At 43.4% G+C, this 68,724-nt stretch overlaps 8 protein-coding genes across 17 annotated transcripts in view; 2 read left to right on the top strand and 6 right to left on the bottom strand.

The window, feature by feature from the left end:
- Positions 1 to 10,013, bottom strand: part of zn576 (Zinc finger protein 576) — an 11,115-nt gene extending 1,102 nt beyond the window's left edge. The window contains 5 exon segments of one of the 3 annotated variants that reach the window (NM_001140015.1): positions 1 to 889; positions 2,028 to 2,171; positions 3,618 to 3,733; positions 8,730 to 8,895; positions 10,001 to 10,013. The exon segment at positions 1 to 889 is cut by the window's left edge and continues 1,102 nt beyond it. In NM_001140015.1, coding sequence (NP_001133487.1) covers positions 41 to 889; positions 2,028 to 2,171; positions 3,618 to 3,733; positions 8,730 to 8,877 — 1,257 coding nt within the window. In that variant the 5' untranslated portion in view covers positions 8,878 to 8,895; positions 10,001 to 10,013 and the 3' untranslated portion in view covers positions 1 to 40. 3 annotated transcript variants of the gene reach the window in all.
- A 489-nt stretch (positions 10,014 to 10,502) lies between these two features.
- Positions 10,503 to 19,570, bottom strand: LOC106605591 (uncharacterized). Of its 2 annotated transcripts, XM_045718676.1 has the most exons (8): positions 19,466 to 19,570; positions 18,619 to 18,751; positions 18,310 to 18,483; positions 17,517 to 18,023; positions 13,026 to 17,318; positions 12,738 to 12,924; positions 12,386 to 12,608; positions 10,503 to 12,205 (listed from the first exon to the last, which is right to left on the bottom strand). In XM_045718676.1, the coding sequence occupies exons 2-8, from the start codon at positions 18,731 to 18,733 to the stop codon at positions 10,781 to 10,783; spliced, it is 6,924 nt and encodes a 2,307-aa protein (XP_045574632.1). In that variant the 5' UTR covers positions 18,734 to 18,751; positions 19,466 to 19,570; the 3' UTR covers positions 10,503 to 10,780. The 2 variants fall into 2 exon arrangements, with proteins under 2 accessions (XP_045574632.1, XP_014056875.2); XM_014201400.2 differs by having other exon boundaries at positions 18,310 to 18,751.
- Positions 19,571 to 29,151: 9,581 nt separating this feature from the next.
- On the bottom strand, positions 29,152 to 44,559 carry LOC106605593 (zinc finger protein 226). Of its 3 annotated transcripts, none has more exons than XM_014201405.2 (2): positions 44,015 to 44,559; positions 29,152 to 30,742 (listed from the first exon to the last, which is right to left on the bottom strand). In XM_014201405.2, exons 1-2 carry the CDS (start codon positions 44,133 to 44,135, stop codon positions 29,340 to 29,342), a joined length of 1,524 nt encoding a protein of 507 aa, XP_014056880.2. In that variant the 5' UTR covers positions 44,136 to 44,559; the 3' UTR covers positions 29,152 to 29,339. The 3 variants fall into 3 exon arrangements, with proteins under 3 accessions (XP_014056880.2, XP_014056879.1, XP_014056878.1); XM_014201404.2 differs by lacking the exon at positions 29,152 to 30,742 and adding an exon at positions 35,794 to 41,546 and having other exon boundaries at positions 44,015 to 44,548; XM_014201403.2 differs by lacking the exon at positions 29,152 to 30,742 and adding an exon at positions 35,794 to 41,506 and having other exon boundaries at positions 44,015 to 44,548.
- Positions 44,560 to 44,780: 221 nt separating this feature from the next.
- LOC106605594 (zinc finger protein 628-like) lies at positions 44,781 to 49,820 on the bottom strand (the record flags this gene model as incomplete). The annotated part of the gene is given in 2 exon segments (XM_014201406.2): positions 44,781 to 49,815; positions 49,818 to 49,820. Coding segments are annotated over 2 exon segments (3,711 nt in total), but the record flags the coding sequence as incomplete, so codon positions are not given.
- Positions 49,821 to 52,834: 3,014 nt separating this feature from the next.
- LOC106605595 (RNA polymerase II degradation factor 1) lies at positions 52,835 to 60,064 on the bottom strand. Of its 5 annotated transcripts, none has more exons than XM_045718669.1 (5): positions 59,899 to 60,064; positions 56,140 to 56,270; positions 55,127 to 55,853; positions 54,531 to 54,956; positions 52,838 to 54,404 (listed from the first exon to the last, which is right to left on the bottom strand). In XM_045718669.1, the coding sequence occupies exons 3-5, from the start codon at positions 55,380 to 55,382 to the stop codon at positions 53,467 to 53,469; spliced, it is 1,620 nt and encodes a 539-aa protein (XP_045574625.1). In that variant the 5' UTR covers positions 55,383 to 55,853; positions 56,140 to 56,270; positions 59,899 to 60,064; the 3' UTR covers positions 52,838 to 53,466. The 5 variants fall into 5 exon arrangements, with proteins under 5 accessions (XP_014056884.1, XP_045574625.1, XP_014056883.1 ...); XM_014201408.2 differs by lacking the exon at positions 59,899 to 60,064 and adding an exon at positions 56,369 to 56,563; XM_014201409.2 differs by lacking the exon at positions 59,899 to 60,064 and having other exon boundaries at positions 52,835 to 54,404; positions 54,531 to 54,929; positions 56,140 to 56,567.
- Positions 60,065 to 61,742: 1,678 nt separating this feature from the next.
- On the bottom strand, positions 61,743 to 63,419 carry LOC106605578 (trypsin-3-like). Its single transcript, XM_045718675.1, has 2 exons — positions 62,760 to 63,419; positions 61,743 to 62,605 (listed from the first exon to the last, which is right to left on the bottom strand). The coding sequence occupies exons 1-2, from the start codon at positions 62,910 to 62,912 to the stop codon at positions 62,480 to 62,482; spliced, it is 279 nt and encodes a 92-aa protein (XP_045574631.1). The 5' UTR covers positions 62,913 to 63,419; the 3' UTR covers positions 61,743 to 62,479.
- A 149-nt stretch (positions 63,420 to 63,568) lies between these two features.
- On the top strand, positions 63,569 to 65,226 carry LOC106605596 (C-type lectin domain family 4 member E). Its single transcript, XM_014201410.2, has one exon. It carries the CDS (start codon positions 63,855 to 63,857, stop codon positions 64,701 to 64,703), a length of 849 nt encoding a protein of 282 aa, XP_014056885.1. The 5' UTR covers positions 63,569 to 63,854; the 3' UTR covers positions 64,704 to 65,226.
- A 277-nt stretch (positions 65,227 to 65,503) lies between these two features.
- prss1 (serine protease 1) lies at positions 65,504 to 67,138 on the top strand. Its single transcript, XM_014201411.2, has 5 exons — positions 65,504 to 65,778; positions 65,938 to 66,100; positions 66,220 to 66,473; positions 66,609 to 66,745; positions 66,900 to 67,138. The coding sequence occupies exons 1-5, from the start codon at positions 65,739 to 65,741 to the stop codon at positions 67,047 to 67,049; spliced, it is 744 nt and encodes a 247-aa protein (XP_014056886.1). The 5' UTR covers positions 65,504 to 65,738; the 3' UTR covers positions 67,050 to 67,138.
- The last annotated feature ends 1,586 nt before the right edge of the window (positions 67,139 to 68,724 follow it).

The raw sequence follows: 68,724 nt of genomic DNA, 5'->3' as shown, positions 1-68,724 counted from the left end.
CCCAATCACTTTACAGAAAACCCCCCTTCCCCATTCTGAATTATCTCTTGCTGCGGCCCGCCGCCTCTTGCTTCTCCTCCTCCTCTTCCTCCTCTGGGTGGCTGCTCTGCTGGTGGCCCTTCAGGTTGCTCTCTCGGCCAAAGCTCTTTCCACAGGTAGGGCAGGCGTAACGCCCCTTGGTGTGTGCCCGGTTCTTGTGGGCTTCTAGCTGCTCGGGACGGGCAAAGCTCTCCTCACACTCCTCGCAGGGGTGGGCCTTACGTGGGGTGTGCTTTTCCTTCTTGTGGGCGCGGAGCTGGGCCAGGGCAGGGAACGTGAGCTCACACTCAGGGCAGGGGTGTTGCTTGGGCGGAGTGGGAGCCGCTTTGGGTTTCTTCTCCTCTGCTGGGGCTTCACTGTCATCGTCTCTGGCCTCCTCGCCTGCTGCTGCTTTAGGACGGCCCCGCCTGCCACCCCCTGCTGCTGCCGCTTTCCCCTTGGTCTCAGCCGGAGCTGCTGCAGCCTCCTCTGCATTGTTTCCAGTCTCCGCCTCCTCTGTGCCCTCTTCCTTCTTCTTTCTCCTCTTCCCTTTCTTCTCTCCGACCGTTGCATCCTCTGCTTTAAAGGGCCGTCCGCGCTTCTTGGCAGGCGAAGCGCTGCCGTTGCAGTGCTGGTCACCGGCGTGGTTCTCCTGGTGCATTATTAGCTCAGACTCTGTCTCGAAGCCCCGGTTGCACTTCCCACAGCGGTGGGTCTTGGTAGGATCATCTGGCTCATCCACCTCTGCCTCTGGACGGGGGTGCTGGGCCAGGCGGTGGGTACGAAGGAGGGCAGGGCTGCGGAAGGTCTCACTGCAGTCCTTACACACAAATTGCCTCTCTGGACAGACCTGTCTCCTGTGGGTCGTCAGCTGAGGGGGAACAGAGAATGAACAGAACGGAAATGTGAGTCAAGGCTGAGGGAAGAGTCCTGTGATTGACATTAACTGTTCTAGCCACAAGCAGGACTGTGGTTTCACTTGTCTGAAAGCTCAAGTCGCAAAAAAAAAAAATAAATAGGATCTGTAACACCATGGGCTAAAAGGGTGACTGAAAACTGTGTTGAGTGATGCAAGGAACCACTTCACAAAATAACATTAATTATCAACGCTGGTATTGACAATAGAAGGCCGCTGGTCTCCGATCCCATGTACTACATCTCCTCCTAGTGGCCTTGAGCAAGGCACATAACCCCCCACAAAGTAAAATACTGCACTGATATAAAAGGCTACTGTATGAAATATGGTCCGTCAACCCTCCATCTAGAGAGCTACTGGGTGTGCAGGCTTTTGATCCAACCCTGGTCAAACACACCAGAGTCAAGGTCCTGCTGAGTAGCTGATGTTTTACAATGTGGTGTGTTCAAGCAGGGCTGGATCAAAAGCATGCACTCCCAAGTAGCTCTCCAGGAGGATAATTGGCCACCCTGCAACGTTACAATTACAACCAAATACTTTTTGATATCTTTACAAAATAATTCCCTCCCTCAATGTACCGGGGATCAAATGGCTAAGGTGGGAGAGGTAGTTAACTAAGATGTTTAACTATTTGTAAGGTTCAAATATTCAGTGTTCGGGGAAATGTTGCCAGCATTGGGGTTACTAATCAATTACTTATTTTTATTACTTTGTCAGAATTTCATGGCCAGCATTGAATAGAGAATCCTAGCCAATTTTGAGCTCGAGAGACGGTATTACAAATGGAGTAGGCAGCATTGGTTTCATCAACTGTTTTGTGTTTCGAATACCCGAGCAGACAAGGTGAAAACTGTCGATGTGCCCTTGAGCAAGGCACTTAACCCTTATTTCTCCAGGGGCTCCGTACTATAGCTGAGCCTGTAAATCAACACATTTCACTGCACCTATCCGGTGTATCTGACAATAAAAACACATTTATTTATTTATGTCGAGACCTTGAGTCTGACACTTTACTAGTTTATTTCAAACTATTCAAGCAGTGTTACACTAAACATATATTGGTTCAGAACCTGTGTCCCTCTTCTGCACTCACCTCAGAGAAGGTACGGAAGCTCTCCTGGCAGTGGGGACACTTGAAGGGCTTGTCCTCCTTGTTGTGTGAGCCCTGGTGCTGGGTCAGCTCCTCCGAGGATGGAAAGGTACGGTCACACACATAGCAGGTGAACAGAGTATCTCCCTGGGAAGAAAATACAGACGTGCATAAATTATGATATGCGTTTGCTAAATTGGGGAGGGGGGCACCGCAAATTCCTACTGGTCTAGTATGGAAATAAGCATTTACAGTTGAAGTTGGAAGTTTACATACACCTTAGCCAAATACATTTAAACAAAATTTTCACAATTCCTGACATTTAATCCTAGTAAAAATTCCCTGTATTAGGTCAGTTAGGATCACCACTTTATTTTAAGAATGAAATGTCAGAATAATAGTAGAAAGAATGATTTCTTTCATCACATTCCCAGTGGGTCAGAAGTTTACATACACTCAATTAGTATTTGGTAGCACTGCCTTTAAATTGTTTAACTTGGGTCAAACGTTTCATTTCAACCCCACAACATGATGCTGCCACCCCCCATGCTTCACGGTTGGGATGGTGTTCTTCGGCTTGCAAGCCTCCTCCTTTTTCCTCCAAACATAACGAGGTTCATTATGGCCAAACAGTTCCATTTTTGTTTCATCAGACCAGAGGACATTTCTCCAAAAAGTACAATATTTGTCCCCATGTGCAGTTGCAAACCGTAGTCTGGCTTTTTTATGGCGGTTTTGGAGCAGTGGCTTCCTTGCTGAGCAGCCTTTCAGGTTATGTCGATATAGGACTCGTTTTACTGTGGATATAGATACTTTGTACCTGTTTCCTCCAGCATCTTCACAGGGTCCTTTGCTGTTGTTCTGGGATTGATTTGCACTTTTCGCACCAAAGTACGTTCATCTCTAGGAGACAGAACACGTCTCCTTCCTGAGCGGTATGACGGCTGCATGGTCCCATGGTGTTTATAATTGCCTACTATTGTTTGTACAGATGAATGTGGTACCTTCAGGCATTTAGAAATTGCTCCCAAGGATGAACCAGACTTGGAGGTCTACAATTGTTTTCTCCCGAGGTCTGGCTGATTTCTCTTGATTTTCCAATATTGTCAAGCAAAAAGGCACTGAGTTTGAAGGTAGGCCTTGAAATACATCCACACCTCCAATTGACTCAAATTATGTCAATTAGCCTATCAGAAGCTTCTAAAGCCATGACATCCTTTTCTAAGTTGTTTAAAGGCACAGTCAACTTAGTGTATGTAAACTTCTGACCCACTGGAATTGTGATAGATTATTTCACTTAGAATTCACTGTGTCTGTAAACAATTGTTGGAAAAAATACTTGTGCCATGCACAAAGTAGAAGTCCTAACCGACTTGCCAATACTATAGTTGGTTAACAAGACATTTGTGGAGTGGCTGAAAAACAATTTTTAATGACTCCAACATAAAAGTGTATGTAAACTTCGACTTCAACTGTATGTTGGTCTGAAGCTTATGATATGACAGAAAACATTCTAAGGTAAAAACAGGGCTTCAGTAGGTAATACCTTCTAGAAAGTGTTTTGATTGTTAGGCAGGTTGTGTAGTAACATACCTGCTGGAGCTGCTGCTTGTACTCCTCACGATGGCTCTTCTTCATGTGCCTCTCCTTGGCTTTGGAGTTACAGAAGGTGATGAAGCACTGGAAACACTGCAGGTTCTCATGCTGGTCTGTGAGAAGAGGTCAGCGATATGACAGCTGACGATGCATTGCCTTCCCTAACTACCAGATTGATTTCATTCAACCCAAAGAAAACCTGTGTCTATGTGTAGGGCTGTGACAGTCATTACATTTTGTCAGACGGTGATTAGCAAGCAAATGACTGAAGATCTCAGTAATTGACTGTTAATTAACACACACATTTAGCATCTCCTACAAGCCACTGATGCAGACCTTTGGAACAACTACATAAAAAAAGTATTTTTTAAAAGTCTAACAAATCCATGTAATATCACAAAACCATGACTTATTTTAGACAGGTCTAAAGAAACATGAAGAGATTGTAGTCTAGTTCAGAAGAACAGAAAATCATACTCAGAGTTCTCCTTATGTTAGGCCCTGATCTGGCTATGCCATATGGCCGTGGGCTACACTAGATCATTTGGGAGAAAAGATTTTCTTAGAATTCCATGGCATTATTTTATAGTATTCAGAATACAATTGAAAATAGCTTAACAAAATTGAAAGGATATTTACTCCAAATTATTTGAGAGATTGCGCACATGCGGCTATTCTGTGTCGAACGGTTAACAACAACAAAAACACAGGCACTCCTATATGATTAATTTAGAGTAATGTAACTTTAGTTGCAACAAATGTTGGGTTGTGTTTTGATTTTTAATACATTCTTGGCTGCATGATGCAACTAAAGATTTTTTTTTGAATTTTTTTTTTTTAAGTTGCATGAAAGGCATGAGCTCTGCTTAGTTTTTCTGGCAAGGCTGTACACACTTCATCAGTCCCTCATTCACAATTTGACAAGCACTTGATAATGCCTCGAATTTCCCGGCTGCATCATGTGTGGCCGTAATGCCCCCTAAAATAATCCATGCCTTTTGCAGCCAGTGGCCTTTGTGCCCTTGGGCTGAATATAATAATTATAATTCCCTTCTGCCGGCTGTGTGTCGAAGCACCTCTCACTCGCTCTCCGTCACGTGATCAGGTCTTTTCTCACAGGCAACTGTGCGTGTCCATATCCAGTTCGGAAGTGCATATTGAAGATATTGGAAGAAGTGTCCAAATTTACTTTTCGTCAGCCAACAAGATGAGTAGACCTAACGAACAGCAAACGCACTAGCCTATGTCAACCGACTATCGCCCATAATACAAAAGTTGACCTATTCTATTCTGTGCGAGAAATACATATTCCTAACAGTCTGGGACAGCTGTGGGATGCAATAGATCCCAAATGAATACAACCACTAGCATCAAAAAACCTGTTTCAAGCAATGAGCCTGACGCAAGAGATGAGAACAGTGTAAAATGTTGATAAACTAATAGGCTATTTCTTCACATTATAAGCACAGCAATGCGCACATGGCAGTAGGCTATAAGCGCAAATGTTCCACCCATCACAATTCTTGATTTAATCTTGTCTTCGCATATACTAAATAATATGTGAAATTTGTTTTGATTTAGAACAGACCATTATCATGCACCTGTCTCAAAACAGACGCAGCGAGGGAAAAAAACCACATCATCTATGTACTTAAATAGCAAATGGAGGATGTTTTTCCCATGTTTCATTTTCATGGATGTCAGAGTGATAAGAGGGACAATTGCGTGCGGAGTACCATGCAGTTAGCCAGTTTGGTTGGTTACTAATAACCATCAGCAGCATCAGAGCTTGGAGAAGCCCAATTGCAGTGACTAAATGGTCACATGGAATTTGACTGCAGCCATGACTCGTGACTGCCGGTGTGGCGGTAATACGGTCACCGTAACAGCCCTATCTGTGAGTCATTACAAAAACTTCAAACAGTAGAGTAACTGACACCCAATATGTGTGCATCTTTTAAGGTCTTTGTATAATAAGTAATTTCTTGTACCCCATAGCATATGTTAACATTGTCTGTTTGTATACTTCTTGTACAGTGAGGGAAAAAAGTATTTGATCCCCTGCTTATTTTGTACGTTTGCCCACTGACAAAGAAATGATCAGTCTATAATTTTAATGGTAAGTTTATTTGAACAGTGAGAGACAGAATAACAAAAAAATCCAGAAAAACGCATGTCAAAAATGTTATAAATTGATTTGCATTTTAATGAGGGAAATAAGTATTTGACCCCCTCTCAATCAGAAAGATTTCTGGCTCCCAGGTGTCTTTTATACAGGTAACAAGCTGAGATTGGGAGCACACTTAAAGTGAGTGCTCCTAACCACAGCTTGTTACCTGTATAAAAGACACCTGTCCACAGAAGCAATCAATCAATCAGATTCCAAACTCTCCACCATGGCCAAGACCAAAGAGCTCTCCAAGGATGTCAGGGACAAGATTGTAGACCTACACAAGGCTGGAATGGGCTACAAGACCATCGCCAAGCAGCTTGGTGAGAAGGTGACCACAGTTCGTGCGATTATTCGCAAATGGAAGAAACACAAAAGAACTGTCAGTCTCCCTCGGCCTGGGGCTCCATGCAAGATCTCACCTCGTGGAGTTTCTACTGATCATGAGAACGGTGAGGAATCAGCCCAGAACTACACGGGAGGATCTTGTCAATGATCTCAAGGCAGCTGGGACCATAGTCACCAAGAAAACAATTGGTAACACACTACGCCGTGAAGGACTGAAATCCTGCAGCGCCCGCAAGGTCCCCCTGCTCAAGAAAGCACATATACATGCCCGTCTGAAGTTTGCCAATGAACATCTGAATGATTCAGAGGACAACGGGGTTAAAGTGTTGTGGTCAGATGAGACCAAAATGGAGCTCTTTGGCATCAACTCAACTCGCCGTGTTTGGAGGAGGAGGAGGAATGCTGCCTATGACCCCAAGAACACCATCCTCACCGTCAAACATGGAGGTGGAAACATTATGCTTTGGGGGTGTTTTTCTGCTAAGGGGACAGGACAATTTCACTGCATCAAAGGGACGATGGATGGGGCCATGTATCGTCAAATCTTGGGTGAGAACCTCCTTCCCTCAGCCAGGGCATTGAAATTGGGTCGTGGATGGGTATTCCAGCATGACAATGACCCAAAACACACGGCCAAGGCAACAAAGGAGTGGCTCAAGAAGAAGCACATTAACCTGTTAGGGCTAGGGGGCAGTATTTGCACGGCTGGATAAAAAAAATGTACCCGATTTAATCTGGTTACTAATCCTACCCAGTAACTAGAATATGCATATACTTATTATATATGGATAGAAAACACTCTAAAGTTTCTAAAACTGTTTGAATGGTGTCTGAGTATAACAGAACTCATTTGGCAGGCAAAACCCTGAGACATTTTCTGACAGGAAGTGGATACCTGATGTGTTGTATTACCTTTAAACCTATGCCATTGAAAAACACAGGGGCTGAGGAATATTTTGGCACTTCCTATTGCTTCCACTAGATGTCACCAGCCTTTACAAAGTGTTTTGAGTCTTCTGGAGGGAGATCTGACCGAACAAGAGCCATGGAACGATGATGGCCCATTAGACACCTGGCGCGCGAGTTCATGTTGGGTACCCTCGTTCCAATACGTTATAAAAGAGTATGCATTCGTCCACCTTGAATATTATTCATGTTCTGGTTAAAAAGGCCCTAATGATTTATGCTATACAACGTTTGACATGTTTGAACGAACGTAAATATATTTTTCCCCCTCGTTCATGAAGTGAAGTCCGGCGGGCTTATATCATGTGCTAACAAGACGGAGATTTTTGGACATAAATGATGAGCTTTTTTGAACAAAACTACATTCGTTATGGACCTGTGATACCTGGAAGTGACATCTGATGAAGAGAATCAAAGGTAATGGATTATTTACATAGTATTTTCGATTTTAGATCTCCCCAACATGACGACTAGTCTGTATCGCAACGCGTATTTTTCTGGGCGCAGTGCTCAGATTATTGCAAAGTGTGATTTCCCAGTAAGGTTATTTTTAAATCTGGCAAGTTGATTGCGTTCAAGAGATGTAAATCTATAATTCTTTAAATGACAATATAATATTTTACCAATGTTTTCTAATTTTAATTATTTAATTTGTGGTGCTGACTTGACTGCCGGTTATTGGAGGGAAACGATTTCCTCAACATCAATGCCATAGTAAAACGCTGTTTTTGGATATAAATATGAACTTGATAGAACTAAAAATGCATGCATTGTCTAACATAATGTCCTAGGAGTGTCATCTGATGGAGATTGTAAAAGGTTAGTGCATCATTTTAGCTGGTTTTATGGTTTTGGTGACCCTGTCTTTGAATTGACAAAACATTACACACAACTCTTGTAAATGTACTGTCCTAACATACTCTAAATTTATGCTTTCGCTGTAAAACCTTTTTGAAATCGTAAAACGTGGTTAGATTAAGGAGATGTTTATCTTTCAAAGGGTGTAAAATAGTTGTATGTTAGAAAAATTTGAATTTTGACATTTATTTGGATTCAAATTTGCCGCTCTTGAAATGCACCTGCTGTTGATGGAGTGCACCACGGGACGAGGTTAAGGTCCTGGAGTGGCCTAGCCAGTCTCCAGACCTTAATCCCATAGAAAATCTGTGGAGGGAGCTAAAGGTTCGAGTTGCCAAACGTCAGCCTAGAAACCTTAATAACTTGGAGAAGATCTGCAAAGAAAGAGGAGTGGTACAAAATCCCTCCTGAGATGTGTGCAAACCTGGTGGCCAACTACAAGAAATGTCTGACCTCTGATTGCCAACAAGGGTTTTGCCACCAAGTACTAATGAGGGGTCAAATACTTACTTCCCTCATTAAAATGCAAATCAATTTATAACATTTTTTACATGCGGTTTTCTGGATTTTCTTGTTGTTATTCTGTCTCTCACTGTTCAAATAAACCTACCATTAAAATTATAGACTGATCATTTCTTTGTCAGTGGGCAAACGTACAAAATCAGCAGGGGATCAAATACCTTTTCCCCCCTCACTGTATGTATAATGTTTTTTTCTGCAATAAAAATACAATTTCAACAAAAATAAATAACTGCCACCCAACTCACATGGTTGAATGGTGGGTGGAGGCGGTGCTTTGAAGGAGGAGATGGGTTTGTAGGGTTCTGCTGGTTTCTCAGTGGTCAGTTCTGCAGGGGGATCTGGTGGACCCTTCCCCATCACTATCTCCTCTATATTCAGTATGTCTGAGTCCATCGTGGGAGACTGGATGTCCTGAAAAGTTTAAACATAAAAGGATGATAGAGTTGGTCAGCCAGGGAGGTACATTATGTAATTTAGCCAGATGGGCTTTAATATAGCTAATAGTAAATTATCACATTGCAAGCTAGACAACTTCAGTTATGACAGACATTTACATTCATTTTAAATAACTAAGTCTTGTGCACAGGCGTATCTCAATTAAATCCCACTTATTTGGAATGAATGCTAAAAATAAAAAAGGTTCACTGCCTTTATGGCTGGCTGGCTAATTCATTGTTAGTTGCGAACTAAGTTGTTGACTAGTTAACTACATACCCAGCTGTTAACTAACATTAATTAACTACTGCTAGCTAAATGCCCATAATTGATTTTATAGCTTTAACTTGCTTGCAAAAGTTATAAATAAGAACGTTAAAACATGCACAGCTAGCAGCTCAAGGCGCTAACGTTAGCTGAAATAGGCTCCCAAACCAACAAGGCCCTAAAGTTAGCTAACGGTGAGAAGGATGCCCATATCAGCTAACGGTAGCAAGTTAGTCGACATTAGAAGGATAGACTGCAAGTTTCCCCGGAAACAGATTATAATTTTCACTAAGTGAAGCAACGGCAGTTATACTTTGGCTAGATGTATTTAATGTATATAGTATGCCAATAGACATGTTATATTTGTACTAATGTTAACGTTGGTTGTCCAAACAGGACTTCGCTAAAGTCCTGTTAGCTAATGGTTGGAAAAGGCTACACCGACACGCCTGATACACAGCCCGACATTTTTGTTAAGAATTTATAAAAAAAAAAAAAAATGGTTAGGGGTCAGTTTTAGGTTCTTGCTAGACGGTTTAACAGTCAGCTGTGTCTTTATCTTAGTCTTCTCCCTCAATGGTTTGCTGAGCTAACACCAAGTTCGAATAACAACCTAGTTAGCTACATTAGCTGGCTGGCTGGCTAACAATTCAAACGGAGAAATAACAATTTAGCATATTACGAACACGTTTAGTTCACGGAAACCAACTGCCCCACCGTGATATGGTAAATATGTAGGCATAAGTCTTAAACGATATTAGCAAAATAAGGTTACAGCTAAACATGAATTGTGAACAAGCCGTTAGCCACCTACCTCAAACCGCTTCCAGTACAGTGAATGTGGAAATTGAATTGCCCCTTGTCACGTGACAAGGGCAATATTTTGGTCTTCAAAACAATTCCATTTTGAATGCTTCTCTGCTCTTTCTCCTTAACTTGAGCAAATGCATAGACACGTGTTTGTCTATGATTGGGTGCAGTTGATTTGGTAAATAATCGAATTAATTCGCTGTTTGTAGCTAAAGATTTGATGAATAACTCCGGTGAAAAATGTACCTTGAGAGCAGCAGGTGGACCAATACAATTCACAACCCAAACAGTCAGGAAACGTACATGTATTTGCTCCAACAGTATTAAATAACTAAATTATTCAATTTACAAAGAACGCCAAAAACACATGCAAGATTCTTGGCATATAAACAACAAAACAAGGTTCAGAAAAAAAATGCAGCACTATTTTAAATTATAATTTCAAAAACATCTTCAAATGTATTTTCACTTGGTTTCAGAAACATTGACTTTATGGTTAACATTAATTCTCTTCTCACATTTTATTTTGTAGGCAAATTCATACAAAAGCCATTGCATACATTAAGATTACATTTACACAGTCGGCTAACAAGGGACCAAGTTCCTAATTTGCTGCACAGGACTGAAGCCGACACTGAAAAGAGAGAAGTACTCAAAAAAAATGTAGGTGGGAGAAATATGAAATCAGAGCTTCTAACCTAAAAGAAAAAACATATTTAAAGAAAAGCTAAACATAGCATTAAATAAAACATGCACCACTTAATAAAAATAAATCTTATCAGCTTCAAAAACTCCCTTGACTGTGGAAATTCAAGAAGCAGTTGTGGTTACGAGAGATGCAGAGAAACACGCAACACTTGAGGCATCGTACTCGAGACAGTCGCTCACAGCCTCCGAAGCGGCACCTGCCATCTTCTCCCTCCCCAAGCTGCTCCGGCCAGTGGCCAGAACCGTCGTACCGCGTGGCCACGTCAGGGAGAGGACTATCCTGTAACAGGCCAGGATCTGGGGCTGTGCCCGGGGAGTGTAATTTCTGAGGAGGGGGGTGAGGAGGGGCTGAGTCCTGGGTGTCTGAGCCACTAGAGAGGATCAAGGCCTTGGAGACCTCTAGCCTGAATGCCATGAGGTTCAGAGGCTCAGGAAGAGGAACATGATCCTGCCGGTACTGCATCCATGAGTTTACCAGAGCCAGATCTGTAAGGTACCACAGAACAGCCTGTGGCCAGCTAGTTGGTGCTGAGGCAGAGAGTGGGGAATGGTAGAGATTCAGTAAGTCTCTATTGAGGCTGGCTGCTTTTTGAGCCTTCTCGAAGCTGTCGACGAGAGATGCCATGTTCTGCTGGGCCTTCCCTACAGTAGAGAGGATGAAGCCGAGATGGTACCTGTGTAGCATCAGCCGCCCGTCAGAGCTAACAAACTCATCACCCATCTGTCCTTTGGCTCCTCCCACCTTGCCCGCACCATGCACCCCAGAACCAAGGAGGTGCTCCAACATGGCGGGAGTAGAGAGCTCCTGCTTGCAGAGATACACCATCCCATCTCTGGGCACCATTTTCTCAACAGTGGCCTCTTTGTTGGAGAGATCCAGACTAAGGTTGAAATCTAGGATCAGACCATCAGATCTAACTAAGACCGTGCTGTGCAAGGAGGGCCGCTTGTTGTTGACCGCTCTACATGTCAAAGGGAGAGGGTATTGATCGACTCCATGGTCACCCTCTCTTCTCAGCATCAGGCATCCGGCCTGAACGTGGTCCATCAACGGTCTAACCCTCCAAAGGGGGTCAGTTTTAAAACTAAAACAGTCCTGGCTGGATGGTATGTCCCCACACCTCTGCCAAATGCTGTGAGGGACTGTGGACGTCTGGGTTGTGGATTTTGCAAACACAGACTTGGAGCTAAGAGCTTGTATTTGACTGTGGCTGCATGTAAGTGTGTGGATACTGCCATCCAGTTCACCTCTAGTTGTGCCAACTGTAGGGTTAACTGGGGTGTGTAAAGCTCTGAGTGGGTTGCGTGTGGGGTCTCCCTCCTTAGGCCTGTCTGGATTACGACTGTGTCCAGCTTCCTGGGTGTTCGTGGGATCCCCTGCTGGTGTTGGAGATGCCAGTTGCAGTTTGCAGGAGAGTTGGGAGAAGCGGGAGGCAGACATGGTGTCAGCAACCAGAGGCACCCTGGTGAAGTCCTGCCAGTACAGCTTGAGACTGGGGAACTAGGAGAGGAGAAAGACATTGAAGACAATGTTAGTTTATGCAGCGTTAGATAGTGTGCTCATAAGAATGACTGTAGACATTCAAAAGTGCAGAGATTAGCATGAGTTTGACCCAATAAGCCTAACTAGACGCCACATGAATAAGATTCAGAATATACGCCAATACTTTCATGTACATACCTTCAATGTTCCCATGGCAATGTGGATTCCAACAAACTCGGCCACCTCTTTTGCCGTCACTGCGTTCGATAGATGGGACACTTTATTTGTGCACCGGGCAATCTCTGCCCAAGCGTCCCAACCAAAATAATTGGAGAAGTAATCAATGGGTTTCCTGTAGCCAGTCCCTGTCTGGGACCCTCCCATAGATCCTGAATGAGCCTGGCTTTCTGTGGTTGGCAAGCTGAGGACATCAAATTTACATCAAAACATGTCCTTAAGGATACATACAGTATATGACAATAAAAAGTAGAAACTTTAAAATTAAATTGTACGGTGTAGTCATGAGTAAAATGCAAATTACAATACTTACTTGTTTGGTATATAATTTGAATGCAATGAGGCATGGTTTTGGCTGTCATGGAAACAGGCCATAACTACAGCCTCAGGGTCAGGCTGCGGGTCAGAACATTCAACAACCTCTGACTCCACTTCGTCAGAATTCTGAAGTAGGAAATCAACAAGCTCCTCAGTGTCTTGCTGCTCAAAGTCCAGGTCACCTGGAAAAAAGAAACAGTATTTAGTTACATCTATGGATAACTTCACTATTGTGTATGAAAATGTACATTGCTACAACACATGACTCATGTTGAGATCTTACCGTCTCCATACTCATTGATCTCAGATCCCAACTTTGCTGCTCTCCTGTTCACCTCATACTCCTCTACTGCAGGGTTGGTAATGGATAGAGTCTCCACTGGATGGTTGAGTTTGGCCTCTCCAGGCACCACCAGCGCTGGTACTCCCTGCTCACTTTGAGATGGCTCCTCCAGAAGCTCCCTCTCCTCCTTCACTGGGTAGAATATGCACTGCCTGGTACTGCTGTGCTCCACATTCAATTGGGATTGACCTTGACTAACCTGGGGGTCATTCAAAACCAGGTTGTTTTCCTGTTTCACCAGATACATCCTGACCCCCCTCTGCTGCACTGTGTGTCTGGCATGAGAGGTGTGTGGCACAGGAACCAAATCTGAGATGTTCTCCTCCACCTTGACCTCCTGACCTCTCAAGTCTGCCATGAGCACCACTCCATTCTCCCCCTCTGCTGCCTCTCTCTGCCTTGAGGTGAGAAACCTCTCCAGTATGATGCCTGGGGACTGGCCAGTGTCCCTGTCGTCCTGGTCCCCTGCTATTCCCTTCATCACCATCCCATCTTCGGTCTTCAACACCTCCACTACACTGGTGGTGACTGACTCTAGCTCAAACACTACCTGGTCCTCAGGGTCCTCCTCAAGCGGTGAGATGCAGGATCCAGATGGACATGGAGCTGTTAGCATGTTTTGCTCAGAGATAGATCTGATCTCGGTCTGTAAACTGATGGAAGATGACTGACCAGGATGGAGAGTAGTGACGTCTGCTTCATCCTTGATTTCAGTATCATTATTGAGTGAATACAGCTGGTAGACTACCTGACATTCATCAATTTCTTTCTCTGGTTCAATTTCTCTCATGCCCTCTCCTTCTAGACTCTTCCTTGTGGCTGAACCTCTCCTCCCACGTCCAACTCCTCTTCTCCTGCCCCTGGTGTAATTCTTTCTGCCCACTCCCCTCTTTTCCACTTCTCTTCTCTGCACCATAATCTCCTCCTCTTCTTGCTTGATCTCCAGCGGGTCAGAGGGGCAGGATTCGGTCTGTACATTTTGTGTTGTTACGGTTCTATTCACATTTTCAATCTGAGCATGTGCAGATAGTGCATGAGTGCTGTTGTTTTCATGAGTGCTGTTTTCATGAAGGCTGGATCCCTCATTTGGTGAACTGTCTTTATGAGGTGAGCTCTGGTGTTCCCCCTCATTTTGGTCCCCATCCCCAACAGTGACCAAATCCACCTCAAGTAGTAACTCCTCTTTAATTTCATCCTCAATAGGCCCTAGGTGCTCAAATCCAGAAACAGTACGTATGAGAGCATCAGCAGTGTCATTCATATTGCCCTGATTCTCTGACTTAGTGTCCGCTGTTTGGTGACAGCTGTGGAGGGGGGCTATGGGTGTGAGGTGAGGAGGAGAAAGATTCTCAGACAGAAGGGGTTTGACCTTGTCAGATGTGGCCAGATAAGGGAATTGAACTTGTGGAGGGGAGTAAGATAGAGTTGAATTTGGGGCCATATGAGAAAATGATTCCATCCCCTCTGAGGTTTTATCCATGCTCTTCTCACTTTCCTTCTGTCCACCTTCAACAAGCGCAGCAACCAGAGGCAGAGAGGGGGAAGGGTTTAGGGCTGGGAAAGAGACTCGCTCCCCTCTTTCTCCCAACCCTATCCCTCTCATCTCCGCCGCCATATCCCAGTCAGATGCTACCTGCATTCCAAACGCGTTTTGACCCAGTGAATTTTCAATGACCTCTTCAGTCACCTTTAGTGGAGGCTGGCCTAGATCTGACCCAGAAACGCCCTCAAAGATGTTGCCGTTAGTGTAGGTGAGACCAGGGCTCTCCACTGCATGCAGGGCTGCCTTGTGCTCCTGGAGGGACGAGACGTCAGAGAACCTCTCACCACAGTCCTTACATTCAAGGGCTCGCCGGGAATGAGAGCCACTGATGATCCCCTCGGTCTCCACTTTTTGGGCCTTACGTTTCCTGCTGGTCTTTGGATTGGTCGGAGATGTGTCAGAAGAATGAGACGTAGTCTTTAAAGGAGCCAACACAGAGAGCGCTGTGTGGTTCTTTTTGGGTCTCCCTACTCTTCTTTTCCCTCCAGCAGCTAGCATTTTTAGTTGCTTGCTTTTTGGCCCTTTCTTCTTATGGATGGGATGGGTGTCTTGGTGGAGATCTGTTTGACCTTGGGGGGCTTTTGAGGCATCTAATTTGTAAACTTTCAATTGGGGCTGTTTGTGACCCTTCAGTAGGAGTAGGGACTGTTGCTTTATTTCAGGGTCGGGCATATGTTCTGATATTGGGCTTGCTTCCACAGTCGGTTTCTTTGTTTTTCTCCCTGTTTTTGACAGCTTTTGGCCCTTTGTTTTCTTAGGCTGGTCCTCCTGCTGTATCTTCTGCTGCTTTTTCTTTTTTGGCTTGGGTGGAGCGATCACCTCTTGCTCGCTAATCGGTTCAGCGCTACTCTGCTCAGAATAAGTCTCACTAATTACATAGTTTTGCTTTTTTACTTTCTTCTTCCTCGGCTTCACTCGATGCACCTGCTCGTCTACCTGCAAGACTTGCTGCACATGTGGGTCACACAATATAGATGGGGATTTGATTTTTGACTTGGAAATATTGTTTTTCTTCTTGACCTTTTTTTCTTTACCAACCTTTAAGGGCAATTTCTTGTCAGGTAGAGTTGAGACACGCATTTGGTTCATATCCTGAATCTGGTCTCCTTTCTGAAGCAGCTTAGATGGTTGTGGAAGTTTATTCTGGTTTTTAGGCTTCTCTTTAGGACCAAACTTCACAACAAGATGAGATTTCGTTGCTCTTGGTCGTTTAGCAGGCTTCTCTTTCAACTCAACCGTCTGCTGTTGCATATTTCCTTGCATTATAGAGTTCTTTGGCTGCTTTCTCTTCCTCACTTTTACAAATTCTTGTACTGACATCAAATGCACAGGCAGTTGTGAACTCTGTGGCGCCTTCTTTGACTCCGACGGCGGAGGGAATATTTCTGACGTCTGAGTACGAGGTTGTATCTCTCTGCTGTTCAGTGCGTTGTGAGAAGCAGACTTATCTATCAGTGTCTGCAACTGCTCTTGTGATGTCTGTTTCTTTCCTTCGCAAGGATTTTCTAAAATGTGCTGCTGCTCATTCTCTGTGTTTTCTAGAAGAGGTTTCTCAACTGATCCTCGCTGTCCTATTCCAATCTGTTGTGTCTGTCCAATACTGGAATAGACCTGATCTAACTGTAATGTTTCCATCTGTGTGGCCGTCTCTCCTACATGGCTTGTTTGTCCAGGAGGAGTTCGGGCAAACTTAACTGTTGGTACCAATGAGGAAGTGGAGAGTTCTTCCTGCTGATCAGTTTTTAATGGCGTCAGCTTTAACTCCACTGTTGGTATGAGTGACGGGACAGACATATTTCCCTCCTGAACCATTAGATTCTGTCCAGAAGTCTGTTCAAATAGAAATGTTGGTAGTGAGGAAGCAGACATAAGTCCATGTTGATCGGTTTGAGTCTGTTCCAATTCCAGAGTTGGTATCAGTGAAGGAGTGACTTCCAACACAACCGTTTGACTTTGTTCAGTCGTTTCCCTGAGCTCAACTGTTTCACTGTGACAGAACACCTGTTCCACTGATACAGTCTGAATCATAGTGTTCTCTTCTTCAACTGTCTGACCAGTCTGTCCAAGTAACTGCTGAGGAATCATCTCTCCTTCATGTGTTTGTTTTAATCCAGCATGCTCAGCGTATGTAACTTCCTGTGTGTGTGAAAGTAATGGGGTCTCCATTTGTCCAACTGATATAACAGGTTCCAATGTAATAATTGGTTCCAGTGATTCACATTGTGGCTTTGCCTGTTCCAGTCCCATTGACTTAGTCTCTCCACCCCCAGTCTTTTTCAGCTCTATAAACTGTGGTTGAGTAAAGCGGAATTGCAAATGCTCCCTCTTTCCCTGTAGCCGCTGTAGAGCCAATGGTTGACCGTGTGGCAGCACCTGTCCCAGTATCACCACCTGGTTCACTTTGCGCACGTTCCCCAAAGACTCTATTAGTTTCCGGATTTGTTCAGTGTCTATGTTGTCCACCTGCTGGAGGGGCCCAAGGGGTTCCATTTGGAGAAAGGTTGGCTGGCCCATAGGAGCCTGGGTTATGATGGGCTGACCTGGCTTCACCTGTTGGCCAGCTAGTGTGATGCTGCTGCTGGGTGCTGTAACACACAGGTTGTGCTTGTGTTTCATGTGATGCAGCCGTGTCTTGGCAGTCTTGAAGGTTGCCTTGCACATGGAGCAGGACAATTTTACCACTGCAGTGCCTAGATACAAAGAATACAGATGAAAGTTTACATCTTGGTGTAAAAGGTGAAGTAGTCATTTGTCACTAACAAAAAGGTTTGGCTCTGCATAGAATCACTAGCTTTATCACTGTATAGTGTATATCACTAGCGTTTCACTGCACATCCCAGTATGGGAAGTTGTATGACATGAAAACAAACATGTTTTTCAGTACTCACCACTACTCTTCTTTAGTTGTGCCTTCGTCAGTGGTGTGATCCCTCCACCTCCTTCCGGCGAATGCGCTAGTGCGTGTTTCTGGAGGGCCTTGGACATGCTAAACCTCTTGCCACACTCCTTACAGACATAGGGCCTCTCCCCTGTGTGCGTGCGGCGGTGATACTTCAGTAAGGTGAGTGTCTTGCAGGGTTTTCCACAGTCTGAGCAGGTGTATCCGTACAGACCGAAGTGAAGCTTCTTATGGAGGGTGAGCTCAGAGGAGCGGCTGAAGGCCTCACCACAGATGGGGCACTTGAAAGGCGTCTTTTCCGTGTGTGCACGCTGATGAAGCATGAGGTCACTGGAGTTGGTGAAGTGGCGGTCGCAGACGTAGCAGGCAAACAGGGCATCCCCCAGCATGCACTGCTCGTACTCTGCCGGGTGACTCTGCTTGAGGTGGCGCTCTTTGCTCTTGTGGTCGCTGAAGATGATGTGACACTCCAGGCACTGCAGAGAGATCTGGGAAGCTGGGGGGAGGGAGAGGGACAGGGGATTAGAGGACAGAACTCTTGTATCCCAGCTTCAAACCTATATTAACACACAATGGAGGTTATTATAAGAGCAAATTAAATGAATGAACTGTAGTAATAGCGTAAAACTGCTTATGAAAGAACTACAAATAAAATCACCTGAAAACACTACAGGGGACATTATGAGATTCTGTCTGCAATACTAAAGCCTTGAAAGATAAATACAAAAATGTATTACATGGTAACCAATCACAGCAGACTATCAGAGAAGTTCAATACTCACATGTGAGAGGTGTCACCATTTTTGGTGGCCTGGACATGTCCATCTTGAGTGGCTCCATTCTGTTCTTCTTGGGGGGAATATTTTTTCTGTCACAAGCAGCCACGTCATCCACATGGGTCTCCTTCTGTGTATCCTCAGGTTGGCCCAGTTCCCACTCTTCAGGAGCAGCAGACTCTAGAGGGACAGCGGATAGTTCAAGTATTATCTCTGTAGAAGCAGAGGGGTCTGAGACACACTCCAAAGCCTCTTCTACTGTGGCAGGTAGCAGTTCACTCATTGGTTGTTCTTCGGTTTCCATGTATTGTTCACCTGTAACTATTGGTTGTTCCTCGATTTCTACTGCTTGTTCAACTGTCTCCACTGGCTGTGTCAAGCGCTCCATGACCAACTTGGTTCCTGCCTCCACTACTGGAGGTTCCTCCATGTCTGTAAAACAAATTCCCTGCAAAGAGTGACAAGTTCAACAACACTCTCGCACAACATACTACATCTGCATTAAGGTAAAACACAATGGTGTGGAAAACAGTGAAGCACACACTGCACGCTAGCAGGCTAAAACAGGCTAAAATAGAGACGTTTTATTTATTTATTAAAAAAGACAACGACCCATAATGTGTGCATGTAAAGCCACCGACTCTTTATGCTAAAGAGAGTATACGCCCATAAAATGGCCATCCCAAACTAAGCCTATAAACTCTGATTCCAAGGGAATCATGACATGCTGCTGCCTTTATCGACAGCTGGCAGGCAGGCAAATTAATGGACACTATATTTGTATGACAAAGATGCTCTCAGAGGGATGGATAATAGGCTACAAGGATGGTATTTTACATTGCGCTTGAACAGAAAACCAACAAGCCTACAACCAGGGGTACTTTACTGCTGCGCAAATGACGGGCCGACTAAACATGCCAAATACTGACGACGAATGTTATTGCTCACAACTAACTGGTGTCCATCCATCATCTTTAATTATTCGGATGTCTTGCTGCTAGGCTACTGGACTGCTCAGAAACGGCATTGATGAAAGGCATACAAATAGCCTATATTGCGTGGATTTAAAACATTTGCAACGCTCAGCATTACACACAAGCGGCGTATGTATCGTCGTGTAGCTCATATGATCACACCACTATGTGTAAATCTATAACGTTACCTATGCTGGTTTCTTCTGCCCAGACATCTCCGCGTCGCTTCGCACAAAGCCAACAGAAACTAGCTGCAAAGATCATGGCGTCATACACAAACCAGGTTGCAGAATGGGATTTGTAGTTTTTCCTGAGATGCATTTATTCGTTGCTCAGCCTTAAAGGCCCAGCGTGGTAAATCTGCTGTTTGGATTGGCCGTGCAGCATGCCATATGTTAGCCTAGAGATACCTTCAACCTTGGTTATTAAGACTCTTCCTTTACAAGATAAGTCCCTCTGTAGCCATTGATTTAGCTTCTTCTGTTTTTTTTAAATAAGGGTTACAATTTAGTAAGCCTTTAGACTTCTGATCCTTTGTAATGGTTATGCCTAAATATGTAAGTTCTTCTTTCACTGGAATACCATAATATGAAGGTGTCACACAATCTGCCATGATAATAAATATTAGCCATGAGTTAATATTTATTAATGTTAAGATATATACCAGATGCTTTGGGAAAGGATTGTATCACATTGATCAATATGGGAATTTGGTTAGCATCTTTCAGAAAAAGTGTGGTATGGTCAGCCAGCTGGCTCATAATAATTTCTTTACCAGCTATGGAAATACCTTGTACAGGACAATTATTTAAAGAATTTGTAAGAAGTTGGGTGATTAATAAAAACAGATACGGAGAGACCTTGCCTAATTCCTCTCTTTAACCCCAAATCTAGGTGTGGTGCCATGTTTCAGTTTGATAGAGCTGTTAACATTTATATAGAGAGTCTTAATAGCCTTACAGAAAAAATCCCCAAAGCCAAATTTCTCAAGGGAATGGAAGGGGAACTGATCCTTTGCTGTGTCAAATCCTTTATAAAAATTAAAAAATAATATGAAGCTATCCTCGGCTATTAGGTCTGAGTAGTCAAGTATGTCTAATACTAGTCTGATATTGTTAGAAATATGTATGTTCCTCATATAGCCAGACTGTGTTTCATCAATGATTTCATTCAGGACTTCTTTAATTATTTTTGCAAGTAGTAAGGCTAATATCTTATAGTCATTATTAAAAAGACAAATTGGACGCCAGTTATTGATGAGCAGCACTTATTTTTTAGGCTTTAGGTATCATTGTTATTAACCCCTGAGTCATTGTAGGAGGGAGAACATTGTTTTTAATACTCTCTAAAAACGACATCAAGTAGGAAGGGAGCTACTTGGTCAGAAAATAATTTGTTAAATTCTGACGTAATTACATCAACACCTGGGGATTTATTGTTCTTTAGATGTTTGATGGACTCTATAATCTCTTCAACTTTGATGGGTTCATCACACTGTTTATATTCTGTATCACTGATAGAGTGAACATTATTCAGTGAGTCAAAAACATATGTGTGGATTCCTGAGAGTACGTAGAGCTATACAATTTTCTGTAGAAATTGCTACAGTATTTAGCGATTCATTTTTGGTTCATCTGTAATAACACCATCAATGTTTAATTTATGGATAGTGTTATTTGTAGAGTGAAATCTCTCAAGTCTAAAGAAATAGGATGAATTCTGTTCTCCCTCAAGTTATTTATTTCTAGATCTAATAAAGGCTCCTTCTGCTTTTATACTATATATATATTATCCAGTTTATTTAATCTATATATATTATCCAGTTTATTTAATCTATACATATTATCCAGTTTATTTAATCTATATATATTATCCAGTTTACTTAATCTATACATATTATCCAGTTTATTTAATCTATATATATTATCCAGTTCCATCTTCTCCTCCCCCCATAGGCCGGCTGGGGACCACTGAGAAAGGGAAGTTATCTTAATGATCACCTTTTCCTCCTCAGCTCTTCTGGTCTTAGCAACATTACTACCATATTTTCTAAGGTATTTGGACACCTCAAATGTAAAGAGCTCCCAGTTCTTGCAATGAGATTTTTCTTCACAAGCCCTTTCCCAAAAGTGTGAAAGCAGATCTTTAACCTCAAACTTAACTATATAATTATTTAATAACGAGCTATTTAGCTTCCAGTAGGATGCTCTACCAAGGTTAGTACTAGGGGTAAATATTTTGATATCAATGTAAATGGCCCTATGGTCTGTGAGGGGAGTAGTACAAATATTTGTAGTAACACACTCACTATCAATACATTTGGATATAAGCCACAAATCTATTCTGGACTGTCTGGAACCTGTTTTGTTACTCCTAGTAAACATCAATCGGCCAGAAACCTCTCTCTCCATATATCAGTAAGATCAAACTTTTCCATAAAAAGTATTAAACCCAAATTCTGACTGGTTGGCCTACATGGGGGCCGTCTATCAGATTAATTATCTATAGTAATGTTAAAGTCCCCCTCCTATCAAATAAATAATAACGAATTTGGGAAATGTAGATAACCAATGAAGTATATGTTTCTCTATAGATTCAAGCAACTCATAATTTTAATGTTTGGTGTTGTACCCGTCAGGGGCGGAAATCCCGGGGGGGACGGGGGGACACGACCCCCCCATCCTGGGAAAAATATGATTTGTCCCCCCCAATATATCACTGAAACATAACTATGTAATTTAAATAATGTTAATAATACGCAATGAAAGCAATTGTGCTGATTATAGACACTTAATAGCTCGTTTTTAAGTTTCAAAAGATTGCGACCCCCCCACCCTTTGCCTCACAATGGTTTGATCCACTGCCAGTTCCTTAGCTTGCGAGGTAACGTAGAGGTCGTATCTACTGTCTGAAAGGCATTCAATGCACGTAACTGACGTGAGGTTAATCCAGTCAATCGCGCACACACACTAGCTGAATATGCAGAGCTAGCGCGCAAATATTAACTATTAAGCTCGCTAGTACCTATTACATTTATGTGGCATCGTCAAAGATGGAATCTTTGCTATCGTCAATTTATTCCAAGATCAGCATGCATGTAAGTTAGTGCTTCAAAGTCCCTGTGATAAGGTTAGCGATAAACTGAACAGAACTACACTCTCTTCTACCATTGTTTTAAATATATTTAATGGTCTCGTTGCAAAAGCTAAATTGTCGCAAGGGAACTTTTATTTATATATTTTATTTCACCTTTATTTAACCCGGGTAGCAAAGATTATAGCAAACACCACTGAATTGGTGCTCGCTAGCTTTGCAAATTCAGCTATTGTTAGAAGCCAGCCAATATGAAACAAACGATTAAAATTACAAAAGGTTGCAGCATATGTTGTGTAAATGGTGAACTCATACAGCTGTCAACTCTTGTCACTGCAATCCGTTTCACATTTGCTAGCTACCTTTTAAATCGAAGCCCATATAGAATGATAGAAGATAAGATGATAGAAGCCCATCTCCTACTGTAAATAACCTACATACTGTGTGTGTGTAGCCAACCAGGTAGAAAAATGGCAGAAAAATGGCAGAAAAAAGACAGACATCAGAGTATTTTTCAGTACACCAAAACGCAAAGTAAGAACCCTAGTAGCCTAATATCTCAAAGACTAGTTGATAAAATGTTAATAAGAAAGAAATGAAATTCTAATGGAAATGTTTCACAATGATGTCATTAGGCAGAGCAGGCAACAGATGGCACACAGACAGCAGAGTTGGGGACATATCTGTCCCCAACTCTGCTGTCTGCAGGGACAGACTGGCAGAGACAGGGAGTCTCAGGTAAGTTTGTTGAGTCTTTGTTTGGCAACATTATGAAAGGTTCTCCATTTTTTTGACTTGTAAAATAGGAACATAATTGGAAAATGCCATGGATACCCCCACTCTCAACTTAAACTGGTGACTGAACTAAGATTTGTTAAAGGCAATGGTATTGCTGTTGTGATTAGTTGTGTAGTTTTGGGTACCGGTAGTTAGGAGTACGTCAAACACTTTATTTCTTTGGTTCCTCAATATACATTTACCATATTAAACGTGTTACAGCACTACTTTTGGTGTCCCCCTCAGGAATTGCTCTTGAGAAAATGTAATGTAATTGTCCCCTCCAAAGTTGATATCAGATTTTCGCCCCTGGTACCCGTAGTAGTTTACAGTAATGAGCGTAATCTCAATGTAACTGATAACAACACAAATAAAGTGACCAAAGGGGTCACATTCGGAGTGTTGAATATTACCACCAAAGGCAATTTTCATTGTAGCGTTAAGATCCATCGGAAAACCAAACCTCGTTGCCCCACTGTGACCCCCAAAAGTTGGCATCAGCAGAAATTGAGTGAGACTCTTAAAAAAGAAAAAATCTGTTCGAAATTGTTCAGCAAATAAAAATAAGGCCTTGCGCTTGCATGGGTACCTCATCGCTGTGAGCCTCTCAAATGTTGTAAGACTGCGAGGGGCTCCGTGTAGTTCTGCATTGACATGATTGGTTTACGGTAGCTGAGGGCGGGAGGTCCTGTATAAACACAAACTCACTTACATGACAACTTCCTTCACAACAGCTTCGCGAAGCGCAAGAAGTATGAATGCCCTGCTCTTCTGCAGAGGCCATGTCACCGTAAATGCTGCACGGCTCAAAACAGCAGATTTACTATCACTCTCTCTTATAATTTTGTTGTCTAAAGTCCTCTCTCCTGCGGTCTGAGTGTATGTAACATAATATAGAAAAGGTATATCCATCTGTGTCTGACCCGGAAAAGAACAGGCCCAATGGATATGGTCATTGTAGTTAATTACCAAGTTTCTGCTCTGAAATAGGTTGAATATTTGCTCAATGAAAACTATAATTGCCTTCAGCCCAGCAACCCATATAGTGCTTGACTTCATTTCTCTTGTGAATTATTTTATTTCTCGAGAGCAGGTATTCACAAACTGGGGGGTACGCGCAATGCCGTCGGGGGTACTCAAAATAAAAATGTGATTCACAATTTCAAACAGTCCATTTATATTTTCCATGGGGGCTATGGATTTAGGTGTTTTTTTTCTCGCCTGAGCAGCCTCGTTTCACTGCCAAAAATAAAATTAAACCATCTAGCGTTCAGCGAATAACAACGCAATATCAAATACAGGCAGCCTAGTCAAATAATTAACATCCACTCACATTAACCGTTACTCTCTCGCGGGAATTCCACTAATGGTCCGTATGTAGCCAAACGTAGCTGCTGGTTATGTTGATATCTGTACTGATGGCACAAAAGTCATGACAGGGAGACATAGTGGAGTGGTAACGCATGTGCAAGCAGTTGCTCCCGACCCCACAACATACACCGAGAGGCTCTTGCTGCCAAGGCAATGCCTGGCAGCTTGAAAGACGTTTTGGACACTACAGTGAAAATGGATAACTTTGTTAAAGCAAGGCTCCTGAACTCTCGTGCCTTTTCTGCACAAGGCAATAAGGGCAGCGGCCATGTAAAGCTTTTACAACATACAGAAGTGCTCTGGTTATCAAGGGGCAAACTATTGACACGTTTTTTTTGCATTGAGAGACGAGTTTAAAGTTTTCTTTACTGACCATAATTTTCACTTGTCTGACCGCTTACATGATGATGAGTTTGTCACACAACTGTCCCATTTGGGTGATGTTTTTTCTCACCTGAATGATCTGAATCTAGGATTACAGGGATTCTGCAACTATATTCAATGTGCGGGCCAAAATTGAATATATGATTAAGAAGTTGGAGCACTTCTCTGTCTGCATTAACAAGGACAACACACAGGTCTTTCCATCATTGTATGATTTCTTGTGTGCAAATGAACTCAAGCTTACGGACAATGTCAAATGTGATATAGCGAATCACCTGAGTGAGTTGGGTGCGCAATTACGCAGGTACTTTCCCGAAACGGACGACACAAACAACTGGATTCGTTATCCCTTTCATGCCCTGCCTCCAGTCCACTTACCGATATCTGAACAAGAGAGCCTCATCGAAATTGCAACACGCGCTTCTGTGAAAATTGAATGTAATCAGCAGCCACTGCCATATTTCTGGATTGGGCTGTGCTCAGAGTATCCTGGCTTGGCAAATCGCGCTGTTAAGACACTGATGCCCTTTGCAACCACATACCTATGTGAGAGTGGATTCTTGGCCCTCACTAACATGAAAACTAAATACAGGCACAGAATGGTGTGTAGAAAATGATTTAAGACTGAGACTCTCCAATACAACCCAACACTGCAGTTATGTGCATCCTTTCAAGCACTCCCTTCTCACTAACCTGTGGTGAAACCATGACTAGAGAGACTCAATGAATACAGCAAAGAGGAGCTGTTTTTATAAGTTAATGTTTAAGTTGTGCACTGTCAACACTTTGATAAGCCATAAAATGTGCATTCTCCCTACTTCCACTCATGCTACAACAAGCACTGCAGCAGCAATGAATGAGTATAGCAGTGTTTTAAAGTGTTTTTATAAACTTGCATTGTTATTATTTGTTGCTTTTAATATCGAGGAATATTTCACCTTCTCTGGTCATAGTAGTAACATGAATTGGTGCATGAGGCAGAAATAATGCAGTGTTACTTGAGTTTCACCATCAGCAGGAAGACTGTCCTGTTTTCTCAGCAGATTGAGGGAGAGTGGAGGGACGGTGAGTACGGTGAGGCACTCACCACTGCTCTCTCCCGCCCCTCAGATTGACCATCGGATGCAGGCTATCAGTCCAGTAAAATAAAAAACAAATTATTATGCTCACTCAGCTGTGCCTCAAGTAATACAACACAATATCTATTACCAGTGTGATCATATACTTACAATTTTGAAATATACAGCCTACTGCACAAACCTCATTGCTACAGAACTGTATTTAATAGGTTAATGTTGCATAAGCTTATGTTTTTTAAGTCGTGTTTAAAAAACAAAATCTGAGCGGTAGATCTCTGCTTGCTTTTGGACTCAGAAAGCGATATTGACTCAGAAAAGGTTGGTGACCGCTGATGTAGTTGGAGCTGAATTCCACAAAGCCTGGTCTCTGCACAACTCCATTGGAGTTGAGTTTAGTCAGCTATGATTTAGTGAGCTTACGTTTACATTTTAGTCATTTAGCAGACGCTCTTATCCAGAACGACTTACAGTAGTGAATACATACATTTCATTTCATGCATTTTTTATTTTTTTTTGTACCACTTATAAAGCATGACAACATACTTGGTGATAAATGTATGTTTGATTGCTATAGCAATATTCATATTGTAAAATAAATAAGATGAAAACTTAGCATCTGTTCAGCCATACATCAACCAGCAATCAAACATTACTTATCAGACAGGTTCCTCAAAACCAAGAATAGACTGGAGTCATCCAGTGACTGGAGGAATGCACATAGGCCAGTAGATGTCGCCCTTTGCGCCACACAGAGCAGAAAACGTGCCTTATTATGCACACACAAATGCAGGGTTGGAGCCTAAAATGGCTGAAATACTTATGACATACAGACATTACAATCTGAATCTAGACGATAGTGAGAAGATAATTGTGATGTAAAATCTCATCTATGTAAAGTGCACATACAAAGAGAGGACTCAAAATGCATTTAATTTATTATCACATAAATTACAATTCTATTACAAAAACCGAAATTTAACAACAAAAAAAAATCCTATGCAAAGTATTTTTTTTTAAACATACAGCTGAATAGGTTATCAGACTGACAGAAAAGTGAGTGATATGGTTGTATCGAAGAACAATTCCTGGTACATACTAGATTACATGTTAATGGAATCATAGCAACTACTACAGTAGGCTGGATATACAGTACCAGTCAAACCTTCACAACTACTCATTTAAAAAAATAACTATTTTCTACAATGTAGAATAATAGCGAAGACATCAAAACTATGAAATAACATATGGAATCATGTAGTTACCCCCCAAAAAGATGTTAAACAAATCAAAATATATTTCATATGAGATTCTTCAAAGTAGCCACCCTTTGCCTTGATGACAGCTTTGCACACTCTTGGCATTCTCTCAATCAGCTTCATGAGGTAGTCACCTGGAACGCATTTCAATTAACAGGTGTGCCTTGTTAAGTTCATTTGTGGAATTTCTTTCCTTCTTAATGCATTTGAGCCAAATCAGTTGTGTTGTGACAAGGTAGGGGTTGTACACAGAAGATAGCCCTATTTGGTAAAAGACCAAGTCCATAGTATGGCAAGAACAGCTCAAATAAGCAATGACAAAGTACACTCCATTACTTTTAGACATGAAGGTCAGTCAATACGGAAAAAGTGCAGTCGCAAAAACCATCAAGCTCTATCATGAAATTGGCTCTCATGAGGACCGCCACAGGAAAGGAAGACCCAGAGTTACCTCTGCTGCAGAGGATAAGTTCATTGGAGTTACCAGCCTCAGAAATTGCAGCCCAAATAAATGCTTAACAGAGTTCAAGTAACAGACACATCTCAAAATCAACTTTTCAGAGACTGTGTGAATCAGGCCTTCATGGTCAAATTGCTGCAAAGAAACCACTACTAAAAGGACAGCTAATAAGAAGAGACTTGCTTGGGCCAAGAAACACGAGCAATGGACATTGGACCGGTGGAAATCTGTCCTTTGGTCTGATGAGTCCCAATTTGAGATTTTTGGTTCCAACCGCCATGTCTTTGTGAGATGCAGAGTAGGTGAACGGATGACCTATGCATGTGTGGTTCCCACCGTAAAGCATGGAGGTGGTGGTGTGATGGTGCTTTGCTGGTGACACTGTCAGTGATTTATTTAGAATTCAAGGCACACTTAACCAGCATGGCTACCACAGCATTCTGCAGCGATACGCCATCCCATCTGGTTTGGGCTTAGTGGGACTATCATTTGTTTTTCAACAGGACAATGACCCAACGTCTCCAGGCTGACCAAGAAGGAGAGTGATGGAGTGCTGCATCAGATGACATGGCCTCAACACAATTGAGATGTTTTGGGATGAGTTAGACCGCAGAGTGAAGGAAAAGCAGCCAACAAGTGCTCAACATATGTGGGAACTCCAAAACTGTTGGAAAAGCATTCCAGGTGAAGCTGGTTGAGAGAAAAACAAGAGTGCGCAAAGCTGTCATCAAGGCAAAGGGTGGCTATTTTGAACAATCTCAAATATATTTTGATTGGTTTAACACTTTTTTGATTACTACATGATTCCATATGTGTTATTTCATAGTAGAAACCTTGGAATGAGTAGATGTCAAAACCTTTGACTGGTATAATATATATGAAATAATTCAGACAATGTCTTCCCATTACTGACAAATGAAACACCAAAGTTTACTTCAAAAGAATGCTAGATTCCATAATGAAAAACATGATAGAAATAGACATGATTGAATCAAATTGAAGAGGGAGAGAAAGAAAGCAAGTTGTTTCTAGATTACATTTCAGGGAACCCGGCAACACTAAATCTAATCACAGTTTTATCAAATTACAATTAGCTTTATGGTCGGTGTAAATACAAAAATGAAGATCTCTCGGATTGAAAATGGGTGTGAAAAACAAACGGTAATCTACCTTGTCTTCTATCAATATTATGTATAGATAAGCAGAGTTGAAGAATTTAAATTCTAGAAATCTGAGTCTAAATTTTATTTATTTTTTAAATTAAAATAAATAAAACAAAATCGGCAATATACCACTTTCTTACCAAAAAGGCACAAAAACTATCTAATCTAAATGTAAAGACAAAGTAGCAAGAAAAAAAGCTAACTTCCTCATGGCCTTCAACTCATACAACTAAATTCACCCATTCAACCCACACTTCAAAACATTTAAACTCGGGGCCAGAAAAAAAACAGGGCAGAAAAAAGGACAAAAATAAGTCATACTGGTGATCAACAATTGGGAGAGGAATCATTAGGAATTATCTTCAGTGTTCTTCAATTCAAGGGATCAGCAGGGACTCAATTCTGAAGTAGTAGAAACACATTGAACAGTGCCCAACTCACCAATAATTTCACAGCTAATCTCACCATGTACTGGGCCGTCATTGTACTGGCAGCTCCCCACTGGCATGTTTCATATAGTGCAGGTGCAACGCTGACTCTTGATCAAACCCTTCACCACATTCAAAACACTCCCATTCTTTAGGTCTTTTCTGTTGCACTGCCACATGTGCTTCCAATGCGATCTCTTCTTTCCCCTCTTGCTGCTCCTCCTCCACTCCCGATCCAGAGGAATCAGAGTCGTCAGAGGAATCAGATCCAGAAGAGTCTGATGAATCTGATTTTGACGATCCCGACCCCTCAGCGCCAGAATCTTCAGAACTAGACTCAGACCCCGACTCTTCTGATCCAGATTCCTCCTCACCCACCTCAAGATCCTCTTCTTCCTCTTGATGTTCCTGAAGCATATCTATCACCTCCGCCTCCTCTGTGCTACCCATCCCTGTGAACACCAGCCTCTTCATCTCAGTCACCCTTCTCCTCCCAGCAAACAGGTGGTTCCTGGGTCCCAGTGGCGTCTTGCTGGCCCCGACGTAGACCCCTACGTGCTTCTTCCGATGCGTGATGAGGTTGCCCAGCTGGGAGAAGTTCTTCTTGCAGAGCGTGCATTTGTAGGGCTTGGCGCCGGTGTGAGTATTGTAGTGGTAGCGGAGCTCAGCGGGCACGCGGAAAGACTTTTCACAGAGGTCACACTTGTGGCGCCTCAGGTTGTGGCCCTGTAGGTGTTTGTCCAGAGAGAGCTCATCCCTAAAGCCCTTAGCACAGGCCAGGCACCAGAAGGGCTTCTGCTTGTGCAGGTCCATGTGGATCAAATACGTCTGCAGGGAATTGAAGTTTTTTACACACTGATCGCACTTCAGAGTGGAGGGTTCCATCGGCACGGGAGGCCTGTGCACTTTCAAGTGAGTCACCAGAAGGGATGGGCGAGCAAAGACCTTCCCACAGTCCGGGCACTTGTTCTCTGTGGGTTGTTTTTTTTCTTCTTTTTCATGCGTCTTCTGGTGATTTCTAAACGACTCGAGGTAGGAGTAGACCTTCCCACAGATGGAGCATGCGTAGACCCTGTGGGAGCTGCTGAAGACTGGCTTCTCCTCCTCAGACAGCATTGCGACGCGCGGACGAACTGTGACGATCTCGGATGGTCTGACCTGCCAGGAACTGTCAAAGAACTCTTCATCGTCTTCTTCATCACCTTCCACATCTACGTCACTGTTCTCTTCGTAATCATCACCGTCGTCATCATTTTTCTGCTTTTTCTCAGGTGCTGCCGACTCCACATTGCCATTGCTCCCGTTCATCTCCAGAAATCTCTTAATGCCCTGCCTTCGTTCCTCCTCCTCCGCCATCGCCTCCTCCAGGACATGCTTGCGCAGGTGAGTCTTGAAGGCCTCCCAGCGAGTGAACTGCTGTCCACAGTCCTGACACCTCATGCTGGCTAGTTTCACTGTGGAGGAGAGAAAGGGAGCATAAATTAGGACAATATAGTACCATGAAATGCCTGTAATTTTGCTAAACTTTCACAATTTATTTGAACTTGTTTAAATCCTTTTGTGAAGATAGTTTATCTCAGATTGAATTGCCAAACTATCAGCAGCATCGCCATGGAATTTAGGATGAAGGGGCATATTTTTCACAACCAAGATGTTTACACCTATTGACACATTTTTAGCATAGGCACAGCACAACCATATCGTGTTTTAAAAAGGTGCAACATGCAGAAATCGCTCTGCCATTTCCTGGTTGCTAAAATTCTAATAGTTTGCCTAATTTCAGTGTGTGGCAAAATAAGCAATGTATAGTGTAGAGAATCATTGTAACATTAAACCACTGTGAAATACCTTTTCAAGAACCAGAAATATAGTATTTTCAGCTGTTTGAAATACAAAGCCGAAAGTAAAAGACGCAAAAACAAAGCGTAAGAACGGGAAGCATAGAAATAGCACACAGAACAGATCTACCGCCTCTTCGACTTGCTTTCAATGAGAATGACAGCTCCTTAACTCATATTTCAATGCGATTTCGGTCAGGTCTCCCAAAAAGTTACATATTGCAATTTTAAGTGCACCAGAAAACTCAAACTTACAGGTATGTAGTTGTTCTCTCCACTGCTAGGATCAATTCGCTCAATCACACTCCTTTTCACCACAAAATATTCTATATTTAGGCTCATTAATAACTAACATGATTGGATACATACTTAATTAGAATACACTGCAAGACTGATCACATAATACAAACCCACACCACTTACACCCCCAACATATAGAGTGAGCTACAAAAATATTGGGAGTGTGACGCGTTGTTTTGGCTCTCTACTCCAGCACTTTGGACTTGAAATGATACACTACATATAACATTTTTTGTAGACACCTTTTCAAATTAGTGGATTTGGCTATTTCAGCCACACCCGTTGCTGACAGGTGTATACAATTCAGCACACAGCCATGCAATCTCCATAGAGTAGACAAACATCGGCAGTAGAATGGCCTTACAGAAGAGCTCAGTGACTTTCAACGTGGCACCGTCATAGGATGCCATCTTTCCAACAAGTCAGTTCGTCAAATTTCTGCCCTGGTCAACTAAGTGCTGTTATTGTGAAGTGGAAACATCTATGAGCCACAACGGCTCAGCTGCGAAGTGGTAGGCCACACAAAATCACAGAATGGGACCACTGAAGCGCGTAAAAATCGTCTGTCGTCGGTTGGAAAACTCACTACAGAGTTCCAAACTGTCTCTAAAAGCAACGTCAGCACAATAACTGTTCGCCGGGAGCTTCATGAAATGGGTTTCCATGGCCGAGCAGCCGCACACAAGCCAAAGATCACCATACGCAATGCCAAGCGTCGGCTGGAGTGGTGTAAAACTTGCCTCCAATGGACTCTGGAGCAGTGGAAACGCGTTCTCTGGAGTGATGAATTACGCTTCACCATCTGGCAGTCCGACAGACAAATCTGGGTTTGGTGGATGCCAGGAGATTGCTACGTGCCCCACGTAAAGTTTGGTGGAGGAGGAATAATGGTCTGGGGCTGTTTTTCATGGTTCGGGCTAGGCACCTTGGTTCCAGTGAAGGGAAATCAACGCTACAGCACACAATGACATTCTAGATGATTCTGTGCTTCCAACTTTGTGGCAACAGTTTGAGGAAGGCCCTTTCCTGTTTCAGCATGACAATTCCCCTGTGCACAAAGCGAGGTCTACACATAAATAGTTTGTTGAGATCGGTGTGGAAGAACTTGACTGGCCTGCACAAAGCCTTGACCTCAACCCCATCGAACACCTTTGGGATGAATTGGAACGTGGACTGCAAGCCAGGTTTAATCGCCCAAAATCAGTGCCTGACCTCACTAATGCTTGTGGCTGAATGGAAGCATGTTGCAACATCTAGTGAAAATCCTTCCCAGAAGAGTGGATGGAGGCTGTTATAGTAGCAAATGAGGGGAGGGGGGGGACCAACCCCATATTAATACCCATGATTTTGGAATGAGGTGTTCTACGAGCAGGTTTCCACAAGCATTTCGCTACACCGGCAATAACATCTGCTAAATATATGTGTATGTGACCAATAAAATTTGATGTAGTGTGCAATGCCTGAGGTTAAAGTGCAGACTGCTTTAATTTGAGGGTATTTCCATCCATATCGGGTGAACCGCTTAGAAATTACAGCACTTTTTGTACATGGTACTCTAAAATGGGGGGACCAAAAGTATGGGGACACATACAGTACCAGTCAAAAGTTTGGACACACCTACTCATTCAAGGGTTTTTCTTTGCTATTATTCTACAAAATAGTAAATATAAAAACCTCAAAACTATGAAATAACATATGGAATCATGTAGAACCCACAAAAGTGTTAAACAAATCAAAATGTTTTATATTTTATATTCTTCAAAGTTGCCACCCTTTGCCTTGACAGCTTTGTACACTCTTGGCATTCCCTCAACCAGCTTCATGAGGTAGTTAACCTGGAATGCATTTCAATTAACAGGTGTGCCTTGTTAAAAGTTAATTTGTGGAATTTCGTTAATTCTTTAATGCGTTTGAGCCAATCAGTTGTGTTGTGACAAGGTAGCGGTGGTATACATAAGATAGCCCTATTTGGTAAAAGACCAAGTCCATATTATGGCAAGAACAGCTGAAATAAGCAAAGAGAAACGACAGTCCATCATTACTTTAACACATGAAGGTCAGTCAATCTGGAAAATGTAAAGTACTTTGAAAGTTTCTTCAAGTGCAGTTGCAAAAACCATCAAGCGCAATGATGAAACTGGCTCTCATGAGGACGCCACAGGAAAGGAAGACCCAGAGTTACCTTTAATGTACTTATCCTCTGCAGCAGAGTTACCAGCCTCAGAAATTGCAGCCCAAATAAATGCTTCACTGAGTTCAAGTAACAGACACATCTCAACATCAACTGTTCAGAGGAGACTGCGTGACTCAGGCGTTCATGGTCGAATTGCTGCAACGAACAACTACTAAAGGACACCAACAAGAATTAGAGACTTGCTTGGGTGAAGAAACACAAGCAATGGACATTGGACTGGTGGAAATCTGTCCTTTGGTCTGATTAGTCCCAATTTGAGATTTTTGGTTCCAACCGCCATGTCTTTGTGAGACGCAGAGTAGGTGAACGAATTATCTCCGCATGTGTGGTTCCCACCATGAAGCATGGAGGAGGTGTGATGGTGCTTTGCTGGTGACACTGTCAGTGATTTATTTAGAATTCAAGGCACACTTAACCAGCATGGCTACCACAGCATGCTGCAGCGATACGCCATCCCATCTGATTTGCTCTTAGTGGGAATATAATGTCTTTCAACAGGACAATGACCCAACACACCTCCAGGCTGGGAAAGGGCTATTTGACCAAGAACGAGAGTGATTAATGCACTACCTCCAAAAAGTTAGTGCATTCGGAAAGTATTCAGACCCCTTTCCCTTTTTCCACTTGTTACATTACAACCTTATTCTAAAATTGATTCAATTAAAGTCCACACACACAAATACCCCATAATAACAAAGCGAAAACAGGTTTTTAGAAATATATATTTTTTATAAAAATCAGAAATATATCTTATTTACATAAGTATTCAGACCCTTTGCTATGAGCCTTGAAATTGAGCTCAGGTGCATCCTGTTTCCATTGATAATCCTTAAGTCCACCTGTGGTAAATTCAATTGATTGGACTTGATTTGGAAAGGCACACACACCTGTCTATATAAGGTCCCACAGTTGACAATGCATGTCAGAGCAAAAAACAGGTAGAGGTCGGAGGAATTTTTGTACAGCTCCAAGAAAAGACTGCGTTGAGGCACTGATCTAGGGAAGGGTAAAAAAATAAATAAAATAAAAATTATAATAAAAAAGAAGGGCCTTGGTCAGGGAGGTCACCAAGAACCCGATGGTTACTCTGACAGAGCTCTAGAGTTCCTCTGTAGAGATGGGAGAATCTTCCAGGACAACCATCTCTGCAGCCCTCCACCTTTATGGTAGAGGCGAGATGGAAGCCACGCCTTAGCAAAAAGGCACATGACAGCCCGCTTGGAATTTGCCAAAAGGCACCTAAAGGACTCTCAGACCATGAGAAACAAGATTCTCTGGTCTGATGAAACCAAGATTGAACTTTTTGGCCTGAATGCCAAGCGTCACGTATGGAGGAAACCTGGCACCATCCCTACGGTGAAACATGGTGGTGGCAGCATCATGTTGTGGGGATGTTTTTCAGCAGCAGGGACAGAGAGAATAGTCAGGATCAAGGGAAAGATGAACAAAGAAAAATACAGAGATCATTGTTGAAAACCTGCTCCAGATCTCAGACTGGGGAGAAGGTTCACCTTCCAACAGGACAATGACCCTAAGCACACAGCCAAGACAATGCAGGAGTGGCTTCGGGACAAGTCTCTGAATGTTCTTGAGAGGCCCAGCCAGAGCCCGGACTTGAACCCGATCGAACATCTCTGGAGAGACCTAAAAATAGCTGTGCAGCGACGCTCCCCATCCAACCTAAGAGCTTGAGAGGATCTGCAAAGAAGAATGTGAGAAACTCCCCAAATAGAGGTGTGCCAAGCTTGTAGTCATACCCAAGAAGCCTTGAGGCTGTAATCGCTGCCAAAAGGTGCTTCAACAAAGTACTGAGTAAAGGGTCTGAATACTTATGTAAATGTAATTTCTGTTTTTTTATTTTTTAATAAATTAGCATTATTATTATGGGGTATTGTGTGTAGATTAATGAGGGAAAAAACGATTTAATCCATTTTAGAATAAGGCTGTAACGTAACAAAATGTGGAAAAAGGGGTCTGAATATTTTCAGAATGCACAAAACATACTGCAGCTTTAACATCTATAATGTAGTGATATGTTTCTCAACCATTTCCAATCAACGGTAAACATGACTCTTCCTGACTGAAAACCCACTAGAATCTATTGAGTTAAGCTTAAAAGGTCCATTAACACCAGTAACTCAGTCAACACAATGAACCACACAGGAAATTTAACTACAGTTTTAACCATTTACTAAAACTCTTCATGTCTGCATTAATAAGACACCAGTAGTAGTTTAAAGGTACAAGGAAAAGGTTACATTGAAATTAGTTATCATAAAGGTAATGACTTCAAAAGATTAGCAATAGTCTAAAAACTTTAAGGTTTCATTTAACCCAACAAGGTACATAACTCCATGAACAAATGCTATATCTGTTTGTTAAATCAAAGTCATTACGATAGATACATTTTTACACAACACAGGAAAGTAAAATAAAAGTAACAATCAACTGTATTTGGGAACTTTGGTAGTGAAATCCAGGAAAACATTCAATTTTCTAATTATTAATGATACAATGTTAGTGTGGTAATATTTTGCAAAAGAAAACAGACAAAAATAGGTACTAATAATACTATAAACATCCATCTTCTATAGACATGTTAAAGCCAGAACTTAATTAATTTCTCAAAATAAAGTCAAGTGCATGTTACTGAAAGTGGGTGACTCGCGTTCTCCCCTTGCATACTAAGTCAAGCAAAACAAAACTTAAATTAGTGCCTACCTTGACAGAGAAATCGCTGTACTTGACAGGATGTAATAATTTCTCGGCATGGAGAAACATAGCACCATTTTCTAAATGAAACTGCAGTTAGCAAACTTTCTCTATAACTACACAATTCTACACCAAGAGGACACATTTCAAATCAGGGGAACTGATAAAAGGAGTTTTCTTTAGACATTTTTACATTTATGTACAGGTCCAGTGTGAAATAAAGTCTGAGAAAGTTAAAATAATGGTGTCAAGAGCTAAAAGAAGCACTTAGTGGATATATTTCTAATAATGTTAACAGCATTCCATAGATATAATTAGAATAGTCAAATTAGAATAGTCAAATTTAGGAAGTCTCTTGACACTTAGTCCTTGAAAAATACCCTGGAGAAAAATGTCCACCTTGGAAATGTAAGTTTAGTAGAAAGAGGTGCATAAGTGCATGAAAAAGTAAAATTCCACCTCTATCTCCTGACTTGTATTAGTTCCATTGTTAATCTAATATGCTCCACGAGCATGTTCAATGTAGTGCTGGTGCAACTCCAACTCACGACTGAAACGCATTCCACATTCAATGCAAGTAAGGCCATCGGTGTCTCTTGAGGAGACAGCGGTGTAGGGATCTCTCTGCCCTTTGTCATCACCCATACATTCCTGGTGATGGTCAATGAGGTCCCGAATCTCACTGAAGGTCCGGGGACAAAGGGAGCAACGGTAGGAGCCATCGCTGTCGTGTTGAGCCTCGTGTTTATGCAGAGCACCTGGAGATAGAAACGCTTTTCCACAGTGCTGGCACTTGTGGCTATTCTGTGGCCGGGAGGGGGGTGTAGGTAGTGGCTTGAGGGATGACTTCGCCTTCAAATCAGGCAGAGGGACATTGATTTTAGCGGGCCCTGTGCTTACAGAAGCACTGAGTCTGTAACGAAGCTCTGTTGGTAGTCGCCGGCGGACCTCGTCATGCCAGGCCAGGTGCTGTTGCAACTGAGTCTCAGTCCAATATCCACGGCAGCACAGGGCGCAAGAGTGAGGTCGGCTCTTTGCCAAGTCCTTGTGGGCTCTTAGTTGCTCTTCAGTTGGGAAAGCTTTTCCACACTTGTCACACTTGAAGAGGCATTTGATTGTCTGCTCATAGAGGCGGGTTGGTGGTGAGGGTTCCTCTTCCACTCCTGGATTAACTTCCTGCTTGAGCACTCCACAGACCTTCTTGTGATTATAGAGTGCCCCAGAAGAACTGTATCTCTTCCCACAGTCAACGCAAGGGATGGATTTGAAACCCGGTCGACTTTTCTTCCTTCTGCCTACAGCATTCTTACTCTTTGTAACAAAGTGTTCGGTTTTGAGAACAGTGCCTTTGTTTTCTGTAACTAAGTCCTTACTCTCATTAACCAGTTCATTTTCCTTGGTTGCCAAGGTGTTAATGGCAACAGAGCCCCTGCTGTCAGCCAAAGTGCCCTTGCTCTTAACCTTCTTGCCCTGGGAGTGGGCCTGCCATTTGTGGGCACGCAAGCCTCGAACCTTCAAGAAGCTCATATCACAATGAGGACACTGGTGAAGATTTAATTTAAGCTTTGGCTTCTTTAATGGAATGGCTTCAGACTTGCTGTGTGACGTGGCAGGCTGCTCCGGGACCTCTTCAATGGATATGGTCATGGACTGGTCCCCCTGAAGATCTGCAGACTCAATGGGTTTGTTATGCTCACTTTCATAGTGAGCTGCTAAAAGTGAGCCCTTGATGAAAGTTTTGTTACATTCTGGACATGCAAATTCAGCGTGTGAGGGTTTGCGGTTGCCTTCCATGCTGGTGTCAGCTGCAGGCTCTGGTTCGGCTTTGGTCTGACATGGCGGATAATACAACTGGTGTCGGCGAAGAACACACAGGTAAAAGAAGCCCTTACCACACTTGTTGCACTGAAAAGGTCCTTCATCCACTGACTTGTGCCCAACAGAATTTGTATTGTCATCTTTTATTAGTGACCCAGCAAACTTCTTATCTGTGTGCCACCGTCTGTGAGTGCCAAGGGCTGCATTGGAGATAAAACGTCTTCCGCATTCTGGACAACAGAATTGGCCTTTAGTTGTTTGCTCTACCTTTTTGGGTTGCTTGGGTTCTTCAGGGATTGCGCCCACTTTAAATTTCAGCTTTGGTTTTACTTTAGACTTGTGACCCAGAACATGAATCCTTTTATGGAAATTCAGTGCTCCTACAACGGCAAAGCTTCTCTCACACTCTTTACATTTGTATTTCAAATCAGTTGTGTTGATTGTGGCAGCTTTCAAGGTTTGGGACTCATTGGTCTCCTTTTGTTCACCACGTTCCTTCTCAGTAACAGATTTAGTAATTTTCTCAGTGCCTGAGTTGTTTGACCGAGTTGTTTTCACAAGGTCTTTGACAATGCACTTTGTCACTTTCTCTAAACCTCCTTTCACTTTGGCATCCAAGCCTCCAACTGCCCTCGGCTTGCCACATTCTTTTCGATGATACTGCAATGACAGTAAATTATTGAAAAGAGAAGAGCAGGAGGGACATTTGAGCTTCTTCGCCTTAGGAACTGTGTCATGTTGGGCAACATCCTCCTTGTAGCTTTTACTGACAGTCTTTATCTTGCCACACTGTTTTCGGTGAGTGTGCAAGGAGGATTTGTTGCTGAAATGGGAAAGGCATGTTGAACACTTCAGCCCCTCTAGCTCAAGAGCAGATTTAGGCGATGAGGCAGAGTAGTCGGTCTCATAACCATGGCTCTTCATGTGGAATTTAAGTGCCTTGGCTCGTGAAAACAGTTTTCCACAATCAGGGCAGCTGTATGCGTTCTTCTTCACTTGTTCTACCTGATGTTGAAAAGACTTGATAGGAGGCGGGAGGATTTGAGCATTATGTACAACCTGGTGCCTGAGGAGGCTTGAGAACATGCGAAAAGACTTGCTACAAAGTTCACATCTATGATTCCCATTCTCGTGCTTCCTCATATGAGATTTCATAATGCCTTGGTGACCAAATTTCTTTCCGCATACAGGGCAGGCAACTTTACCACGAACATGTGGAGGGCCATTGACAGAATGTGAAGACACTGTTAGCTCATTCTTCTCCTTCAAATGTGCACACTGAGCTTGATTCTGCTTGTGGTGAGCGTAAGCACCCAAAGACCAGAAGCCCTTCCCACATCGCTCACAATAATAAACCTTTGGGCCTAATAAAGTCTTCTTTGGATTAAACACTTCACTTTTAGTGTCTGATACTTCATCTTGGGTGGGGGTTTGAGCGTGGCAGCTTTTGCGGTGGTTGTACAAACCACTGGCATTAGAGTAAGTCTTCTCACAATCTGGACATGGATGAGCTTTGCTTTTTGGATGCTGTCGCTGATGAGAGTGTAGGGCAGACATGCGTGAGAAACACTTTCCACACACCTCACATTTGAAGCTATTCTTCTGTAGTCCGGCAAGCTGGTACAATACACTCTTGTGGGGTTTTCGGCCATCGTGTTTTCGCATGTGATTGTGGTACGTTTTGCGATGTGTAGTGTCAAACCCACAAACATCGCACTTGAAAATATCATTTTCAGGATTCCATAGTTTTTTGCCATCTACTCTGTGCCACAGTTTGTGAGAGCGCAAAGATGCAACACTGGTAAACCAGCGGTAACACTCAGGACAATTAAATCTTTTAGGTGGGTCTGGTCCCTGAACCTTCTCCGTTTGAGCTCCTTCGCCTGCAAATGGCGGAAAGTCAATTTGTACAATTTTCAGATCAATCTCTGGTTTTGACTTAAGTGTACTAGAGATGTACTCCGTTGGACACAACACAGCATCCATCTCCTCTTTTCCATCCTGGTCTGATTCACACAGTAATTCAAGATCAGGGTTGAGTTCTTGTAGTGACTCTTCTTCATCCCTTACAGAGCCATCTGAGGCACTTATACTGATCACCTCTACATTGACATCATCAGTTCCATCAGCCTCTGCATCTCCATCAGTTTCACAGAAACAGGGGTCTCTCTCGGTCACAAGGGTCTGAGAGGTGTCCTGTGGGTAGACAACGGCCCCTAAAGCAAATGTTTCAGTTTCTGTCTTGTTATCCAGTAATAGCTTATGTTGAGGTAGTGGGGATGTTTGTGTCTGGGATTCTTTCTCAGTCTGTCCAAAAACATCGTTGTGGCAAAGCCGATGGGACTGGAGAGCCGAGGCCCTGGAAAACCGGAGCCCACACTCCTGACACTCAAACGCTTTCTTCTGGAGCTGGCAAACCTGATGAAGGAAAGACTTTGCTGGAGTCTCTTCAGTATGAACCAAACGCTGGTGCTTGTAGTAGAATGTGAGCGTTGTGAAGACCTTGCCACACTCCTCACATGGAAACCTTTTGCCACCACTACCACCTCGTTTCATATGATAGCGTTGATGGCAGAGCATGCCGGCGTAAGAACTGAAGGTCTTCTCACACTCACTGCAGTCAAATTTTTTGCATTTTCTCTTAAGCTTTTCAGGAGAACATTTTTCATTGTGGCTAAATCGTTGGTGTGTTTTCAGGCCAGACTGGGCGCGAAATGTTTTGCCACATGAACACCCAAACAGATTTTCCTGTGACCCATCTATCTGTTCAGAAGCTTTGTGGCTGTCCTCTGTTGCAATGGCAGGCTCCTCTGCGGGCGATTGCTTCTCTGCACCCCTTTTGCGGGACTTTGGGATTAGTTTGACCTCATGACAACGGCGGTGAGCATCAAGAGCTGATGAACGGGAGTAACAGCGACCACAAGTCTGACACTCAAAGGACTTCTTTTTCAGGTGTGCCAGCTCATGGAAAACTGATTTGGAAGCTTGCTTGTGTGAGCGTGTATGACTGATGAAAGAGCCCATCGAAGTATAGGATCTACCACAGTCTTCACATTCATAGACATACTGCTTAGCCACCCCCAAGCTCTGATCATGAGTTGACTGCTTGAGGGCTTCATTACGGTGTTTGACCTGGTGTGAGTAAAAACCCCTTGAGTCTGCAAATTTGCGCCCACAAAGAGCGCAACATAGTGTCCGTTGGCCCCCACTCTCTGAAACAAGCAAGCCATCCAATTGGGAGTCAGAGTCCAGGCAGACTATTGGGCCATCATGGGTGTGCTCAAGTTGATGCTCCTGGTAGGCCGCCTCCTCCCCAAAGGCTTCTCCACAATCCAGACAGCGGAAAAGCCCATCCCCTAAAAATAGAAAGGGGAAAATGGGAGGTCAGGGCGACTCCTGTTGCCAAAGAAAAGAGAAAAGAAAACCAAACAATAACACAAACAGCACAAATGAATATTTGTCAGATAATGACTATGTGCCTCCATGTACAATTAGGGCTTGCACAATTACCGTATAATCGTGTAACAAATAATTATGGATGAAGACAGTCATGAAAATTAAAATAACCGTTATAACCATCATTTTTTGTGTGGAAAGAACAGCTGACTGAAGACAGGACAGCTGGCATTTAGTCCATTTCTGCAGTAACATGGACTAGTCACAACATAATGAAACTTTGTTGCTCCTTGCTGAACAAGCAAGGTGTTGTAGTAATCAAGTCTTGGGTTGCCTAGGCAACGCCCCCCCCCCTGCAGCACCACAGCTCAGGAGTGGAGGAGAGGAGAAAATGTTTGTCTTAAAAAAATTCGAACGATTATAAATGGTTACCATCATCCAAAATTCCATTACTGTCAAAAAGAAACAAGACTTAAGCATATTTTATTACAATGATACATATTACCATCAATATTAAAATTCTGCAATGGATACAACTTTTGTTTGGATGGATGTATATTTTGACAGAGACATTTTACTTGACAATTATAAACATCTTTGCTAAAGTGCATATCACCCTAACAATGGAGTCAACTCATTGTGGATAATATACTTTTGAGATGTAATTGTTATAAAAAGACACATTAATGTGTGAAGCAGCCTAATTTAAAAAGGATTTCAACCTAACTTCTGTATTGGGAAAGTTTGATTTAACCTAAATGTTCATCACGCTTTTCAGATCAGTCAAGTTATCCTATTCACTACTGACCTGTGGACAGAGAAAGAATTAGGATCATATGATTTCCCTTGAGGTGAATGGAGCCAAATTTAGGTCTACTCTATTGAGACGCAATAAAGTTACCTAGATCAAAAATTTCATCATGTTTCAAATAGGAGAATCTCACCCAAATATATCGAATAAAATGATCAAAGATTCACCTATTCAGCTCCTGGGAAAATAAGGTCAGACCTTTTGTTTTGCTTATATGATAACTAGCCTATGACAGAGCCCTTTAAGCCTTATTACTCTTAAACAGTAAACATGTCGCCCCCCATTACTCTTAAACAGTAAACATGTCGCCCCCCCACGAATGATGCAGCACTTGGGCCAATTAGTGACAATTCAAGCTCAAACAGGACATATGCTTGTTCAAAGTTTGGAATTTCAGTTGATTACTATAGTGCCCCCTTTGGGCCAATCATTTTAATTGTGTAAATGCCAGATCTATGGCAAGATGCATCATACACCCAAGTTAAGACAAAATCGTGTGACTAAAGTAAGTACAAACGCAGACATATCGATAGTCCCCCCCTTCCAATTGAAAGGTGGGTAGATGTAGCTCAATATGGCGACCTGAGTATGGGCCAGCGGGTGTGCCGAAAGGAAAGTAGTGGGCGTGTGGAAATGAGTGGGTGTGTCAAAAGCGCCCTGCTATACGTTAGACGGTTTTGATTGAGCAGTGTTTATTCCCTTCCATTTCTTACTACAACTACCATACCGTGAGTACTTCTGTTTTGAAGACAGCGGATTAGTATGAGTCTCATTTCAAAGTTTCAGTTCTAAAACTGACGACTGTCTTTTTTATTAAAAGTACTGATGACGGGTGTACTGTTTCTTCATGCGTTAGCTACCGCAGGCGACAGGACCATGATATCCAGTAGGGCGCTTCCTGAGTATCACAGTCCGGTATCAGGTCGGCAGGCATGTCCATACAACACAGATGCACTGGTCGCCGGCTTATCGACTCGTCATGCAGCCCAATCAGCAACGCAAAACGGTCTTGAGTTGCAACATATAGTATCTTCCCTAAATGGGCAGCAGCTACCCAATATTTAATCGTGGGGGGCATCGCCTACGGGTAAGTTCCAAAACATTGCGGAGGTGATCACGCTAGTCCAGGGGCGTAATCATTAGCCAAACGTTCATTTTGCAACTAAAACGAGTTTCTAATGGACAAATTGAGATAGGTCCCCGTTTCGTTCGCTTCAGGAACGTTTTGCAACAGAATAGGCGTAATAAATATGCCCCAGTATTATTTATCACAATATGACAGCCTATTGGATTTCACGTAACATTGAAGAAACCGTAAGATCAAAGACTAGAGGTTTAACTATAACAGTACTAATGTCATTCGGATGATCGACTATTTACCCTTGCTAGCAACCCAAAGTAACGTCACCGACTACACGCACAGCTTCTTAGTCACCACTAGTTAGCTACTTTGCTAGCTAAAAATGTGAACAATATAAAATGGGACAAATTGACTTATCTGGTCAATGGCTACCTAACAATAACTGCAACCGTAGCTATAATCATGTTAGAATAGTTCGCTACCCTTAATTAGCTAACTAGCAAACAGCATGTTGTAGCAATAGTTAACGTTACGTTAGCTGTGTTTAGATGATTGTGAAAGGATGGGGTCACTTACCATCGGTACTGTCATCTTTGGCAGACTTGTTGGCGCTGTTTTCGGTCTTCTTGGTTAAATGTTCACTGACATCTTCCGACTCCTGTTCATCTCCGATCGTTACAGCGGAGACATCCTCCATAGCTAACACCCAGCGTGGTGCTTGGTTTGCTGTTACTAGGCCACTGCAACTTGGATCTTCGTTGTTAGTGTTTACCGCGTCTATTACCTATGTTCCCCTGAGTTTTCTCCAAGGGCGGGCTCGTCTAATGCATGCAAAAATAAAACTCCTTTCACGGAGTAAACAATGACATAGGAGGCCTCGAATGCTGTTCGGAGCGCCTCTTACTCTTCCCCTCCGAACTGTTGTTGCAGTGGTTCCGTCCTAGGAAATTACGACAAATGACAACTTCCTTTCCACAGATCTGGCGCGAGAACATCAGCGAATCATGACGCGTTCAAAACAACTGAGAACTGCGTTCAACAACACAAATGAAAACTCGGAGAAAAACGAGCTGGGAAAAATGGTTTTGAACGGTCATCCAACTCGAAATTACAAAACGGGAACTCGGGCCTCTCTCTAGACTCCGACTACTGACGTCATGATTTAACTTCGTTTTTTCCAAGTTCTCATTCGTCTTGAAAGCACCATTAGACCCAGCCGTTAGTTCTCTACATACAATGTAACGGATATTAACGCTTTTTTTAATGAAAACATCAATTTGGTAGACTGTTTTAATTATTGCAGGACTATGTCATTGTGTTTTATTGAATACAGACGACAATATTACATTTGTTCCCCAATGATTTTTATTACCAGGTATTTACATATTTAAAACTACTGCTAATGCACAGATGTAGTAAAACGTCAAATATATTACATTATGTTTTGCCAGAAGATAACGACTCTACCATTACGTTGATTTACACTGAGCAGCACTGGGGACTGAACACAAGCATGGTTACATTAAGACGCCGTGGATCCGGTGACATATCCCATCCTTGCATAGAGGTACGTTTTCTGACCCATATCTCGCGTCTGCTCCACGGTGTCTTAATATAACCATGATTGCTTTCCGATCCCAGTGCAGCTCAGTGTAAACAAGCGTATCTTCTGGCAACGTTGTCATGTTGCTGATACAATTTCACAAACCCAACAGGTAAAGTGAGTTATTAGTTATTCATTTTAATACAATACATTCATTTGTATACTAACCCATGCCACACTGTTTGGATAAAATGTGTGCTCCTCCCAATAACCCTAATTTCATAACTCTAGCACCAAAACAAGATAAATGTTCACCCAAATTAAGACAGAATAAGAAATGACTCATACAAATGACTCATTTTTCAGACCTGCCAATTTGAATAACACCCACTACAACATTAAGAGAGAGCAGAAAGAACATGCAGAGTGTTTTGAAACAATAAAAGGCACAAATATACAGTGCAACACAGGTGAAATCCACTTGTTTGAGGAATACATTTAAATGGTGTAACGAAGACAGAGTGTACACAGAAAAAAAACTAACAAAGATCCATAAGTTGACATACACACTTAGCGGCCAGTTTAAGGTACACCCACCTAGTACTGCTGACTGTTTTTTACACCATTCTCAGTAAACCCTAGACACTCATCTGTGAAAAACCCAGGTGGCCTGCCATTTCTGAGATACTGTAACCACGTTCAATTGAATAGTAACTGGATGCCTGCTTTATATAGCAAGCCACGGCCACGTGACTCACTGTCTATAGGTGCAAAATATTTTTGTGAATGGCTGGTGTACCTAATAAACTGGGTAAATCCATGTTATGTTTACAACACAGTAAATATGATGGTACTGGCCAAGAAATCCATTACACAGTCATATTTCTAAGTTCTTTGCAGTTCAAGGCAAAGCTGTGAACTCAGAAAACTGACAACTGTGCTTGATAAAGTTAACAAACTATACACGTTTTGAGAGTATCTAACCCTTTCTTATAGAGTGAGAGATCAACAACATGGACGATGTCCAAAAAGGACACAAAACACAGCTAAATTGCTATAGTTATACAATAAATGTACATTAAAAACATTTGGAAAAACAGACTAGTAGACACACTCTTTGCCAGTGTCAAATCTCTCCCTGTGCATGCTGCATGTAGTGCATTTGCAAGTCTAACTCCCGGGGTAGAGAGCACCCACAGATCATGCACTGGAGAAGGCGGTCTGGGACATAAGGCAAACGGCCCAGTTTGTGAGGAACAGGCCGTGGGGCTAGCTGAGGTAGCGACAGGGTCTGTGTCATGTGTGGCCTCTCACTCATGACTGCCTGTGGCGTGAAGAAAATGTTTGGGTGTGGAGGCCTTGGTAGAGAGCCGACTGCTACAGAGTGAAGAGGGTGTGAGCCAGGCAAACTAAGAGGAGGGAGCGGAGGGAGAGGAGAGAAGAAAGGAGAGGTCTGATTTATGATGATTTGAGTGCCTGTTACCATTGGCTGCTGCTGCGGGCCAGCTGGAGTGGTTTGGAAACCCCACACAGTGGGTCCCACCCCGTGAGTGAAACGTTGTGGGTCATATTGAATGGAGATGGGAACATTCTGGGTGGATGTGGGTACATTGGTCCAGCTGGAAGATAGATGTTTTTGCTGCTGCTGCTCTAACTCCTGGCTAAGGCCTGATTTGTTTGAGGGGGATCCTTTGAAATCCCAGGGACTACCTCCAATCCCATGAGATGGAGAGCTTGAAATTGACATGACAGAGCTGTGGCCCATCTGAGCTGAGGAGGATGTACTGAGTAGAGCTGGAGACCACTGTTTCTGCTGCTCACGCCCACTTCCAGCTTTCTCTGATGAACTAACAGTTGGGGACATTACCAGAGGTGCATTAAAGTCCCAAACTCTAGTGTCCTCTTTTCTAGGAGGTGTGGATGATTCATTAACAGCTTTCTGCATTGGCACTGAGACGCTCGACCATCTTGGTAGCTTAAGCTCTTGGCCCAGCTTGTTTGATGCGCTCTGGGATGGTGGCACTGCTGGAGAGGTCCTCAGCCCACCCCACAAAGCAGCCCCATCCATGTAAATGGGGGACCCAGGGAAGTCAAGCTGAACAGAGCTCATTGTGGGGACTGGTGGTGTAGTGGGTGTGTTACCCCAGCTCATGGGCTTCGGCTGTTGCCGGTGTTGCTCCTGCTCACTCACAGCTAATGGGCTGGGGTTTTGTGGCCCGGCCACTGGGGGTGTTTTCTTACCCAAGGGCATGGTCCCTCCACTTTCTCCTGGAGGAGGGGTTTCTAGGCTCTGAGATGCACTAAGACCAGGCTGTGACGTTGTAGGTGCCTCTGCCCTGCCTGAATTCCTCTGCTGTTGTGGGGGTGGCCGAGGCAGGCCATCTGAGTGCCACTGCTGGGGTTGCTGTGGTGGGGTGGGCCGGGGCTGAGCATCTGGTAACCAGGGCAGCTTTTGCTGGAGCTGGAGCAAGTGTCTGGCAGGCTGCCACTGCTGCTGTGGTACTGGCTGGGGCTGGAGCTGTCCACCTGGTTGCTGCCACTGTAATTGCTGTTGGATCAGCGGAGACTGTAGATGATGCTGAACCTGCTGTTGGCGCAGCTGCGGATGTAGATGTGGCTGTAGCTGTAGCTGTAATTGTACTTGTTGTTGTATCAGTGGAGACTGTGGTACCTGCTGTGTCTGTGTTTGTGGAGATGGCTGCTGTTGGACAGGCGCTGGTTGTCTTTCAGGATCCTGAGATGGTTGAGACTGGTTAGGTAGTGGGACAGGCCTCAGTTCTCCACCTTCCACCCGCCACTGTTGGTGGACTGGTGGAGGCCTTCTCGCAGATGTCTCCCCTGGCTGCTGCATATTCATCTGGGATGAAAACATTGGTGGCTGTGGCTGGGCCGGCCTCCTCTGCCACTCAGGACTCCTTGACATTGGGACTTGATATGGAGGTGTTTGTTGGGGCGTGTCCATACCTGATCGCCCCATTCCACCCGACCTGGGCCAGCCTGATGCCAGCCTGCCTCCGCTCCGGCCCCTGCTACCCTTGCCTCTTATCCTCATTGCCATTGGAAAAGAGTAAGGCTGACTCGACCCCTGGCGCTTTCGAGCGTGGATTTTCTGATGCACCAGCAGGCTGCCGAGCCAGGGGAATGTCTTGTGGCACTCCTGACAGCGATGGGGCCTCTCGCCTGTGTGGGTGTTCAGATGGTCCCGCAGCAGGTAGGCCAGCCCAAAGCTCTTTTCGCAGAGGTGGCACTTGTGGGGCTTTTCGCCGTTGTGTGACAGCAAATGGCGCTGAAGCTGATTCTCATCGCTGTATCCCTTACGGCACTTTGTGCAGCGGAACGGTTTCTGTGTGTGCAGCCTCTGATGGGTTCTCATGTTCTGCAGGAAAGCAAAGTCCTTGCTGCAGTCTGGGCACTTGTATGGTTTCTCCCCGGTGTGAATGATCATGTGCTGCTGCAGGTAGCTGTTGAATCTGAAGGACTTGTTGCACACCCTGCACTGGTAAGGCTTGTCCTTGGAATGAATACGCATGTGCAGCGTTAACACAGAGCGGTGACGGAACGACTTGCCACAGTCTGGACACTTTAAAGGCTTACTACTCATCTCCTCCCTATGCCACCTCCCTGGAACGTTGGCAGTGTTAGGTGGAGCAGATCTCCCTACTTCAAGTCCATTACCCTGCCTCTCTACACTGACCCGGGCAGACGTGTGAGTTGTCAGGTGGGCCATCATATTAGACTGGTCAGAGTAGGTGGCAGGACAGTGGGGACAGGTGTAACGGTTTGTTTCCCAGTCTTTACACGCCCCGTTCTCCATCCTCTCATGCTCTGCTTCATGGATCAGCATGTGAGCCCTCAGGTCAGCTGGTGAAGGAAAGTTCTGAGGACAGAGGGGACAGTTGAATATCCGTTTTGGCTCCACCCCGTGGTTTGTGTTCTCCTTGTCTAGTCCCCCGACTGTCTCGTGGCATGACACGTGAGCCTGCAGACTGCCCTGGTCGGGGAAAGTGAGGGGGCAAATAGAGCAGGCGTGAGGGTGCCGTCTATGCTGGCGGCAGTGCGCCTTCATGTTCTGGGCTAAGGCAAACGTTTTGCCACAGTCTGGGCAGCGGAAGGGTTTCTGGCCTGTGTGAAGGTATTGGTGCTGTTGCAGGAGGCTGGAATACTTGAAGTGCTTCCCACAGATGTTGCACTGGTGGGGGCCTTGTGTGTCCTCTGTGTGCTTACGACGGTGGTCCTCCATGACAGAGCGGTGCCTGAACACCATGCCACACTCGGGGCACGCGTAGGGCTTGAGGGAGGCATGGGAGCCCTGGTGGTCACGCAGGGAAAATATGTCAGAGAAGCTCTTGTGGCACTCCTGGCAGCGGAAGTGGTGGGTTCTCAGGGAGTGGCTCTGCATGTGGCTGGTGATGGAGATCTTCATGCGGAACTCTTTGCGGCACAGGGGGCAGCGGTACGCCTTATCCGGGGCACAGTTGCAGGTGTGGAGCCTAAGTTTGCTCAGTGATGGGAAAGTCTCTTCACAGTGGTCACACTGGAAGCCTGGCCTCTCCTCCTTGTAGACTCCCTGTGGGCTCCTTCTCCTCTTCCGCTCCACAGGCTGTTCAACCTTCTGTTGGTGCTCACTGCGGTGCTTGATGAGGCTGCTGCGGTGATGGAAGGTAAGGCCGCACTCCTTACAGGTGAGTGAGGCCAGTTCATCCTGGTGAGCGTGGAAGTGACGATGGAGGTTGAATGTCTCCCGACGGGTGAACCTCTTCCCACAGTCTTTGCACTCCAAACTACATTTCCTCCGTTTAACTGTTTGGTCCTCTTCTCCTTCTCCTCCTCCTCCTCCTCCTCTTCCTCCTCCTCCTTTCCTCCATTACAATCTTGTTCTTCACCTGTGTCTGTTGGTACATCCATCTCCTCGTCAGAAGGTGATTTTTCTTTTTCCACATCCTCTGCATCTGAGATATCTTCAGTAATCTTATCCTGCTGCACCTCAGTCATCCCCATATCACCATTACGAACTGTAAATACAAAAGAAATACAACATTGCCATTGTGAAGCGTTCATGAGTAAGCATGAATACAAACGTTTTGAGACTAAATATGAAAACAGGCCTACTACAAAAATCAATCTCCACACAAATATTATGAATAAAGTAATTTGACGTCGAAGGCTAAGGTCAGTGTACTATTTTGAGTCGACTGTATGATCAATATCCTATTGGATAAACGGTTGGCCAATAACAAAGCTAGCTCACTAAGCGCATGAGACAACTAGCTAGCATCTTGGCAATTAAAGTGAGCATGAGCACATTTACAGTCAATGCTGCATCCTGCATGTTTCCAGGGATACCACGTACATTTCAGTCTGTTTTTGCACACGACTGTTTTCCAAAATAGATTGACGAAACTTAGATAGCTAATATTAATAAGGCAGGCTATTCGAAGAAAGAAACAGTCAACGCTAGCTAGCAAACATAAACTTACCGTCGTTTCCATTCTCTTTTGCACCCGTGCAGTCTTCCTCGTCCTCCGTCTCAGACCAATCGAAATGCCGCTGTTTGTTGAAGGAAACATCGGTGTTGTGGGTCTTTTCTTCAGACGATGTTAAATCTACCAACTCATTACATATCTCTGATCTATCATTAGCTCGAAGCGCAATGCTACTTTCAATCTGGCTAGCAAGCCCATCGGTAACAATACTAGATTCTCTATTTTCATTGGAGTCCTTGGGAATTCTGTCTATTTCAACAGCAAAAGTGTTATCGGGGTCTGTCGATTTATAGTCAGATGATTCGCGTTTCTGTGCTACACTCCCCGGGTCCCCCAGCTCATCGTTGGGGTCGCCCTGGCGTCTCTCTGACGAATTCACAGCAGCCATGTTTTACCCATGCAGCCCTCTTCCAAAGATGGTTCTCTATGACCCCTCTTCCTCAACGTGAAGGCAGAAGGCGAAACGAATTGTATATTATGTTACTGGCCGCTAGAGTGTGATGGTGTGAAGTGAAAGGTCTTCGCCTGCCCTGCATTCTGCAGGTGATGTTATGTTTATCCACTTCAGATTGTCATGAGTATTGAAACGAAAGCTTTACATTTATCCATGAGCATTCACTCACATCAGTCACCAGATTGCACCATCAGCACTTGTCCGAATAAAGAGCTATTAAAGAGCTGTGATGAGCTATAGTTCAGGGTTGCCTTTATTAATCTTTACTCAATACATGTCTCAGAACAGAGTCAGACCCTTCAACTATATTTAGGTATATAAATTGTGCAAAATGGTACACAAATGCTTAATTTGTTTACAGATCCCTTGCATTTTGTCTACACATCAGACACTGCATGCAAGATAACACATACATCATAGTTGTAGATAATGCTTAATAGATTGATAACATCACGAGAAACAAATAATGAAAATCTGAAGCAAAATACATACTGATGCAGATTTTCATTTAAGAGCTATGCAGGGAAACATTTCCATATCTTAAACATTGTAGCCCAATTATAATGATTTATCATCACATGTTAAATACACATTGTATAATAGTTTTTTCTAAGATTTGCATGTGTATGTCCAGCCTGTCACACAATGCATGTTTAATATGTATCATAAAACTGGAAGAGCATTGGTATGTTACATTTCAATGGTCATTTACTAATATGATCTAATGATAGATTGCTGCAGACTCCAAAGTGCTTTCTGTCAATGTAATGCTGATTGTCTATCTACAAGATTTGGACAAAACAGAAATCGCTGACATTTCTTGGTTCTATTGCAGCAACTTCCAACCAATACATTATGCTAATATATGTGGACGAGTGCTGAACCTTCAATTAGCCTACTGTGTTTAGTTTGAATAATATATACAGTGCATTCGGAAAGTATTCAGACCCCTTGACTTTTTGCATATTTTTGTTACGTTACAGCCTTATTCTAAAATGTATTAAATTGTATTTTTTTTCTTCCATCAATTTTTTTAGAAATGTTTGCAAAAGTATTAAAAATAAAATACAGAAATACTTACATAAGTATTCAGACCCTTTACTCAATACAGAGCACACCCTACTTATTTTGTTGAAATACCATTGGAGCGCGGTTACAGCCTCGAGTATTTTTGGGTATGACTCTAAAAGCTTGGCACACCTAGATTTGGGGAGCTTCTCCCATTGGATGGGGAGCGTCGCTGCACAGCTATTTTCAGGTCTCTCCAGAGATGTTCGATCAGGTTCAAGTGCGGGCTCTGGCTGAGCCACTCAAGGACATTCAGAGACTTGTCCCAAAGCCACTCCTGCATTGTTTTGGCTGAGTGCTTAGGGTTATTGTCCCTTTGGAAGGTGAACCTTTGCCCCAGTCTGAGGTCCTGAGCGCTCTGGAGCAGGTTTTCATCAAGGATCTCTCTGTACTTTGATCTGTTCATCTTTCCCTCAATCCTGACTACTCTCCCAGTCCCTGCAGCTGAAAAACATCCCCACAGCATGATGCAGCCACCACCATGCTTCACCGTAGGGATGGTACCAGGTTTCCTCCAGACGTGACGCTCGGCATTCATACCAAAGAGCTCAATCTTGGTTTCATCAGATCAGAGAATCTTGTTTCTCATGGTCAGAGTCCTTTTAGGTGCCTTTTGTCAAACTCCAAGCAGGCCGTTATGTGCCTTTTACTGAGGAGTGGCTTCCATCTGGTCACTCTACTATAAAGGCCTGATTGGTAGAGGGCTGCAGAGATGGTTGTCCTTCTGGAAGGTTCTCCCATCTCCACAGAGGAACTCTGTCAGAGTGACCATCGGGTTCTTGGTCACCTCCCTGACCAAGGCCCTTCTCCTCCAATTGCTCAGTTTGGCCGGGCGGCCAGCTCTAGGAAGATTTTGGTGGTTCCAGACTTCTTCCATTTAAGAATGATGGAGGCCACTGTGTTCTTAGGGACCTTCAATGCTGCAGAAATGTTTTGGTACCCTTCCCCAGATCTGTGCCTCGACACAGTCCTGTCTCGGAGCTCTACAGACAATTCCTTTGACCTCATGGCTTGGTTTTTGCTCTGACATGCACTGTCAACTGTGGGACCTTAATTTACCACAGTGGACTCCAATCAAGTTGTAGAAATCTCATGGATAATCAAAAAGGATGCACCTGATATCAATTTCAAGTCTCATAGCAAAGGGTCTGAATACTTATGTAAATAAGGTATTTCAGTTTATTTAAAAAAAATGGCAAACATTTCTAAAAACCTGTTTTCGCTTTGTCATTGTGGTGTATTGTGTGTCGATTGATGAGGAAAAACATTCATTGAATACATTTTAGAATAAGGCTGTAACGTAACAAAATGTGGAAAAAGTCAAGGGGTCTGAATACTTTCCACACTCTACATAACAAATGTACTAAAGAAACACAACTTTTTCAACTTTGGTTGAAATTAGAGGGACACAATTATTTCAAATCAGATTGTATAAGAGAAAATAAATAAAGTACATCAAAGCTTATTTACATCTCTTTATCTAACGCCTTCTTCTTCGTCTATGGTCAACAATTCTGCCCCGCCTTGGCCGTTGGACGGTTCCATTAATGACTGCGGGTGGATCTGGACGGGTGGTACCATCAAGAATATCTGGGGGTGGTGGTACAGAGGCAACTGCTAAAGTTGGTTGATTAATTGGACTCTGGGGGTGTTGCTGCTGCGGTTGCTGTGGTAGCAGTTGGGGTTGCTGTAGTAACAGTTGTTGCTGTTGTGGTTGTATCTGTTGTTGTTGCTGCTGCACCAGTTGGGGTTGCTGTAGTAACAGTTGTTGCGGTTGTATCTGTTGTTGCTGCTGCGGCTGCTGCTGAATTGGTTGTTGCGGCTGTGGTTGCTGCTGCTGTAACTGCTGTGGTTGCTGCATTATTGACTGTTGTGGCTGTTGTTTTTGGGAATGATGTGGCTGCTGCTGTGGTAGTGGTTGTTGCTGCTGCTGCTGTGCCTCTAGGACTCCCAGCAGCCTTTGCAGGAGAACATTGTTTTGCTGTAGGCTGGTTGCCAGTGCCTCTTGAGAGGCCACTAATGTTCTCATATCACGTCTGAATCCCTCCCCAAACTCCCGAAGACTCTGCTCCACCCGATCCCCCAGCTGCAGAGCTGCCTCCCCCACGCCGCGGAGCTCGTCCTCCAGCCATAAGCCGCGAGGAGGAGCCTCCAATGGTCCCTGCTGGGCCCCTAGTGAGGGCTGGGGACTAGGCTGAGGGGTCCCATTGAGGAAAGGGGCGCTGTAGAGGGGGGAGGGAGGCAGCCAGCGTTCCGAGTTAGGGGGAGGTCCTATCCCCAGTCCCAGTCCTAAACCCAGCTTTTCCTCCATACTGCTCTCTGCCCCCTCGCATTCCGCCTCTCCCACCTCCCCTTCCCGCTCGCCACTATCCTCATCCTTCTCAAAGCCATCCCTCTCCAACCCTTCACCTCCACCCACTGCAGTAAACAAAAGGATATAGTAGAAAGCAGTGGTTAAAAAGTGCAGTTTTTATATGCATTATCTGAATGTTCCTACAAGGCTTGAATCTAAGGCTTTACCTCATTGTTAGTGTTCAGATTTACCTGGTTCTGTATCAGTGAAGCACGTGAAACTGGCCTTCCCTCTGGTGCTTTGCTTCTGTCTGGCCTGGTGAAGCCTGGGGCTTGCCTGAGCTGACCGTCCCAGCATGGAAGCCCCTCTGTTGGATGGCAGGTAACAAGTGCGGTGCCTAGCGTCTGCCAGCCTGCCTCCATTGCGTCTCTTCAGGTCGTCCCAGCGCTTCTTGACCTCGCGGAGGGTACGAGGGACTCTGGACACAGCGTTGACCCGCTCCAGGATCCCTGCCCAGATCCTCTCTCTCTCCCTGCGCCGGAGCCTCCCAGCAGGACCAAAAAGCTCTCCCTCACACCGCGTCACCTCAGAAACCAGCACCTCCAGCTCTGCACCGCTAAAACGACTCTTCCTCTTTCCTGCACCCCCCGCTGCCAACACAGAGGACATACCTCTGTCTACAGAAAGACAGAGTTGATCTATAGGTGTTTACTATGTGTCATATGAGGTGAAACATAAAAATGTAATAGTCAAAACATATTTATCATAACAGTACAGAGCACCACTGCAAGCATCAATATTGAACAGTAGACATGCGTTTAATAGCTAAAAGTTGGTTAAAGCTTACGCTGTTCCATGGATAGGAGGTCATCTGAGGACATGCCAGGGGTCATGATGTTAGGATGCACCACCACCACGTTGAAGGGGAGTCCACCAGGCAGCCCACTGCTTTGGTCACAACTGCCTTCCGAGTCCTCATCCTCCCTGGGAAAGCCGTCCTCTGAGACGCCCCCTCCGAAGGGTCCCTCCGGAGACTCCACTTTGATGTGCATGGGAGGTGAGTGCTCGTACAGCAGCCCCCCCTCCTCGTAGTACTCAGTCATGAGTCAGGCCTGGTCTACAGACGGACCAACTGACAGTTCCATTCACACTGCGACAGATGGCCGGCCGTACCACAGCATTGTTGGGGACGTGAGCAATATCTACCTGACAACTAACTAATCTTTCAGTGGGGGCAGCATAAGGCATATGTTCACAGGATACAACTAAGTGGCACATAAAAAAAATAGGGGCGCTAGGAGAGCATCTTGTGCAGGGACGTACTGAGATCAACATTCACTATAATGTGCGTTCGTTTGCATAAGATATTATTCATTCATACCAGGTAGCCTACAGCTAAAGTCCTGGAGCAGACGTTCATCAACTGTAAAATATGGCCAAGAGAGACATGCACTCTCTCTGAAAACTAGAATTTAAATGATTTTATATTAGTGCAAAAACAACTATATTACAGTACCCATCAGAGATATGCAAAAGTGCAGATACACTTGAGTAAATAGAGGATCGAGGGAATTCTACAAAAGAGAGAAATATAATACATGTTACCAAATAGTTTCACAAATTACAAATATCAAATAATTTACAACATAAGTTTCAACTTGATGATTTCTAGCCACTTTATAATTGCGTTTGTCGCAGCGATGCGCATTTTTTTCTGCACCACATCCGCAATGGTTGCGCATTCCGCATATATTATGGGTGATGCTGATATATCAATGCAGGGCAATGCGCTTCATGTTAGCTAGCTTTAATCTCGAAAATGTCAATACAGTTAGTGGGATAAAATCTTATTTTACTCACCTAACGTTTATAAGACACATTTGATGCAGTTGTCCTAAACGTAACCCTCCCATCAAGCTTGAAATTGTACACAAACCGTAGAGCGTCGCTGAATATTGACGTCACAATTCCACTGTCACATGTTCCCAGCGCTAGATAAAGGGAATAGGAATATGTGAGGCATTTGCTATAAGGCAAGAACAAGATGTATGTCAGGAGAAGTGCAGTATTATCATAAGGAGACGTATACTTTGAATGCGGAGGAGGAATGGAGGTCTAAGAGAGAGAGCGGGAGGAAGAGGGTGAGCTTGAGTCGGTTAAAAATGGCGGAAAAGGGGAGATGGTTTGTTAAAACCTGTTGAGGACAGACGTTCCGCTAGCGCAGTGCTTCTCAATTATTTTCTGTTACGCCCCCCCTAGGAAGAAGTAAACATTTCGCGCCCCCCCCCCAACTCTCCGCCGCGACTGTAAATAGTATCATTTGTCTAGAAAATTGTTATAAGTACACTTCTGCATAACATTGTATCCGTATTAACATTAAAGAAAAAAAGAAAGAAATATAGATCAACTTACAACAAAGAATAACTTTATTAACATTGTTTTTTTTAGTTTGTAACAGAAAAGACTTCAAGTGCATCAATTTGTCTGAAATTTAAAAAAAAATTCAACCCTTATTTAAACTGTAAACATTTTTTGACCATTTGACACTGAAAAATAAAATTAATTATAATCAATAAATAATAATACATTCAAATTGATCAGCAACATTAACTCAGGAGCACAATATATGAAACATTTTGACCTATAAAACAAAATTGAATAAAACAATTTCTGCTGATTTTTTTTTTTAAATCAAAATGAGGAAGTCAGGATTAATGGCTACAATGAGCACGTTTTGCAGAGCACTACTTTTCGAAGCGGGGTTTGAAGCATGATACTGCAACTCTCAGCTCCTGCTCAATGTTTAGCTGGGACCTGTACTTGGTCTTCAGTGCAGCAACAGCAGAGAAGCCAGTCTCACAAAGATAAGATGTTGCAAAAGGAAGAAGAATGCCCATGGCCCTCTGCCCTAAGAGTGGATACTGCCTCTCTACACTCAGCCAGAATTCACTCAGTGTCTGTGATGTGAACCTCAGTCTGAATGTGGAGTCAGACGTCATATCAATGAACTGGTCCTCTGCAGAGCTGAAACCAGTTGGAGCTGGTGCATTGAAAGGATCTCTCACCCAGTCATATTGGGAACTGTTTTCAGGGAAGTACTTTTTAAAGAATCCCATCAGTGATGAAATATGCTCCTTAATATATGGAATCACTGAGGTGGCATCATAGTCAGTAGTGTCAACAAATTCATGCAGGTTCTGGAATGAATCAATCAGTATTTCCTTCATCAAGTCGCCTGCCCCACATTGCAAGCTTTCGAGTGAAAGAGCTGATCTTGTCTGTGACCTGAGGGAGGTGTTTATCTTTCCCTTGAAGCTGTAGATTTAGTTCATTTAGCTTTCCAAATATGTCACTCAGGTAGGCCAGTTTTGCCAGGAAGTTCTCATCACTACATTTTTCTGTGATGCCATACTTGTGCTCCTGCTCCAAAAACATTCTTATCTGCTCTCTGAGCTCAAAAACTCAGGACAAGACTTTTCCTCGTGATAGCCACCTTGCTTCACTGTGAAACAGCACAGCTTGATGTTCAGCTCCCATCTCCTCACAGATAGCAGAGAAGACTCTTGTTTTTAGTGGTCTGGTCTTTATAAACTTGACTACACCTACAATGTCAGTCATAACCTCACTTAATTCAGAGGAAAGGTGCCTTGATGCCAGTGCTTCTCTGTGTATAACACAGTGTGTCCACTTAGCATTAGGTGAGGCCTTCTTGATGAGTGCCCGAAGTCCTTTTCTCATCCCTGCCATGGTCTGTGCACCATCACTGCAAACACCAATGCAGTTCTCCCACTTTAGCCCATTCTCAGTCAGGAAGCAGTCCAGCATTTTGAATAGCTCTTCAGCTGTGGCTCTGTCTCTGACATATTTACAAAAAAGTAGATCCTCACACAGGGAGTTTGTCATGTCAAAACGTACATAAGCGATAAACAAACAGTCTTTGTTGCTGTCAGTTGCTTCATCGAACTGTAAGGCAAAACGTTTGTCTTTGAGTTTATCTGCCAGCTGTTCTGTAAGATCGTTAGCAATGTCATTTATACGTCTGGCGACAGTGTCATTGGACAGAGGGATAGTTTTTATTTTTGCAGCACTTGCGTCATCCAGCATGACAGAGACCATGTCTAATGCTGCAGGCAGTATCAACTCCTCTGCTATGGAGTGGTTTTTTGTTGTTGCACTGAGCAATTTGGTACACCACCTTATATGATGCTAACAGTGCTCGCTGGTTTACTGAAGAAGCATTCACAAAGCGGGACGATTGTTGGCAATATTCGGCACGTTTTCGCTGACAAAACTCAAGCGGCTTATCAGCGTGATTGGGGTGTAATGTCTTTAAGTGACGCCTTAATTTATTTGGCTTCATGCTGTCCGCTGCCAACATTTTTAGACACAGTAAACATACCGGTCTTTCCTCGTCTCCCACCGTAGTCACAGTGAAGCAAAGCGCTACATAGGCTTTGTCATATTTCCTCGTCTTAGCTTTCGGGAGACTTACGTTTGTCTCATTATCGCCGTCTCTCTCCGCCTTTCTTTTCAACCCTGTTAAATATTTTTCCATGGTGTCTCTTAAGGGTTTGTTATCTGCACTTCATATCTCCTGCTCTGTGCTGTGTGCTCTTGTTCGGTAAAAAAAAAAACTACTCCCCGCGGCAAGAAAAAGCATGTTCCCCGGGGTCACGCGCCCCCCCCCCCCTGGCATCGCTCCGAGCCCCCCCAGGGGGGCGCGCCCCACTATTTGAGAAGGACTGCGCTAGCGGAACCCCTAGCCAACAGCTAATGGGATAGCAGGGCGCGAAATACAAAACATAAAAAATCTAATAATTCACATTTCTCAAACATACGACTATTTTACACAATTTTAAAGATACACTTTTCCTTAATGCAACCACATTGTCTGATTTCAAAAAGGCTTTACAGCGAAAGCAAAACATTAGATTATGTTAGGACACCACCTAAACAAGAAAAGCCACACAGCCATTTACCTAGCAAGGAGAGGCGTCACAAAAAACAGAAATACAGCTAAAATGAAGCACTAACCTTTGACGATCTTCATCAGATGACACTCATAGGACATAATGTTACACAATACATGTATGTTTTGTTCGATCAAGTTCATATTTATATCCAAAAACAGCATTTTACATTGGTGCGTGATGTTCTGAAAATGTTTGCCTCCCCAAACTTCCGGTGAATGTGCATATTAATTTACAGAAACACTCATCATAAACGTTAACAAAATATATAACAATTATTTAAAGAATTATAGATACACTACTTCTTAATGCAACCGCTGTGTCAGATTTCAAAATAACTTTACGGAGAAAGACACATTGTTCAATATTCTGAGTACAGAGCTCAGCCATCAATGCAAGCTATACAGCTACCCGCCAAGTCATGGCATCAACAAAACTCGAAATTAGTGTTAAATCTTTCCTTACCTTTGCTGATCTTCGGCGGAATGCACTTGCAGGACTCCCACTTCCACAAGAAATGTTCATTTGTTCGATAAAGTCTATCATTTATGTCCAAATACCTCCGTTTTGTTGGCGCGTCCAGAACACTATTCAAAAGCACGATGCGGGAGCGCAAATCAATAGACGAAAAGCTCAAAAGTTCCATTACCGTTTGTAGAAACATGTCAAACGATTTTTACAATCAATCGATAATATTCCAACCGGACAATAGCGTATTCATTACAGAAGAAAAAATAAATAAAATGCTAGCCATGTGTGAAAGCGCATGAAGTAACTACATGACCTCAGACAGTCTACTGCTTGAACCGGCTGTTATTCCCTCAAAATTCACCACAGAAGCCTCAAACAACTTTCTAAAGTCTGTTGACATCTAGTGGAAGCCTTAGGAAGTGCAAAATGACCCCACAGACACTGTTGTTTCAATAGGCAATGGTTTGAAAAACTACAAGTCTCAGATTTCCCACTTCCTGGTTGGATTTTTCTCAGGTTTTTGCCTGCCATATGAGTTCTGTTATACTCACAGACATCATTCAAAAAGTTTTAGAAACTTCCGAGTGTTTTCTATCCAAATCTACTAATACTAGTTTCTGGGCCCGAGTAGTAGGCAGTTTAATTTGGGTACGTTTTTCATCCGGCCGTGAAAATACTGCCCCCTATACCTTAACAGGTTTTAAATAAGAATGTTAGAAAGTGTAAGCAGAGCCAGCTTAAGACAGGAGGAGAAAGGGAAGTTAATGAGGTCGAAGCATCGGAGGTGGTAGGGGTGAAGTTTTCAGGGCCGAGGGTCAGATTAAAGATGAGTCTGTGATTGTTGGAGTGACGTGTTTGTTAAAAGTGGACCCTTGCCTTTTGGGTGATCCATTTGTGGTTTCAGGGTGGGTGAAAACAGAGTTTGGTGCTGTGGAATTAGTGAGGGTAACCAGAAGTGGTCTGTGATAATTGTTTGTGTTTCTGCTGGTCAGAGGGAGAAGGCTCTCCACGTTAAGCGAATGGAGGCAAGAAATGTGAATTGTTTTGCTCTCAAGAAAAGGACCCCATTGAAAGGAGTGATTACTGGGGTAGCAGTAAATGTAGAAGTTGACCAACTGAAGGGGAAGATTCCCAGTGTTTGTGATGGTCGTCGTTTGTTGCGACGCAGACATGGTGGAGGGAATGGTGAAACAGAAGTCATTGTCTGTTCTTTTGAGTTTTGATGCTGTCTTTGCCCGACAAAGTGATGTAAGGATACATTATCCTGTACGAGCTTTTGTGCCGAATACATTACTTTATTACAGGTGTCAAGCTCATGTGGCAGCAGTGTGTAGGAGGAAGGTTCCTAGGTGTGAGAAGTGTGCAGAAGGGCATGAGACAAAGGAATGTGTAGCATTGGGGAAAGTAGTGGTATGTGTTTATTGTAGGGGTGCCCATAAGGCTGGGGATTAGAAATGCCCCATACGAGAGATGTAGGTTGAGGTTTCCAGGGTCAGAGTAGTGCAGAAGTTGTCATATGCTGAGGCAGTGAAGTAGAGGAAGATGGGTCAAGGGGAGGGATCCTGAGAGGAGTGGTGTGAGTAGTAGATCTGTACCAGTACAGAGGGATAGGCCAACAAGTGATGTTTCAGTAAGATTGGATTTGTAGCAATGGTTATCAACTGTACTGCAGGGATGGAATGTAAGTCACAGAAAATTGAGGTTGTGGTGGCAGCTGCAGAGAGGTATTTGGGTGTGTGAGACTTGACAGAGTTACAGGCTGTGTTAAGTGGTGGTGTCCCATCCTTTCCGGTTGTTGGCCTGAGGAAGGACTAAATAGATTTAAATGGTGGAGTATGGTGGTGTTATTTGAGTGTAGTGTTAGATGGTAGGGTATTTATTTATTCAAGCAAAGTATAAGGGAGTTGTACTCCAGTCTAGTAAGTGGTGGTAATGCAACATTTTTTTTGGATGCCACCCGCCGTTAAACCTCATCGAAGAGGCATTTGCCATTTGAAGTTCACCAATTTAAGTCAACAGACAAACGAACACAAACCTTTATTCATTATCTGTCTTAGCTGAATAGCTACACATTTAGGTTAATTGTATGCATATTGTCAAAATATTCTACTTCATTTAAAATGTTTTCTGCACTTTATTCAACCAGGTAGGCTAGTTGAGAACAAGTTCTCATTTACAACTGCAACCTGGCCAAGATAAAGCAAAGCAGTGCGACAGAAACAACAGTTACACATGGGATAAACAAACGTACAGTCAATAACACAATAGAAAAGTCTATATACAGTGTGTGCAAATGTAGTAAGATTAGGAAAGTAAGGCAATAAATAGGCCATAGTGGCAGCTGAAAGACTACATTTGTGTAAGTTTCATTAATTAACCTATGAAGAGATGAACAAAAGTATGTTCTACTCATGTCTATTGTAGTTGCTAGTTCACAAGTCATCATATTTCCACTGACAGAAGTTCATTCTCATGTCATCATGTTTCCAGGAAACGGCTTACCAGCTAACAGGGCATTTTTATCATGGAGAGGAAACATATAGGACAGTGCACAATCAGCATTAAAAAGATTTAGCTGTTGTCTGCAACTCTTGCTTTACAAGTTACACATAATAAGCACTAGCCAGATACCTGTTTCATACCTTCCTAAAAGCACATATTGCACTTTAAAATAATTAGTCAAAGACAGCGTTTATTTTCTCATACCAGTTATCATGGGTTTCTGTCTTAGAGAATATGTCTCTTCCAGTCTAAATCAATTAGTTGGAAGACATGGTGCTGCTGATCCAGGAGGTGTAGACACCAGGCTTGTTCCTCTGGGTCACAGCTGTAACCCCAGGATACAGCACCCTGCAGCTGCCCACCACGGGGCCACCGGAGTCTCCCTGACAGAATGAAGATTGGGCAAGAGAAAGGTGGTTAGAGGTGCATCTTTCAATATTGGTTGAAGCTGGTTAATCACAACAGATGAGAGCTTTTAACAAATCAAATGAAAAGGACAACAGTAGAAAGTTGTAGTATGAATTCAACTCTGCTTACCTGGCAAGAGTCCTTGCCTCCCTCCATGAATCCAGTGCAGAACATGTTGGAGGTGATCTGTCCAGGGTAGGTGCTGTTGCAGCTGCTGCTGCTCAGGATGGGGAGATCCAGGCAGAACAGTGGGTTGGGGTAGAAGGCTAGTATATCAAACATTCTCCCTTTGGTTCTGAGTGGTCAGTGATATAATTTGTCATTAGTTTGATAAACAACAAATACCAAAAGTATTTATGGGCATATTGTTGATGCCCCAGCCAGCGGGTGCCAGAGCTGGCACAACTGCAGGGCATGACCACGGTGCACATGTAGCTGTTCAGGGAGGCAGGCTTGCTCAGCTTGACGCCGTTGTCCAGGTTGCGGCTGTTGTAACTGGGGTGCATGATGACCTTCACTGAGTTGAACTGCTCAGTGCCCTCGTTGACGGCAATGTTGTGTGGTCACCTAGACACACCTGAATGTGGCTGGGGAGGGTTAATCAGATGTACAAATACAGTTATGTCAAACATACTGTAGAGGGCTTTGTTAAATGTTTTTGAAGAAAGTTTCATCAGTCACGACTTGTAGCAGTGAGCAGCAGACACCACCCATGTGCTGGAGATCAGGGAGCCAACACAGAAGTGGTACCCAGACTGCAGAGACACCTGGTAGAATGCAGAGTTCTTTCTGCACTCATACCCTCTGACAATCTTGTCATCCTCAAATGGGGGCAGCGACTGAACTACAGACAGAAAGAATCAGTGTGAAATTGCATGGAAATACAACTCATGCAAACAGAACGGTTCAGCAAATACTTCTGTGAACAGTAGGCCTATATCTGACGCTCAGACATTACCCTACCTGGGAAAGAATTATGTCCACCGGAAGTGACAAGCATCTGCATGTTTGTTATTCTTATTTTCATACACGCAACTTAGGTTGACAGCTTAGTTTATATATTCTAACACTTTCAACAATTGCATGGTGGGTGGTTCTGTTGTCGTTTCCTTTCTGAAACATGTAAAAATGTCTTCCTGTTCCCTAAAATGTCTTCCTGTTCTTAACCCCAGCACAGTGAGTAGAGACACATTAGAATACAGTGTATGTTATAGTTGAATTGGAATGACAGAAGAAAAGATGATGATGTCCGAGTTTATCATTGACAACACAAAATGCTTTAAAGGGGAGGAACGAGACTGTGGTGATTTTGATGAGTGGACTACGGTCATATTTGTCAGTGCAGAGACCATGAAAGGACATGATTCTGGTACCAAGACAGAAGACACCACACCAAAGAGTAGACCTGGAGAAAGTAACTACGGCTCTGAGGGCTCGATGGGGAGACGCTCCAGAGATGCTGCAGCGTTTCTGGGTCTGCTGTGTCTTCTCCTACTGGCTGGGACCATGGTCCTGTTTGTCTACTATAATGGAGTCACTGTCAGTTTGGAGGAGAGGTTGTTAGTTTATAGAACCAGCAACAACAACCTGACTGCACAGAGAGACGAGCTACAGGTCCAAAACAAAAACCTGGATAAAGAAAAGGCCGATCTAAAGAGAAGGTACAATATGCTGAATCCAACCTGCCTTGAAGCCTGGAAGAAGTTTGGTTCCAGTTTGTACTACATCTCTGACAGGACTGAATCCTGGGATGAGAGCAGACAGAACTGTCTAAAGAGAGGAGCAGACCTGGTGATCATAAACAACAGAGCGGAACAGCAATTCATCTGTACATTTCGAATGTTTTTCTGGATTGGTCTGACTGACAGAGAGACAAAGGGGACTTGGAAATGGGTGGATGGGACACTAATGACCGCAGGGTTCTGGTCTCCTGGTGAGCCAAATGGTGCCACTATCGACTCTACTGAGGACTGTGCTGAGGTTAACGGCAACAATAACCCAGAGAAAAACTGGAATGATCTCCGGTGCAGTAAACGGCGGCACTGGATTTGCGAGAAATTGGCTGATCAGTAGCTCAACTTGGTACATGCTTCAGATAAACACACCTACATGTCACACACCACCTGTAAGACTGGAACAATTCCCCATGACATCGTAATCTCACTGAGCAAACAGTACCAACTGTTCTTGTCCAGACTAAACAGCTATTCTATTTGTGTTCACACTGTACCAAACATATTAACCTTGTTACATTTATTTTTGTCATATATGCCATGTTTTTCCTGTAATATACCAAGAAAAAATCCTAACGTATAATAGAGCATTACATTATTCTATTTCATTTAAATACATTCTAGTGACAATCTAAAAACAATTTCCTGTCCCTGAATATTGAAAAAGAAAGCCTTTCATTCATTTATATGCAATCAAATACATTCTGAAAATGTACAAATTATGAGTGACATTCTGCTGTATTTGTAACACCATCTATTATACTGTACAGCATCTATAGGTATTTCTGAGGTCAATACAACAATTAGATATCATGATCATATGATGAATGTTGTTATACGATCCATGTTGTTATACTGTTTGTTTTATAGCTCTTTTTATATCTAAGAAACAGGCTCAGTAACTAACAGCCTATATTGATAAATTACGCTGAGGAACCCTTAGACACACTCCTTTCTGACCAATACTAGAAACCAGTTGCAAAATGCCAGGCTTACTTCAAATGCTACGTCATGAAACTCCCCCTTGTGGTCTCATAGTGAATCTATTTTGGAGAAACTGTGACACAAAACCAAGCACTGTATGAATACACATTTCTATATTCCTTCAATGAGGAGTCAAAAAATGTGGGCAAATGTCTATTCATTTTAACATTCTAGGAATTTACATAGGGATGTAAAGTAATGCCGTTAAGCACACATCCTCAGCTGAGGAGCCTCGTTAGCCATATGTCCGTTCACACGCAAGTTACTGTTTGACAGGTACCAATGGAAATGTATACATGTATGCCCTTGAGACTGACCAATGGCAGAGGACAGAGTGGGTTTATAAGGGGGCTCTGACAGTGGCTCAGTACCGAGGCAAAAACAGACAACCATGAAGGTCATTATTCTTCTCGCTCTGTTCGCTGTGGCATGTGAGTACCGGTTAATTCAACAGGAAATAATGTGGGCCAAAAGATTGGCGACTGCATGAAAATACAACTCTGGATGAAGCTATAACTATACACTGCTTAAATAGTTTGGTATATTTGACCTTTTTCTTTACAACGATTTCTCCTTTACATCCCACTCAGTTGCTGCCCCCATTGACGATGAGGATGACAAGATTGTTGGAGGGTATGAGTGCAGAAAGAACTCTGCATCCTACCAGGCATCACTGCAGTCTGGCTACCACTTCTGTGGTGGCTCCCTGATCTCCAGCACATGGGTGGTGTCTGCTGCTCACTGCTACAAGTCGTAAGTGACTGGTGAAACTTTCTTCAAAAACATTTACCAAAGCCATCTACAGTATGTTCAACATGAAACTGTATTTGTCTGAGTACATCTGATTAACCCTCCCCTCGCTCTCTCCCCAGCCGCATCCAGGTGCGTCTGGGTGAGCACAACATTGCCGTCAACGAGGGCACTGAGCAGTTCATTGACTCAGTAAAGGTCATCATGCACCCCAGTTACAACAGCCGCAACCTGGACAACGACATCATGCTGATCAAGCTGAGCAAGCCCGCCTCCCTGAACAGCTATGTGAGCACTGTGGCTCTGCCCTCCAGCTGTGCCAGCTCTGGCACCCGCTGTCTGGTCTCTGGCTGGGGTAACCTATCCGGCAGCAGCAGTGAGTAGCATTAACAATATGCCCACAAAGACTTTTGGTATTCATTGTTTCTCAAACTGATGATAAATTATATCACTGACCACTCAGAACCAAAGAGAGAATGACAGAGACTAATCCTCTTCTGCCCGTCTCTAGGCAACTACCCCGACACTCTGAGATGCCTGGATCTCCCCATCCTGAGCAGCAGCAGCTGCAACAGCGCCTACCCTGGACAGATCACCTCCAACATGTTCTGTGCTGGCTTCATGGAGGGAGGCAAGGACTCTTGCCAGGTAAGCAGAGTTGAAGCACTTCCACTGATCCATTAACAGAATTAATGAAAATACGATTCTAGAATTTCCAAAAACCATCCTTCAACCTAGATTGACTGATACCCTGAAACAAATCTGCTCGCCTTTAATTTCTGTCTCCCCATCTCTCTATTAGGGAGACTCCGGTGGCCCCGTGGTGTGCAATGGTCAGCTGCAGGGTGTTGTGTCCTGGGGTTACGGCTGTGCCCAGAGGAACAAGCCTGGTGTCTACACCAAGGTCTGCAACTACAGATCCTGGATCAGCAGCACCATGTCCTCCAACTAATTGATCTAGACTGGAGGAGACATCTTCTCTAAGACAGAAATCCATGATAACAACTGTCATGAGAAAATAAATTCTATTTTACTTTTAAACACTGTCTTCGGTTATTTTTTCACTAACTGGTTGGGTTCTACAGGAACATAGACTATATATACAAAAGTATGTAGACACCCCTTCAAATTAGTGGATTCTGTTATTTCAGCCACACCCATTGCTGAGAGGTGTATAAAATCGAGCACACAGCCAAGCAATCTCCATAGACAAACATTGGCAGTAGAATGGCCTTGCTGAAGAGCACAGTGACTTAAGGTGGCACTGTCATAGGATGCCACCTTTCCAACAAGGCAGTTTGTCAAATTTCTAGGAGCAACAACCGCTCAGCCACGAAGTGTTAGGCCACACAAGCTCGGGACAGGCGAGTGCTGAAGTGCGTAGCGTGTAACTGTTGTCTGTCCTCGGTTGCAACTAGGGCTGTGGGGTTCATGATTATCAAGCAAATATCTGTCGGTCTCACAGTAATTGACCATTAATGAACATAAATACATTGAGCATCTCCTGGCTTCCACACATGGCCTACAAGCCACTGATGCAGACCTTTGGAACATACACATTTTAAAAAGTAAAAAAAAATCCATTTAATATAGCTTACACCATCATAATAAATCCATTATTTATTTTAGACAGGTATAAAGAAACATGATATGAAGAAAATGTAGTCTATTTCAAAAGAACAGAATAGAATGTTTCTTATGTTAGGCCCTGATCTGGCTATGCCATATGGCTGTGGGCTACACTAGTTCATTTAGCAGACAAGATTTGCTTAGAATTCCGTAGCATTATTTTATAGTATGAAGAATACAATTGGACATAGCTGAATAAAACAGAAAATATATTTTCTCCAAACAATGAGGGAGTGCGCTATTCTGTGTTGAGCGGTTAACAAAGAAACAGGTAGTCCTATATGCTTAATTTTAGTTGTGATACAAATATTGGGCTATATATTTAGATTTTAACACATTCTAAGGCTGCGTGATGCAACTCTAATGATGATTTGAAAAAAGTTGCATGAAAGGCATGAGCTCTGCTTTGTTTTTTGCGTAGGCTATACACACTTCATCAGTCTCTGATTCACAATTTGAAGAGCCTTGAATTTCCCGGCTGCATCCCCTTTGTATGGCCGTAATGCCCCCTAAAACAATCCATGCCTTTTGCGGCCAGTGACTGTTGTTCCCTTGGGCTGAATACAATAATTATAATTCCCTTCCCTGGCTGCGTGCCGAAGCTCCTCTCACTCACATGGCTCGCAGTCACGTGATTGGGTCTTTGTCACAGGCTACAAGTGAAGACAGACACAATTGCACGCATCCTTATCCAATTCCGAGGGGTATATTGAAGATATTGGAAGAACTGTCCACATTTACTTTTCGTCAGCCAACAAGATGAGTAGGCCTAATGATCTACTATCTGCCATAGTAAAAAAGTTGACCTATTCTAATCTGTGCGAGAAATAAATATTCCAAACATAGTCTGGGACAGTTGTGGGATGCGATAGATCCCAAATTAATACAACCACTAGCATAAAAAAAACTGTTTCAAGCAATGAGCCTGACGAAACAGATTAGAACGTTTAGCTTAAAAAGGTTGATAAATTGTTAGGCTATTTCTTCACATTATAAGC

This window comes from Salmo salar, chromosome ssa05, assembly GCF_905237065.1.
Source record: "Salmo salar chromosome ssa05, Ssal_v3.1, whole genome shotgun sequence".
In the NCBI taxonomy this organism is placed as follows: Eukaryota; Metazoa; Chordata; class Actinopteri; order Salmoniformes; family Salmonidae; genus Salmo; species Salmo salar.
Note: the sequence above shows the minus strand (reverse complement) of the source record. Positions and strands in the feature narration are given on the sequence as shown.

What these genes read in the sequence shown, in the direction of transcription:
- LOC106605591 (XM_014201400.2), bottom strand. Translation starts at nt 18,733, where the DNA reads ATGGAGGAACCTCCAGTAGTGGAGGCAGGAACCAAGTTGGTCATGGAG. An exon ending in GATCAATGAGTATGGAGACG is followed by an intron (nt 12,925 to 13,025) that starts GTAAGATCTCAA and finishes TCTTTTTTCCAG; the next exon opens with GTGACCTGGACTTTGAGCAG. An exon ending in TTGCCATGGGAACATTGAAG is followed by an intron (nt 12,206 to 12,385) that starts GTATGTACATGA and finishes CTCCTCTCCTAG; the next exon opens with TTCCCCAGTCTCAAGCTGTA.
- LOC106605595 (XM_045718669.1), bottom strand. Translation starts at nt 55,382, where the DNA reads ATGACTGAGTACTACGAGGAGGGGGGGCTGCTGTACGAGCACTCACCT. An exon ending in CCTCCTATCCATGGAACAGC is followed by an intron (nt 54,957 to 55,126) that starts GTAAGCTTTAAC and finishes GTCTTTCTGTAG; the next exon opens with ACAGAGGTATGTCCTCTGTG. An exon ending in CTTCACTGATACAGAACCAG is followed by an intron (nt 54,405 to 54,530) that starts GTAAATCTGAAC and finishes TGTTTACTGCAG; the next exon opens with TGGGTGGAGGTGAAGGGTTG.
- prss1 (XM_014201411.2), top strand. Translation starts at nt 65,739, where the DNA reads ATGAAGGTCATTATTCTTCTCGCTCTGTTCGCTGTGGCAT. An exon ending in CGCTCTGTTCGCTGTGGCAT is followed by an intron (nt 65,779 to 65,937) that starts GTGAGTACCGGT and finishes CATCCCACTCAG; the next exon opens with TTGCTGCCCCCATTGACGAT. An exon ending in GCTGCTCACTGCTACAAGTC is followed by an intron (nt 66,101 to 66,219) that starts GTAAGTGACTGG and finishes CTCTCTCCCCAG; the next exon opens with CCGCATCCAGGTGCGTCTGG.
- LOC106605593 (XM_014201403.2), bottom strand. Translation starts at nt 44,135, where the DNA reads ATGGAGGATGTCTCCGCTGTAACGATCGGAGATGAACAGGAGTCGGAA. An exon ending in CAAAGATGACAGTACCGATG is followed by an intron (nt 41,507 to 44,014) that starts GTAAGTGACCCC and finishes TTCTATTTTTAG; the next exon opens with GGGATGGGCTTTTCCGCTGT.
- LOC106605578 (XM_045718675.1), bottom strand. Translation starts at nt 62,912, where the DNA reads ATGTTTGATATACTAGCCTTCTACCCCAACCCACTGTTCTGCCTGGAT. An exon ending in GAGGCAAGGACTCTTGCCAG is followed by an intron (nt 62,606 to 62,759) that starts GTAAGCAGAGTT and finishes TCATTCTGTCAG; the next exon opens with GGAGACTCCGGTGGCCCCGT.
- LOC106605596 (XM_014201410.2), top strand. Translation starts at nt 63,855, where the DNA reads ATGACAGAAGAAAAGATGATGATGTCCGAGTTTATCATTGACAACACA.